The sequence below is a fragment of the Diplotaxodon limnothrissa genome, linkage group LG20 (assembly GCF_057381915.1).
Source record: "Diplotaxodon limnothrissa isolate DT_005_m linkage group LG20, D_limnothrissa_male_GT1.1, whole genome shotgun sequence".
In the NCBI taxonomy this organism is placed as follows: domain Eukaryota; kingdom Metazoa; phylum Chordata; class Actinopteri; order Cichliformes; family Cichlidae; genus Diplotaxodon; species Diplotaxodon limnothrissa.
In genome coordinates this window covers 28,869,285-28,941,373 of record NC_140615.1, presented here as the reverse complement: position 1 = coordinate 28,941,373, position 72,089 = coordinate 28,869,285, and the positions used below count along the sequence as shown (strand labels likewise).

At 39.9% G+C, this 72,089-nt stretch overlaps 1 protein-coding gene and 1 pseudogene across 1 annotated transcript; both read left to right on the top strand.

Annotated features, from left to right (window-relative positions):
- The first annotated feature begins 13,870 nt into the window (after nucleotides 1-13,870).
- LOC146611132 (deoxynucleoside triphosphate triphosphohydrolase SAMHD1-like) lies at nucleotides 13,871-25,246 on the top strand (annotated as a pseudogene).
- Nucleotides 25,247-48,671: 23,425 nt separating this feature from the next.
- LOC146611131 (deoxynucleoside triphosphate triphosphohydrolase SAMHD1-like) lies at nucleotides 48,672-54,687 on the top strand. The gene is made up of 11 exons (XM_085343891.1): nucleotides 48,672-48,797; nucleotides 48,883-48,983; nucleotides 49,104-49,212; nucleotides 49,300-49,391; nucleotides 49,485-49,600; nucleotides 51,086-51,219; nucleotides 53,846-53,875; nucleotides 53,961-54,026; nucleotides 54,156-54,260; nucleotides 54,353-54,481; nucleotides 54,664-54,687. Exons 1-11 carry the CDS (start codon nucleotides 48,672-48,674, stop codon nucleotides 54,685-54,687), a joined length of 1,032 nt encoding a protein of 343 aa, XP_085200017.1.
- Nucleotides 54,688-72,089: the final 17,402 nt, after the last annotated feature.

Here is a 72,089-nt window from a genome sequence, read left to right as displayed (position 1 = left end):
AGTGGATCTGCGCTCGACAGTGCAGCCTAGGCGGAGTAGTCGAACGCAGATTCACTGAGCACACAGACAGCATCGTCAGAAGGAAAGTTGATAAAATAAATTACAAATGTTGTATTGTTCGATACATATGCGTACCGAACCGAAAGCACTGTATCGAACGGTTCAATATCGATACGAATATCGTTGCACCCCTAGTGATAACCACATCAAACATGATAATTTTGTTGAATCAGTCAAAGATAGTCATTGTCAAGTGTTCCTCTGACTGTGAGGTGTCCACACTTGAAAAAGACCAGACTTTGAATTTCACTCAACTTTATTTAGACCAACTAGTTTGATAGCTGGTAGGTAGCAGCAGCACCGAACAGGTAGAGGGCAGGAGGAGGAAAAGAGGAATAACAGCCACACCTACTAGGTCAGCGCGACACCTCCCACTCGATCTTTGCTCAGCACTGTCTGGAAAGATCGCACTCAGGTGGGCTGGTCCCTTACTTGATCTTCCACCGGTAAAAGGACCACAAGACGCCGGATGTCCCGATGTAAGGTGGTGCCCAGCTCAGGACTTGTGGTAGCGGGTTTTGGACTCTTGATCGCAATGCTGGAACTTGGAGAGACCCTCACATGCACATCTCGAACGATCCCTTTGGAATCAGGATTCACGCTAATGACTTTTGCGAGTCTGAACTGCCCTCTAAGGGCATTTTGGTCGCAGAGCCAAACTATGTCTCCAACAGCAATGTTTCTCTCTGCAGTATGCCATTTACTGCGGATGAACAGGTTTGGTCCAGCAAGTTGGCTCCAGGACCTCCAGAAGTTGTTGACTATGGTTTGTATTTCCTTCAGCCTTTTGAAAGGATAATTTGTGAAGTCGACAGTTTTGAAGTCCCCACTTTGTGTGGCTCGACCAAGCAACAGATTATTCGGCGTGATGTAGTCAATGCGATCTTCTCGGCTCTGAATTCTGGCATCAATGGATCTCTCATTTGCAAGGTTGGCGGCTAGCTGGAGTGATGTCAGAAACTCACTAAAGGTAAGAGCCTCTGTATTGCCGAGAGTATGGAGGGCTCTCTTGATAACTCTGACAGCAGCTTCGGCGGCCCCATTTCGGTGAGGTGAGTCAGCGGGAAGAATCTTCCATGCCCAGATGGTCTCATTTTTGGCAGAGTATTCTTCAAGCGACTCCTTGTTTTGTCGTCTCAGGTAAGCATACATTTCTTCCAAGACAGGTTTGGCGCCGACAAAGTTTGTACCAGGATCTGACCAGATTTTTCGGGGATGGCCTCGGACAGAAGTGAACCTCTGGTAGGCAAGCAGGAAGCTCTCTGTTGATAGTGTGCTCGCTAGTTCGACATGAATGGCTCGGCTTGCCATACAGCAAAACACAACTCCCCAAACTTTCATAGTCACTCTTCTCTTGACATCATCCCTCACATGATAGGGTCCAAACAGGTCGACAGATGTGAATTCGAATGGTGCAGCAGGATTTGACCTCTCTTCAGGTAAGTCTCCCATTACTTGCTTACAGGTTCTTGCCTTTGCCTTCTTGCAGATGATGCACTGGTCAACGACCTTTTGGGCAATAATTCTTCCTCTGACAACCCAAGCCTTCATTCTCATCCGCAGTAAAGTTCCTGCCACTCCGTTATGTCCCTTGCTGTGTGCTTCTCTGGCAAGGAGGGTGGATAGCCAGGCTTGGAATGGTAGAAGGGGAACGGCTTTGCGGTCTTTTTTGAAGGTTTGGATTCTGCCACCACAAACTAGAAGTCCACTTGTTTGGTCTCTGTAAACGACTAGTCTGTCTGTTGTGGTGCTTGGGAAGTTGACGCCCTCTTGTGCTGCTAGGCAAAGGTCTCGGAAAGCATCTCGTCTTTCGCTGACTGTGAGGACACCCGAAGATGGTACTACCTCCCACTTTTCTTGGTCTCTGGTCTTTGATCTCATGAACTTTTTGGCAACCCTCCAGACCCACGCCACGGTCCCAATCAGCCTTCTCAGGTTGCTGAATCGCCTTTCGTCGATTAGCTGTTGGGTTGCTACTCCTCGTGGTCTTCTCGACTCTACGTGTACTGAGTCCTGAGCCGCCTTGATGTGCATTCTGGTAAGGACCGCAACAAAAGTCTTTTTCTGTAGCTTTGTGACCGTTTCTCGAGCTTGGGCAGCGACTTCTCCGGCGGATTTCTTCAGCCACTCATCTTCAGGAAGTTGGAGAAACTTTGGACCCGACTGCCACTCGGAGTCCTCGGTTAGGGCATTCGGACTGGCCCCTCTGGTGAGGATGTCTGCAATGTTTGCTGACCCAGGAATCCACCACCAATCCTGGGCATCAGTGCTACTCTGGATTTCACCAACGCGGTTTGCGAAGAAGGTCTGGAAACCGTAGCTCTCACGCTGGATTGCACCCAAGACGGTCTGGCTGTCAACGAGGTGGTACCATTTTTTGACCTGGATTCTGCAGTGTCTCTGGAAGTAGGTCTTCAGACGGGCAGCAAAGACTGCGCCACACATCTCTGCTTTAACAGGATCGCCTTTGTGATTGAGAGGCGTCAGTTTGGCTTTGGACTCTACTAGTCTCACAATGACACTATGGCTGCAGCTCCAGCGAAGGTACATCACTGCACCATATGCATGTTCACTGCCATCAGAGAACGTGATGGCACTGGGCTCTGCACAAGGATCTGGTGGAGTCAGGGCTCTAGTGAAATGCAGTTTCTTCAGGTCAGCATACTCTTCCAGAAGCTTTATAGCGTCTTCTCGGAGACCTTCAGACAAGGCTGCGTCCCATGTGTCTTCGAGGCAGTGCTTTACTTTTGCTTCTTGGAAAGCTCTCCTTACCAGGATGGCACCCTTTTGTTTGACGGGAGTCACTAGACCGAGTGGGTCGTATAGGCCGGAGACTTGGCTTAGCAGTTCTCGCCTGGTGAGTGGATCAGGTGTTTGCTCTCTGACTTCTTCTCTGAGCAGGTCTTGACCAAGGCGCATTTTCCTCCTTTTCTTTGAGAAGTTCACTGCGACCATGACATGAAGCTTGTCATCATTGATGGTGTAGCCAAGGCCAAGGGCTTTGTTGTCATCTTCCGTCAGCTGGTTTGGCAGGATCATAGTCTTTGGCTCTGATCGAGGCAACTCTGTCTTTGACTCCTCCCTCCCACTTTGACTGGAGTAGACCCAAGGCTTCATGTAGAATCCTCCAGCTCTCAGGATGTGCTCGATGTTGGCTGTTAGGCGTCTCAAATGGTCGAGGTCATTGTGTGATGTCAGGATGTCATCGACATAAGCATCTTCTTCCAGCACACGTTTCTCCTCTGTGAAGTGACTGAATGAAGGTAGGTTTGCAGTTTCTCTCATGGCGACTTGGGCTATGCAACCAGCAGGTTTGTCTCCAATGTTGACTCTTGTTATGGCATAGTCTTCTATGTCTGCATCTTCTGTGTCACGCCACAAGAATCTGTGCAAGTGGACTTCTCGATCTTCCAGCCAGACGGAGTTGTACATCTTGCGGACGTCACCAAGGGCGGCGTAGACACCAGCTCGGAACCTCAGCAGGACAGCTCTTATCGGGTTCAGGACATCAGGACCTTTGATGAGGATGTCATTCAGGCTGAGGCCTCTGTACTTCTGGCTGCTGTTCCACACCAACCTCACTGGGGTAGAGACAGAGTGTGGATTTGGCGCGATGAGGTGGCTTATATACCATACTGGCCCAGTCCAACTCTGCAGGACTTCTTTGGACAGCTTCACTGCAGCTCTGCGGTTTACCATCTCATGAACTTGTGCAGCATAGGCCTTCTTCCATTCAGGTTCTTTAGATAGCTTCATCTCGGTTCTGATGAATGTTGCTTCTACTGCTTTCCTGTTATTTGGCAAGGTTGCTGGATCTTCTACCCATGGGTATTTAGCATGCCAATGCGGTTCACTGTTGTGGGCATCTCCAGTTGAGTAAGTCAGGCCATTCCTCACGATCTCCATCTCCCTCTCTTCTGCAAGCGTCATTTCTTTACCCCCTGGCTGGCAGCTCCCACAACGACACCCTCCACATCTCGGCTGGCAAGCGGCTCCGATGCTTTCCCACCTCCACCACTTCAGAAAGTCTCTGCTGCTGGTAGCTGTGGTGGATAGAGTCTCAGGGTGATCAGGGTGCTGACAGGAAGCTAGGTCTTTAGTGAACTCTTGGTACTTGAGTGCACCAGGCCGTGCTTAGTTGCTGCTTACCCATGGCCGCTGATTAGACCTTGGGTGCAATCAACAACTAAGCACGGCCTGGTGTGCGCCGCCCTGCCAGGTGAGCCACATTAGAGCAATCAAGGGTGGGCGTGCCGAGTAAACCTTTAAATGCATGCAGCAGTCATTTGACCCGGGTGCAACATACTGAGAGGACGGCAAACAAAGCACTTTTCCACTGTGAGGAAGACTTTGAACAAGACAGGCTATCGGTTTTTTGCTGTCAAGTGTTCCTCTGACTGTGAGGTGTCCACACTTGAAAAAGACCAGACTTTGAATTTCACTCAACTTTATTTAGACCAACTAGTTTGATAGCTGGTAGGTAGCAGCAGCACCGAACAGGTAGAGGGCAGGAGGAGGAAAAGAGGAATAACAGCCACACCTACTAGGTCAGCGCGACAGTCATAGTCAAAGATCTTTAAGTTCGATTTTAGAACTTTATGTCATGGTCCTGGGTCGGTGACCCAGCGCTTTTAGTTTATTATCATTTTCTAGTTTATTATGATGATGATTATTATTGTTTGAGTTCTATGTGTTATATTCAGTCTGCCTCTGAGTCTGCGTCTGTCTATGGTGTCACCCGTCTGTTTGTGAATCTGTCTGTTTAGTTCTGTGTCTTGTTTGGTTCCACGTGTCTGAGTTTCCTGTTTTATTGTGAAGGTCTCTGTCTGATGTGAGTGTGTTCAGTTTACGTTTCCCCTGTCCCGTCAGCTCTGATTCCTCCCAGCTGTGTTGCCCTCGTGTCGCTCATCCGCTGATTACTGGTGTCTGTATTTAAGCCCTGTGTGTTCTCCTGCCTGTTGCCGGTTTGTCTGCGTCAGTCTGCATTACTCTGTGGTCCTCGGCATTACTCTGTGGTCCTCGGTGTCCTGCTCTTTTTCTATCTCGCATCCCTTTGTCGTATGCTCCTAGGTCTGTTATTTTAGTTCTCCCAGTTTAGGTGTCTTCAGTTATTTTGTCATGCCCCACTGCTCGTTTGCCACTACACCAACTTGTAAATAAACTTCACTAGCATTTTCATCCACTGCTTGCATCTTGGGTCCTCCTTCCTCCACACCACACGGCTCGCCTCCTCAGCCGTGACACTTTAGGACTCAGTTTTGCCATCCGTGCTATATGGACCAGAGCCATAGACCGCTCTGATCTGGGCTTCACTGTCAAGAATGCCACAGTTAGCCTAGCAATGTTATAGGGACACTCTTGAAACACCTGTCCTTCCTTACGAGTCAGCAACCACATAAATATGCCCATTAAAGTCGATAACAAATCACACCATACCAGCCCTTAAATTGCTCACTGAAATGGTTTCGATATATTTCTGCTCAATGAATACGCCAAAATACCTAAAGTTAGTGAAAACTGTTTAAGTAGCTGATAGCCACTGCTAGCGGTAGCTACCTGTACTTAGCATGGAACGTTAGTTACAATCTTCACAAGAAAAGTTAAGTCTGCAGAGACAGTTGCAAACAATCTGTCCCTAAATAATTTATACCGCGCGAAGAACACATTATAAATAACAATATTACATAAACATGACCTGGTCATCTGAGGTTGGAAAGAGTTTGAAGATGGAAAGATGGCTACTGGCTAGCTTACCTTTGAGGGTGTTTGCACTCCAGGTGCCTGGTGAAGGTTGAGGTAGTCCCGGCTGTCTCGGTCAAGGAGACTTTGCAAAATCTGCATTTTGCCGAATGCTTCTTTTTTGCACTTACCGAAAACTGTGTTCTATGAACGCAAACTTTATGAAAAAGTTGCTGACATTTCTGGAACTTACTGACTTGGTTTACTGCTCAATCTAACGGGTTGCATTTAGTTGTGTTCGAAGGGCACAAAAGGCGAAATAATAATATGCCACAATATGGAGGGATTTGAGCATAGCTGAGGCACTGTGTGCCACTGTGTGAAAGCTGATCAGCGAAAGTGAGGAGCCTGACTTAAAATTCCTGACTTAAAATTCTTGCTGATGCTACAGCAATAGGACAGTTTTTGTAAAAAAAATGCCTTTAAGTCAACAGACCCTGAATCGACAAAAAGCCCTGAGAGTGATCCCACAGCTGAGGATTCTTTTGGGATTGGTTTTACCTGTAGAGTGAAACCATTCCGAGAGTAAGTCTACCCTGTTGGACCAGGAGAGTATGTCTTGACAGGAGGTGCTAGTTGGTCCATGTAATGATGCTAAAAGCCAGCCTAACATTTTATATACACCTCCATTGTTATATAGGCTGTCCTCACCAAGCTAAAATTGCCAACAGTGTTTGCAGTGCAACATTATTGGTATTAAATAATATTCAAGTCATTTTTTGCTTTTTATATTTGAGCTAACTATTGCAATTCAAATAACCATGTTTACTATTCTGACCTAGGCTTTTCAAAGCTGGACAGATCACTGGATACTTTTGCCATATTGCCTACTGTCTATTGTTTTTTGTTTTTTTCAAAGGCTAAGAAAAGGTTACAGAATACTGAAAGAGGGAGGCTAGTAGCTGAGCAAGCTGAGACTAGAGGAAAATAAACTTAAAAGTACAAAAAGCCTTTTCTTAAGATTGTTTATTATGTTCGTACTAGGCCTGTAGAAATATGATAAAGGCAACTGGATTTGTAAGCCAGCCAATGTGCACTGATGCATTTTTGATATATTTAAGCCAGAAAAATTAAGGCCTTTTATTATTTTTCCAAACCTATTTTGAGTCCCGAGACTCGGGTGTTTGATGTCATTTTTTTGGTCATAGGTTTTCCTTTCTAATACATTCACAATTATTTCTAATAACAGGATTATAAATATTTGATTGAAAATAAATAATAATCCTACACACAGGTGTCACAGCAGTAATGTAACAATGTGGAATTGGGCAATCGAGAGGAGTGAAAGTGCCACATCTAAAAACAGAGAGACAGAAAAACAGGATGAGAGCAAGGGGTGGAGGAGAATGGTAAAACACTAAACAAATATACCAGTATATAGAGAGAGGAACTTGATGACACATGAAGACTGTTCAATCGCCATAGCCAAGGTAATTAAAACAGACTATATTACATTGTAGGTTGTAAGATCGTAGTTCAGTGGACTTCTTCGCTGGATCGTTGAGTAACCTCAATTCTCTGGACCTGGCTCTGTTTCCCGATGTTTTTTCTCAGAAGTGTAGCGAAATGGAGCAGAGCATGAGTGTCTGAGTGGAGTGTGGTGAGCCAGAGCATGGAGTGTGTGTTTTGGACCCCATTTCCTTCCCTTCCCTGGAGCCCTGAAAATCCCTATCCCCGCACTGTTTATAGTTTCACCTGGTGTTATTGTAAATAAACTTGTGACTCTCATTCTGAATTCAGCTGGTCTACGCCTGACTCTGTTCCTTGTGACACTTTATTTGTTTGAGTCTCCTAAACAAGCAGAGAGACACGCCAGCTGTTTTTTTTTTTTTTTTTACTTAAATAATTGTCTTCTGTCTAAAAAAAACCTCAAGCAAACACTGCAGCATCACTGAGAGTTAAAAACTGTCTGAATTCTTTCATTTTTAATAAGATGATCATTGTGGCTGCTCTACCAGTTGTAACAAAAAAGTTTAACATCCACGCATGTATAAGAAACGGGATTATGTTATGTTGTGACTGAGGCATTTCTTAAAAATTAAAACATGCAGCTCTGCTATCACATTGGACATGAATGAAGACAGAACACTAAACAACAGTGAAAACTGAAGGGTTACTGAAGTTGGGCCAACTGGCATATTTAAGCACAGGTTAGGATTTTTATTTAGATGCGCATGGCTCTTGTGGTTCTCCATATATAATGGTATGCTACATGAACTATGGTTAGAATAATATAAACAAATTAGCACAGTGAAACTGGAGGATGAAAAGTACATTTTTTCCCCTCAAAAGTTAAGGTGAGTGTCCCCAATGTGAAGAGACGAATGTAATTGCATGGCAAGAAAAAGATGCTGAAAACGGACCAAACTTACTAAAGTCAGGAGAACAACGGAGATATTCTATCCACAATACAAGGTTAGTCATTGAAACACTGCTGCATGGTTTAAGTTATTCGTTATGAAAAATTCCTGATCCTTTGATCCGTTGAGAGAGTCAAATGAAGTTATTGGAAAACGATCTGGAACAATATGGCACCTTCCGAAATGGGACTAGATCATGAGTTATGTGTGAAGGAAAGCAGAGTGATGAGCGGACATCTTCAAGAAGGTGCGGGCCTTTGAGCGAAAAAAAAAGTGAGAAGCTTCATGGTGAATTTCAACCACAGATGTTCACAACTTCTCACAGACTGTCAAGGAGATAGTCCTGTTCACACACTTGAATAAACGTCTTGTACTTTTTGTCATATCTTCTCTCATAGTAGCTACCAATCACAGCTATATTCACTTCTGCTTACAATCATGAGCTCTTCACAATTAAACAGGATACTTTTAAAAGTGAACCATATGTAATGCAAATTCTTTTAAAATTATTAAACACATTGTAGTCCTAAGCGGAATTCCAAAACACACTAACCGTTTTAATAGGAACTGCTTTGAAGAAGCTGTTTTCCTTACTACTCAAAAATCCCATTTAAGCTTTAAGACAATGTAAGGGAGAAAAAATGGCAACAGGGAAATCATCAAGTTGCCTGACCACTACCACTACTACCTGTGACCAGTGAAGGGAATAACGGTGTTACAAGTAACGGCGTTACTAACGGCGTTACTTTTTTCAGTAATGAGTAATCTAACTAATTACTATTTCTATTGTTATAACGCCGTTACCGTTACTAACACGAAAATGCATGGCGGCCGTGTTACTATTTTTCAACAAACAGACAGTTGAAGCTGTCTTCAGCTTTACGCACCTTATATAAGTTGCACGGAAGTAGCTGTAAGCAATCTGGGCACTACAACTTTAAGCAGCTGCGTGCGCTGCTGCAGATGGCAATCACTTTCTGGCAGATCACTTTTTGGCACAACACCCGGAGCTCAGGGGGCAAAACAATCGCACGAGTGCTGCTGTTTGACTGAGGAAGAATAAAGCAGTCGTGGTAAGCCAATCACATGACCACTTCAAGATGACAAAGTAACAAGGTGATATATATCAGTTTTAAATTGTGTTGATAGGCCATGTAAAACCAGATTCATGATAAACAATATATACCCCATGTTTTTCCTGAATAGTTTCATCGTGTTTACTGTCTAAGGGGAGCGCTAGCAAGCACTCTCTGTTTATGACCAAAAAACCAAAAAACAGCACTTTCGTGTTGGTGGAAAAATGTACTATGTCGACCAATCAAAAAAATTATAAGGCAACATGACATTTGGTTGTTTAGGAAGAGGGGGAAGTTTTAGGAGTGATGGCGAGAGAGAGAGAGAAAGAGAGAGAAAGACAGCAGAAAAAGAGAGAGAGCGAGTTTGGAGATGTGAGAGATTTGTGACGTTTAGCGTGTTTGGAGTGTGTAGTTAATGTGTTGTCTTGTGTAGTTAGTGTGTAGTGTTGTGGATAGTTTTGTGTTGTGTGTCAGAACAATGAGGTGACTGCTGTCTGCAGGTATCAGGCTTGTGATGTTCTCCTTTATAGTGGACAAAAATATTTTTTTGGAGTGGCACAAATAGTTTGCGTGGCATCTTACTGAATGCAGAACAGCTGATTGTTCTGTAAATAATTTCAAATGGTTATAAAAAAAAGGGTAAAAGGTAAATGGCTGCAAATAACTTTGCTGTTTGCAGAACTTTTGCATAGGATTTTAAAATTGACAATTTATATTTACATTTAAATATAAATGTAAATATATATTTAAATATATATTTAAATCGGCCCGGGGGCCGATGGCGCGATATGGCAGCCTCGCTTCTGTCAGTCTGCTCCAGGGCAGCTGTGGCTACAACCGTAGCTTGCCTCCACCAGTGTGTGAATGTGAGAGTGAATGAATAATGGCATTGTAAAGCGCTTTGGGTGCCTTGAAAAGCGCTATATAAATCCAATCCATTATTATTATTATTATTAAAGTTATGAAATGTGATTCAGTAAACATGTTTGTGGTTGTTACAGTAAAAAAATATAACTTTCTACTCAGATTTGTGTTAATACAGTATGTCAAAATGAAAACATGACTGTAAATTCGGACACATGAGGTTGTGCTGAAAAGTATGATACCAAACAAGAAAAAATAAATAGTTTTTAAGGTGAAATGTAGAGGTAAAATCAAAAGTAGTTAAAAAATGGACAATTATACCCTGGACCCCAGAGGGTTAAACACTTCTTTTTAAGTAACGCAATAGTTACTTTTCAAGTAATTAATTACTTTTCTTGTAACTCAGTTACTAACTCAGTTACTTTTTTGAAGAAGTAACTAGTAACAACAATTAATTACTTTTTCAAAGTAACTTGCCCAACACTGCCTGTGACACAGGGCTTGGTCTTGTTTAAAGGCCAAAAACAAAAAGGGTTTCTAAAGTTTTTTATCTTAAGTGTCTCCCTGGACAAGTTCAATTTAAAAGAGGATTTTAGCAGTTTACAGGAAACTGACTTGTTTTTTAATAACTTTGTCAGCTCCTGTTTCTCATCTCCTCATTATACACTGTGTATTTAGTCGCCCTGTCTATCTCTGCCAGTTGTCAGATCGTCTGTTCATCTTCCCTCATGGTTTTAGGTCTCAGGTTTTCATGATCCAGCTTTTTTCTTGCTCCACATACCTTGTGTTTAGTTTGTTCCCAGATTAGTTTTTGTTAGTTTGATCTTTGTCTCCCTCTGTCTTCGCGTCACCTGGCCCTGCTCCGCCTCTGCCAGTGGTTTGTCCTCCCCCTGTTCTATCAGACGCAGATGATTTAAGAATCTATAATTTAGTATCAACACTCTTGATAAGACCTTGAGAGAGATTTAATTTGCATAAAAGGCAAAGAAAAGAAAAACAATCATATATTGGCCTCAAATGTGTTTCTCAAATGAGATGTAAAACTCTCATCTGAGAATGCTAATGTTAAAAAAATGTATATACACACTAAGCATAGATACAGGGGACTTGCTTAAAAACACATGTATGGGATTGAACATTTGGAAAAACATAATTGAACAATGTTGGACATACTAAAAACAAAGCAGCAGAAAAACTGGACACACAGGATGAACACAACACAAGAACCTTGAGTGATTGTTCCACAAGTATTTCTTGTTTTATACTCAGTCTTCCTCATCATCATGTTTTCACTTTCCTTTCTTGTTGTGCCATCAGCTACAACATAATGATACTCTGTACAATATTTTTAAAGCCATGTAATCATGTAAGCAAAGAAGGAATAAAAAGAACTTCAGGAAACTAAAGTAAATAATTGACTGAAAGAAAATTTGGGAGGCATTCTTTCAACACCGGGGTGGGCAGTAGAATGATTACAATGACCAATAATTTCTTATTTTTAAAGTGATTATTTTGTATTGTTGAATACAGATTAAGTTGAAATGCTGTAAGATTTTACACTGGAGACTATATTTTGTTGTCAGTATTACTCAGTAGCGGTTTTAGATACGGGCGACACGGGCGGTTGCCCGGGGCGGCATCGTGGTGGGGGGCGACATCACGGGCATCGGCGTCAGTCAGCGCATATTGGGAATGACATACGCACCGATCGGTTTTCTATCGCCCATTTGCTGGGAGTAAGGGCGCCCTTTGTTTGCGAGGTGCGCCTGCTGCTTGCGGCGCAGGGAGGAGGGGGCGGCTGGGAATTCTCTGACCGGCTGGAGCAGCATCTAATAACCAACTCGCAAAATAAAAACAAACCAACAAACACGAAAAAAGCGGACATTATGATACAGACTTATAATTTGCACTGATGTTTTTTTTCGAAATTCCTTACGCAAAAAGTGAGCGGAAGAGCCCTTGATGCGCCTGCTTGCTGCCGAAGTCAAAGTAATCTTTATTGTCATCTCCGCCATATACAGTCCAGTATATAGAGAGACAAGACGACGAGGCTCCAGTTACAGCAGTGCAAGTAAACAAACAGTAAATATAAGAAGAGTAAGAAAATAAATATACACTTTAGGACTGGGGTAAAGGGATCAATAACAATTTAAATTTTATAATTTACAGTTTGATGATTTAAAGTCTCACACAACCCGTCGAAAGGGGAGGGGGTGGCTGCTTCCAAATAGAGCACATTTCATCATAATGTTGTAAATCCAAGCCCATTATGTATTCATGATTTGAATCCTGGGTTGTGTGAAATCTCAGAAATGCACCCTAGACAAAGTAATTCTGTGAGCTAAGGTGTAGGTCTATTAGGTTATGTTGTGGTGATCCTCGGGTTGAGGGATGGGTGTTCATACTGTAGTGCAAAATTAAAACCAATGAAAGATGGACAAGAAAAGTTCAGAGCCATCAGGTCCTCAGTTTAGAAAAAAGAGAAAAGAAGAGGAGTTACAAAATATCATTCCATTCATTTGTTTGAAAAGGAGGCGGGTTTTCTAAACAAAAGCTTCAATAAGCATCTCGATCTTATCCTGAAGATTGTGGGATACTGTTTGTCCGTGATTTGAAGAGCCCAGTGCGTGCTCCTGATGAAGGGAAAACCAATTCTGCAGGGGAGACCTACCTTGGCACTTGTGCAGGTGAAACCAAAGGGCAGATATGCTTCACCATATTTTCTAGTGTTTGGCTTAGAATGAAGTTGGTTTGGAAACATATTCAGCGATGCTTCATCTTCTGATTTGCATTTGTGGAGGCGCCCCGTGCTAGCAGTGTCCAAGCATTGTTTTTTGGGTTTTTTTTTTTCCTGCAATGGCTCTGCGGGCCCCACACTTTGGGAAGGTCTGTCCAGTGTTGCCAACTCCTCAGTAAGGAAAACTGCTATTGGCTGTCCTAAAAGTCGCTAAATGATGTCATCGCCTAATTTGAATAATTGGTCACGCTGATATAATTGTAACCTATGTAGTTGGAGAGAGAAATAACATTGTGGAAGAGACATAAAGTGAGTAAAAAATGTCCTAAATGCATTTAGAGTTTATTTAGAACTACAGATTAATTGAGTTACTTTGTGTGTGTGTGTGTGTGTGTGTGTGTGTGTGTGTGTGTGTGTGTGTGTGTGTGTGTGTGTTTATGTTTATAAGTAGTTTTAAACCTCGTGATCCACAAAACAGCATAACAGTAAACTGACTGCGTTACAGTCAGTGCGGGAGCAGCGGCTTCGCTCATGCGCGATTCATTTGCAGTTCGGATGCATAGGCGTGAACATCTTCTGCCCTGATAGCAGCTGGGGGAGGACTATCCTCCGCCCGTGAGCGCTTTGGAACGGGCGGCACCCGCTGCTTGTTGAGAGTAAAAGCGATACCCGCTTTCACATCAAAAAGTCGTCATAAATAAGTCTCCAATAACACCAGAAAAAGTCGCCAGATTTGTTGCTAGTCGCTTTTTAGAAAAAAAAAGTCGCTAAGGGAGTCTGAAAACTCGCTAAATATAGCAACAAAGTCACTAAGTTGGCAACACTGGGTCTGTCCTATGCACAGGTAAGTAGTCAGTGATGTGAGCACCACACCCATAGATACACATACACAAATAGAAAGACAGAAGACAGAGGGGAGGAGCATAAACACCAAATACATGTTAATATAAGGAGGAGAGCTTGATGTACATAGCAGTCAGAACTTGACATCAGCAACAGAGACATCCTTTTTGTGCAGACTGAAGTTCATCACCATGGCCAAGGTAATTAACACACACTTAAACAGTAACATAAGTCATGATATTATGAAGCAGGTGCTGGGTTGGGGGGACTCATATAAGAATTATTTTTTAAATTTTATATTTTATTTGTTTTCATATTTCTATATTGTATATAGTTTTTTGTTCAAGATGAGTATGCTAAAGCCTTTTAACTACACTTCAGTCGGATTAGTGACGGTTAATTTTCCCCAAAAAACTCGATATATTGAAATATGTTTTTGTATTTGAGTTTTCTGTCCAAGTACCCCATTTTGTACTTGCTTCATTTTCCAAGAAAAGGAGTCTGTGAATGGATATTTTTTGGACACCAAATGCGCTTAGGTGAATGAATTTGGTTATTTTCAGATCTGACCAATCAGACCACTGCATTTGGCAACAAGTTTGTTCGTAGCTCAAAACATGCAGTGGTACTGAATATACAATGATATGTAAATAGTAAAATAACTATTTTACCTTGGAGACACAGCTAGATGCTGCTTCAGGTCATTTAGCTCATTAAATGTGGTCCCAATTTTGGCAACAAGAGCTCAAAGTGCCCTACTAACATCCTGAAATCCTGAATCATCAGCATTTGCATTTTCTGTTGTACAGTTCATTTGCTGTTATAGTGTTCTTGTTATGGATAAAAAGTGTCTTTTTTGTTTCAAAATAGCTGATAACTATTCGCTTATACCTGCCAACATCTGCGAACAACTATAGTTCTATAAAGTTGTTCTATATAGTGTGTAACTGTTAATATAGAGCGTTATTAAATTTATTGCTAATGCAATCATATGTCACATTGACATCCCTGGAAATTTTAGATGGTACTTATCATCAGAAAGGTTGTCGACCCCTGATATAAACCGTTTTTAACTCTCAGTGATGCTGCAGTGTTCGTTTGACTTTGGGATATGAAGCCGGCGGTGTTTTGGACCCAGATTACTAGGGATGGGATTTCTGGCTCTTTTTAGAGAACCGGCTCTTTCAGCTCGGCTCCCAACCGGTTCTTCAGGTTTTTGTTGCTTTAATTTAATTATTAACAACAATATAAAATTATCTACAAAAGGAATTACTAATGTAAAAAAAAAAAACATGGTTTTATTTATATATGTTTGTCAGGGGTTTTGACATTTTTCACAAGTAAGAGAAATAAGACACTGCAGACCAATTCAGAGAGTTTTAAAACATGCGCATGGGTGTGTGCCTCTGAGCAAAAACACACACCGAATGCATGCCTTGTTCCTTTATTTATAGGGTAAGAAACTGATTACATAGTGCTTCCTCTTTTCAGTTACAGGAGGAGAGGTTAGACATTATCTCAACTTAATTGACCTTTCAGACTGGGGTAAAGAATACAGAAGTTTATCATGCTTATCTGACATCACAGACACTAAAAAAGAATGCATTGCGTTTGTGTTAACAAATAGACTCGGTTATGTGAAAATATATGAACACTAGAAAATAAAGCACACTTGATTATACTTGATTATATTATATTTCATAAAAATCCTCTGACAATGTTTATTTGTAAATATATACGGTGGCCCCTTGAGACACAGCACGTACAAACTCCAAAACACATTTCTAGCATTAACTGAACTTCCAAAACAGAGCTACCTAGATCACTTAAATTACACAATTGAAAGCATATGTGTATTGTTTGTGTCTTTATACACAAGCACTCATATATATTCAAATAATTTAAAAAAAAAATGTTCATTTACCTGTTACTACCACACACCAAATCCGGTCGTTGGTACTTCCTGGCTTGTGTAGCCACTAGGTAACAAAAGCTCAACATTGCGCCTAGCGTCCTGGAGCACTTCTGTTGTGTTTTGTAGTGATGTGCGATACCACTGATTTCCTTTCCGATCCGATACCAAGTAATATTCAGGGTGGTATCGACGATACTGATCCGATACCGATACTTTATACAAAAAAACGTATTTTATTTATTGTATCTCAAATTATAGCGTCATAATGATTACAGGACAACAGATTACTTGTTCTTATCACTTAATAAGGCAGAGTTCATCATATAGAAATAAAAAAAACTGAAGTTGTGCTATTTGAACACCTTGCCTGCCTGCAGCACTAAAGGACTCCATGAGAGCATCAGCCTCAATGCTTACAGTATCAAAAATATTCAAAAGGACAAGGATAAAATATCAGTTAGATTTCCTCGTGGGAAAATACCTTATTTTTATTCAAACAAGTTGCCATTGCCACAGTAGAAGGCATGATCCTACAAGAACATTAGCCTAGCATCAGCCTCAATGCTTACTTGCCACTGTTTAAAAAACACTGAATTAAATATAAAAAGACTGAGACCTGCTACCTGTTCTTGGGTAAGAGTTGGAAATAGTCTAATTCTTTTTTGTCTTGTTGTAATGTTATGCCTTGTTCTTTTTATTCACTAAGGTGTTTAATGATCCCATCCATGGCCACATCGAGTTACATCCACTTCTTGTCAAAATCATAGACACCCCTCAATTCCAGAGACTACGAAACATCAAGCAACTTGGGGGGGTTTATTTTGTTTATCCAGGAGCATCTCACAATCGCTTTGAACACTCGATTGGGTATGTCCACTGGTTTGCACACATTTACACCTAATTATAATAAAAATCCAATTCAAGGGACAGACTGCTTTATCAACTTTATATACTTGACATCAGATTTTTTTTACTATTTTTAGCAGTGTAGTACTGTACCAACTGAAAACAATTAAGCCAACGTTCTAAAAAGTGTGTGTCCTACATTTTACTGTACAGGGAGTGCAGAATTATTAGGCAAGTTGTATTTTTGAGGAATAATTTTATTATTGAACAACAACCATGTTCTCAATGAACCCAAAAAACTCACTAATATCAAAGCTGAATGTTTTTGGAAGTAGTTTTTAGTTTGTTTTTAGTTTTAGCTATTTTAGGGGGATATCTGTGTGTGCAGGTGACTATTACTGTGCATAATTATTAGGCAACTTAACAAAAAACAAATATATACCCATTTCAATTATTTATTTTTACCAGTGACACCAATATAACATCTCCACATTCACAAATATACATGTCTGACATTCAAAAACAAAACAAAAACAAATCAGCCACCAATATAGCCACCTTTCTTTGCAAGGACACTCAAAAGCCTGCCATCCATGGATTCTGTCAGTGTTGTGATCGGTTCACCATCAACATTGCGTGCAGCAGCAACCACAGCCTCCCAGACACTGTTCAGAGAGGTGTACTGTTTTCCCTCCTTGTAAATCTCACATTTGATGATGGACCACAGGTTCTCAATGGGGTTCAGATCAGGTGAACAAGGTGGCCATGTCATTAGTTTTTCTTCTTTTATACCCTTTCTTGCCAGTCACGCTGTGGAGTACTTGGACGCGTGTGATGGAGCATTGTCCTCCATGAAAATCATGTTTTTCTTGAAGGATGCAGACTTCTTCCTGTACCACTGCTTGAAGAAGGTGTCTTCCAGAAACTGGCAGTAGGACTGGGAGTTGAGCTTGACTCCATCCTGAACCTGAAAAGGCCCCACAAGCTCATCTTTGATGATACCAGCCCAAACCAGTACTCCACCTCCACCTTGCTGGCGTCTGAGTCGGACTGGAGCTCTCTGCCCTTTACCAATCCAGCCACGGGCCCATCCATCTGGCCCATCAAGACTCACTCCCATTTCATCAGTCCATAAAACCTTAGAAAAACCAGTCTTGAGATATTTCTTGGCCCAGTCTTGACGTTTCAGCTTGTGTGTCTTGTTCAGTGGTGGTCGTCTTTCAGCCTTTCTTACCTTGGCCATGTCTCTGAGTATTGCACACCTTGTGCTTTTGGGCACTCCAGTGATGTTGCAGCTCTGAAATATGGCCAAACTGGTGGCAAGTGGCATCTTGGCAGCTGCACGCTTGACTTTTCTCAGTTCATGGGCAGTTATTTTGCGCCTTGGTTTTTCCACACGCTTCTTGCGACCCTGTTGACTATTTTGAATGAAACGCTTGATTGTTCGATGATCACGCTTCAGAAGCTTTGCAATTTTGAGACTGCTGCATCCCTCTGCAAGATATCTCACTATTTTTGACGTTTCTGAGCCTGTCAAGTCCTTCTTTTGACCCATTTTGCCAAAGGAAAGGAAGTTGCCTAATAATTATGCACACCTGATATAGGGTGTTGATGTCATTAGACCACACCCCTTCTCATTACAGAGATGCACATCACCTAATATGCTTAATTGGTAGTAGGCTTTCGAGCCTATACAGCTTGGAGTAAGACAACATGTATGAAGAGGATGGTGTGGACAAAATACTCATTTGCCTAATAATTCTGCACTCCCTGTAAAGGGTGGCACATTTAGCAGGTGAGCTTGCAAAAGCTCTGAAGGTGAAGCAGTTGGAGCAGATCAAGCCACTGGAGGAGTTGAAGGAGTTGCAGGAGTTGGAGGATTTAAAGAAATTGGTAGAGTTGGAGAACACTAGTGTTACGAAGTTGGAGAAGTTGAAGAAATTGCAGAACTCCAAGTCTGAGGGTTTGGAGAAGTTGAAGGCTGAGGATTTGGTAGAGTTGGAGAACATTAGTGTTACGAAGTTGGAGAAGTTGAAGAAATTGCAGAACTCCAAGTCTGAGGGTTTGGAGAAGTTGAAGCCTGAGGGTTTGGAGAAGTTGAAGCCTGAGGATTTGGAGAAGTTGAAGCCTGAGGATTTGGAGAAGTTGGATGAGTTGAATAAATCACTCATCAGTGACCAAGATGTTCTCTGTGTGCAGATTGCCGGTCTTTGTCATGACCTAGGTAAGTAATACACATACTTTTTATAGCATAAGTATTATGTTGCAGATAGTCATCATAGGGTGTTATTAAACATGAAAGTCAAATGAAACCATCCCCATGTCAAGTACTATGTTGACTTTGACCACTGATGTGGCTAGGACTAGCAAAGTCTTAAATGAAAGCAGAAAATAAAATCCATGTGTTTAACAGGATCAACATTTAAGAAGTTATCACAAATCACTCTGTTGTTCATATCATATGTTTATTTTGTCATATAAAGGACATGGGCCCTTTTCTCATTTTTTTGATGGGATGTTTATGGATGCAATCAAAAGAGGCAAAGCAGACAAAGAAAACTGGACGGTAAGAGTTTGAAATAATAGTTGGAACATATATACAAATTTAAATAATTAAATTAAAAAGCGATCTGAGCTTTAGAGGCAACTGGTTTTAAACTTTGAAGAACTATGTTTCCCGGTGCTATGGTTCTTAGTTTCTGTAATATTTTGGAGTTTTGATCCCTTCGTTAATATAATCATGTCTGAGTTTCTATTTACCTTTTTCATGCTTTTCAGTGTTTACGGCTAAGATTTTTTTTGTTTCATTATAATTAGATTTGTGTTTGTTACCTTTATTGTTCTAGTATGTTGATAATCTTTTGGTATTTTTCCATTATTATGGCGAGTGTCCGTTTTATCTCAACTTTGTTATTCGTGCCTCTCTGGTGTTCTTGTTGTGTCTTGTTTTGGTGTGTGTCTTTTCTCTGTGTTATTTCTTGTTTTTTTATAATAGTTAAATTGATAGGTAATAGTATCTCTTCTGCCTTGCTTTGAGTTTTACTTCCCCTGTGATTGTCTTGATTGTCTGCACCTTTATTTTGTTTCTCCTAGCTGTCTATCTTCCTTAATCACCCTCTGTCTATAAATTAAGAGAGGATGCAGGGTCATCTGATCAAACGCTAACTATATGCTCTATAGTTAGGGCTGGTTTAGGTGACCCTGCATCTGCTGCAATAAAGCTAGGCTGCTGGGGCTTCCCATGAATGAAGAATATATCTTCTTCACTGAACTTTTTTCACTCACTATGTGTTAATACACCAATCTGCATTTAATCATTACTATTAATGGTTCTTGCTCTCTTTTGCCCTGTCTTCCTCCCCTCACGCCAAAACTGGTTGCAGCAGATGGCTGCCCTTCCCTGAGCCTCGTTCTGCCAGCGATTTCTTCCTGTCAACCCCTTAAAACCTTAAATATGATATTATTTCCAGAAAATTCAATTTATTTTTTTTAAATGGAGAGTTTATTGATACATTTGACAATTTTTAAAAAAAGATATTAAGTACATTTCAATTTTCAGATGTGACTTCCATTGTATTTCCTACATCTGTCTTTTTTTAATTACTTAAAATGTGTTCTCAGAGAGAGAAAAAATCACACCGACGATGGTAGAAGGCTCAAAAACTCAAAAAACTGTTTCTATCAAATATGACACACTAGGCATAAAAAGATGTGGTTGATGGGGTTTTCTCTATATTATTGTAGTATTTTTACCTTACAATATAAAGCACTTTGAGGTGACTCTTGTGATTTGATGCCAAACAAAACTGAATTGATCATAATTTATGGAAGACATGGTTTTATTTGGTGTCTAGTCTGTATTTGAGTCAAATCCTGAACTGAAAAATAAAATCAGAGTACCTACTCTCACTCTCAGGGTATCTCAGCCACCTTTGTCTGGGCTCTGTGGTGTAAGGATGCTCTTAAGGGTGTAGGGTGGTTGTTGTTGGGTTTAACTCAAATAAAATCTTTTCTTATCACTTACCAGTTAATGGAAATGACTAGAATTTATATTGTGGCATTTCTGGTCCAACTGACTACTCAAAAAATTCACATTATAAGCTGTTATTCTATTCACTGCAAAAACTCTAGCAGGCCCAACGAGAAATCCATACAGAGTAAATATATGTCAAATGTAAAATTATAGCTACACTGTAAACCCAAAGAAGTTTGCAGAATGTAAAAAAATTGAGGCTACTGTTTGCCTCAATCACATGTAGTACTGCTAAATTTAAAAACTTAAGTACATTTCTTCAGTTCAACAGTATTTTCTTAGCCATGACCAATAACACACTGCAATGCCAAAATTTTAAAAATACTAAAATAAATCATTTTAAAAAGAACATAAGATGCTAAAGACATGATGTGCAGTTTTGAAAATCTCAATTGCAGATTTGATGACCCCAACACTGATCCCAACAAAGAGGGGAAATACCTCCAACATTCACAAACATTTGACCATGTAATTAATTTGCACGAAGTTAATGTCTTTGGTATGCTGCTTAGAGATGCTGGTGACAATGAGCAAATGAGAATTGAGAATCAAGAAGGAATCGAATCAATAAGTGATATTGATAATGGAAATGGAATCGCTAAATTCTTATCAATTCTGAACCCTATGTACCACTGTCCTTCTTGTAGTCCAGTGATTGCAACAAAAATTAAACAAAACAACAAAAAATAAAACAAGATACTGTGGTCTGATACAATCACCCAGACTCTTGAGTCTCTTAAGTTGGGGAAAAATTTACCAGCATTCAGACTACCGTACTCTGAATTAATACAGTGTCATTCAGTCCCTTGGTAATAATTGTAGTAGTAGGTTTAGTGCATAGGTCACTTAAAACATTACCAACAAGGTCATCAGCAACAGTTCTTGGGAGATCTTGTTTGATTTTTAGTTACAACTCTGTATTTTTGTAGTTGTTCTGAGTGCAAACTACTTATGGGTAGATAAAAACAGATGATCTGTGTTCTAGGCAGTAATCGCTTCAGAGGCCACTGAACCCGAGTGACAAATGGAAGCAAGGTTGAGATGGTTTGGAAATGTGGAGAGAAGGAATAGTAGATATAGTGGACAAAGGATGATGAAGATTAAGCAGTAAGACATGAGAAAAGCAAGAGGAAAGCAAAAAATTAAAAAAAAAAAAATGTTCTAATGCTAGAATTCAAAATTTCAGTTTGAGTGTGGGTGTCCCCAACTTTATAAACAGTACACTTGCATAATGACTGAAACTAGCCCACTGATGAACAATGGCCATTAATATGCAAATTGTCATTAATGCTGATCAACCAACAACCACTCATGTCTTAACAAAGGAATAGAGTAACATATATGTTAAATGTACTTTAGATACTAAATCTATGCACTAACTTCAAAATTTAGTATGATTGTCTTGTCCACAATAATAGAGGGATATGAGGGGATATGATGTCTGAAAGGGATCACTTGGTAAAGTTATTTTATTTTATGAAGGGCTCTTTCGTTTGCTTGTTTTTGGCTTTTTCATTTTGTATTGCTTTTAATTCAGATATTGTACATTGGCTTTGTAAAGCAAATTGATGCTGTTTTTTTAACGTGCAATAAAAATAAGGTTTGCATGCTTGCTTTTTTTTCCATTTTAACCTGTCGCCACTAAAGCATCCACCTGTGTATTCTTTCAGCATGAGAAGGCCTCTATTGAAATGTTTAAACACCTACTGGGTCAAAATGGCTTAATAGAAGTGATGAAGAAATATGGACTGAAAGTAGATGAAGATGGAACTGACCTGGTGTTTATTGAAGAAATGATTGAGAAACCTCAGGATAATGAACATCAGAACAATGATGCTTCCAAGAAGGTACTGGTCAGTTGGGTGAATTAAGTATTGTCTTTCCTACAGAAGTCAGTGTCTAATGTCTTGATGCATGCTCAATCATTCAGCCAAGAAAATCCCAAAAAGTTGATTCTGCTCATCTGGGCATAGCGTTTTCAGTGGGAGGAACGTTTCATCACTCATTCAAGTGACTTCTTCAGTCTTAGTGTCTAATGTTTGTCTTTTGGCTTTGTCTCCACAGTGGCCATATAAAGGTCGAGAAGAGAAAAAATCCTTTCTCTATGAAATTGTGTCAAACAAGAAAACCGGGATTGATGTTGACAAGTTTGACTACTTAGCCAGGTAAATCTTGCTTTACAAAAGAAATATTCATATTTTGATGCAATGCGCAAAACTACTTTGTCCTGTTTTCTGCTTTCAACTCGTTAGTTTTATGATTTACTATTTGTAGCACACTTCGTGGTTCTTTGAAGAGTTTACCATAAGTTGATGAGGGTTTTTTTTTTTTAAGGTTTTGTTAAAATTTATTTTCTTTTTTATTTGCATATTTCCTCTCTCCCATCTCAGGGATTGCCACCACCTGGGCATTCCGAACAGCTTTGACCATCAGCGCTTCATCATGTTTGCCAGGGTGTGTGATGTGAATGGGAGGAAGCACATTTGCTCTAGAGACAAGGTATTGACTTTTGCTTTTTTAACATTTATTTTTAAGGAACAATTAATCTGAGTAGCTATAACTAAACTATGGCTGTCAACAGGAATCTGCAAACCTGTATGACATATTCCAGCAAAGGCTCTCGATCCACAGAAGAGCCTGCCAGCACAAGATAAAAATGGCAGTAGAAATTATGTGAGTACCTAGAGTTCCATTTTCAATACTACACAACATTTAGCTTGTCTGAAGTTGTGCCCCTGAAGTCATATGTTGCGTCATTTTATCTAGGCTCAAAGATGCCCTCATACTAGTAGATGACCATCCAGACTTCAAAATTAAAAGTTCAAAAGGGGAGATGCTAAATATCTCCCAGGCAAATGGTGACATGGAGGCATACACAAAGCTGACAGGTAGTGGCTTCAATCTGTGTTGTGTATAAGTTATAAATTGTTTATCCATACACTTTTTTTTATTGTAACTGTATTTATTTTTCTCATTCAGTTTATTTCAGATAAACCATCTCCAAATACAAATTGTAAAAGATTACGGACAACACTCAAATAGGACTGTTTCTTTTGACTGACACTTTTAAATTAATTTAACTGTATATTGATTTAAACTACTGTTGTCTGCAGATGGGCTTTACTCTGTTACATTATATTTAGTAATGTTTGCTATAATAATTCAGCTGGGTTTTTTGTGATATAAATTTGTATAAATAACTTTATAAGGCATTACTGATACATTTGTGAAACTGAACTAAATTGATCTTGTTTGAACTGACTTAACTTCCAATTTATTTCTGTGTTTACTCTGAAGATCATGTGTTTGAAAGAATACTCCATTACCAGGAAGGAAGGAAGGAACCTCCCTCCGAGGAAGAAAGGAAGAAAGAACAAGATTTGGAGCAGGCAAGAGAGATTCTAAAGAGGGTCATGAAACGGGACCTGTACCGCTGTGTGGGTCAAGCAAAGGTATGCAGTTATGTTTTTATGTGCCTGTATTAAAAGCCCAGTATTCACACTGAATGGGATGCATGGATGGAGGAAGGGAGGGAGGGAAACTCAGAACCTGAACTTACAAAGCATACAATACTACTTTCCAAGAGTCGTTTTCATGTAAGTACTAAAACACCAAGCTGTACATTTATAGATATATATTTTTTGAAGAATGTGAAAACTCCTGTGTGAAATAGAGAAATTGAGAAAAACATTATCTTTAAATATGTGGTTTCATGTGATTCCAAGACTCATTTTCTATGTATCCTCTAAAACACCAAGCTGTAAATCAATATTTATTGTAAAAAAAATCCTTTTTAAAACAGAGAAATTAAGAAAAACATTATCTTTAAATATTTGGTTCAATGTGATTGTGTTTTCTGTGCTAAATAAATCTTTTCTTCTCCCTCCCACTTGCCCCCTTTCTCAGGACAAGAAAAAAGAAAAAAAAAAGGAAACACTTGAGGTAAGAATGAGAACAGCTCAAGAAGACTAAACAAGATTAAGAAAACAATAATAATAACACACACTGTTGTCTCTTCCATCCTTCAGAAAATTAAGAAGGATTTGAAAGATGAACTGAGTGAATGCTCTCCTGATGACAAGTTTGAAGTTATTGTGAGTTTTATTAATTCATCAAACTTTTCTTAAAATCTTGTTGTTGCTTTTGTTCATTTTATTTAAAATATGTTTTAAACCTCCACTGGGTTATTATTTACATATTATGAATACAGGCTTCTCTGCAACATTTCATTTTAGGATGTCACTTTGGACTATGGGATGGAAAATGTTGACCCCATCAGTAAAGCATATTTCTATCGCAAGGATAACCCTGATAAAGGAGAACCAATCCCCAAATCAGATGTGAGAACTACAGCCTTGATTTCCATATGCTGTTTTCTTTTTAATGCAGCTCAATAAAACAACGTTGGCTGTGTAATATGTAATTTTTATGCTGCTGTCCCTGATGTCAGGTGTTCAGTGTCCTCCCAGACTGGTTTTCTGACGAGATGCTTAGGGTTTACTGGAAGAATCCTAAGGAACTAACAGATGAACAAATAAAAACAAAAGAGGAAAAATTCAAGAAAGTCTTCAATGACTGCTGCAAGAAGAATAATTATAAGGTATTACTTTATCTATAGGTATTACTACATAATAAGCAAACTGATGCAAGTGTAAGCACGAGTTGAGATTGCATTTCATGACTCTTGGTGTGACTAATAAGCTTTATTTATAAACACAGGATCTAAACAAGGAAGTCCCCAGCGCTGGTCAAGCAACTCCAGGAAATGAATGAATGAATGAATGAATATGTCAAAGATTCAGTTATCAATTTTTTTTGTGCAACAGTAGAGATTTTAATATAGGTGTTTTGAATGAGAAAAAAATAATGTTGTTTGATTTTTTTTTCATTGTTTGATTTAAATCTTAACTATATGATTTAGACTAGATGTGAAATTTTATCAAAATATTACATATTGAATGATTTTTTTTGTGATTTGGACTAACTGATACTACTTCCTTTAACATGTATCAATATGAAATAAGCTCTTGATAATCTCAAATAAAAAATTTATTGTAATGTTTTGACTACATATTGCATGTTTTCACTAGAATCAAACTAAATAGATCACCTCGTTTCAATACATGCAGTTTTGGGTACTGTTGTGATTTGGTCATTATCTGAAAATTCATTATTTATCATATCGTCTATCAATGAAAATCTATAAAAGTTAGAATCTTTCAGCTGTTTTCCTGTTCTGATTCGTTTGCTGCTGATTTCTGGTAAATTCCAAATAAAGCTAATTTTCTCTTATGTTTTGTGTCACTGTGAAGTTACAGCTCTTACAACATAACATTTAACACACTGTCTGTCCTTTGGGTGCTGCCTGAAAAAGGTAACCAGAATGCCAAGGTGGCTGGAGCTGAGGTGGTAGAGCAGATCACCTACTAATCGGAATGCTTTTTTATCTTGCTGCTACCCCCCAAAAAAACCCCATCTCCATAGAGACTCTGTCAGCTCCCAAAAAGACAAAAAACTAACTAAAAACCAGCAACAAACAACTTAAACATAAACAGTCACAAAGAAAGAACAATACAGTATCCACATCTGAACCAAAGAGTAAAACAGTGAAATGTGGATTATTAAATATTAGGTCTCTCTCCTCCAAGTCTCTGTTAGTACATGACTTAATAATTGATCAACAAATCGATTTACTCTGCCTTACAGAAACCTGGTTGCAGCAGGATGATTATGTCAGTTGAAATGAATCAACACCCCCCGAGTCATTCTAACTACCAGAAACCTCGAAGCACAGGCCGAGGGGGCAGTGTGGCAGCAATTTTTCACACCAGCCTATTTATTAATGAAAGACCAAGACAGACTTTTAATTCATTTGAAAGCCTGATGCTTAACATTGTCCACCCCAGCTGTGAAACTCAGAAACCAGTCTTACTTGTTATCATCTATCGTCCACCTGGGCCTTACACAGAGTTTCTGTCTGATTTCTCAGACTTTATATCTGATTTAGTGCTGAGCTCAGATAAAATAATTATTGTGGGTGATTTTAACATCCATGTAGATGCTAAAAATGACAGCCTCAACATGGCATTTAATCTTTTATTAGACTCAATTGGTTTCTCTCAAAATGTAAAAGAACCCACCCACCACTTTAATCACACTCTAGATCTTGTTTTAACATATGGCATAGAAACTGAACATTTAACAGTGTTTCCTGAAAACCCTCTCCTGTCTGATCATTTCCTGATAACATTTACATTTACAATAATTGATTACACAGCGGTGGAGAGTAGACTTTATCAAAGTAGATGTCTTTCTGAAAGTGCTGTAACTAAGTTTAAGAATATAATCCACCCACTGTTATCATCTTCAATGCACTGTACCAACATAGAGCAGAGCAGCTACCTGAACGCTACCCCAACAGAGGTCGATTATCTTGTTAATAATTTCACCTCCTCACTACGTACGACTCTGGATACTGTAGCTCCTGTGAAAACTAAGGTCTCTAATCAGAAGTACCTGACTCCGTGGTATAATTCTCAAACACGTACCCTAAAGCAGATGACTCGTAATCTGGAGAGGAAATGGCGTGTCACAAATTTAGAGGATCATCATTTAGCCTGGAGAAATAGTTTGCTGCTTTATAAGAAAGCCCTCCGCAAGGCCAGAAAATCTTACTATTCATCACTGATTGAAGAAAATAAGAACAACCCCAGGTTTCTCTAAAGCACTGTAGCCAGGCTGACAAAAAGTCAGAGCTCTTTTGAGCCAACCATCCCTTTAACGTTAACTAGTAATGACTTCATGAACTTCTTCACAAATAAAATTTTTATCATTAGAGAAAAAATTACCAATAATCATCCCACAGATGTAACATTATCTACAGCTACTCTTAGTACCATTGATGTTAAGTTAGACTCTTTTTCTCTAATTGATCTTTCTGAGTTAACTTCAATAATTACTTCCTCCAAACCATCAACGTATCTATTAGACCCCATTCCTACAAAAAGAAGTCCTGCCATTAATTAATTCTTCGATCTTAAATATGATCAACCTATCTCTAATAATCGGCTATGTACCACAGGCCTTCAAGCTGGCTGTAGTTAAACCTTTACTCAAAAAGCATCTCTAGACCCAGCAGTCTTAGTTAATTATAGGCCAATCTCCAACTTCCTTTCATATCAAAAATCCTTGAAAGAGTAGTTGTCAAACAGCTAACAGATCATCTGCAGAGGAATGGTTTATTTGAAGAGTTTCAGTCAGGTTTCAGAGCTCAGCACAGCACAGAAACAGCTTTAGTGAAGGTTACAAATGATCTTCTTATGGCCTCTGACAGTGGACTCATCTCTGTGCTTGTCCTGCTAGACCTCAGTGCAGCATTCGATACTGTCGACCATAATATCCTATTAGAGTGATTAGAACATGCTGTAGGTATTACAGGTTCTACGCTGCAGTGGTTTGTATCATATCTATCTATGAGGCAACTTTTGTTGTGATATGGCGCTATATAAATAAAATTGAATTGAATAACTACTAGACTACAGAGTACTGTAAACATTTATTTGTGTAATTTAAAGTACCTCATGGGCTAACACACTGAATCAAAACATAGATTTGAGGGAAAATGTACAGCTTTCATACGCATACAATGCCACCTGAAATAACTTTTCAATAAAAGATTTTTTAACTAGCTTTAGTTTTCAGTTTTCAGTTTTATTTGTCATATGCAAGTTAGCACAGGGTCAACATTGCAATGAAATGTGTTTGACGAGCAGCAGTCACTCAGCAGCATGGTACAGTAGAAGAAAATATAATAAAATAAAAATGATAAGAAAATAGAAAAATAGTAAGGAGCAAAATATTAGAAAGACATGGTAAAAGAGAAAAGATGACTAAATATATATGTACACTAGTGATTAAATAAGAAAATCTTGAAAAGAAATATGATGGGAGGGCAGATGGGATATTGCACAGGAATGAGCAGCAGAAAATTACAGTATTGACTTTTAAATATAAATATCAATGACAATAAAGTGGAGTGACCAGTGCAGATTAAACAGAGTACTTGTGAAGCTGCAGGGTAGCTTCTGAGTGCTGTGTTGTGTGTGTTTAAGTGTTGTGGTTGAGGTGTCGTATGGCTTGATGGTAAAAACTGTTTTTGAGTCTTGTAGTCCGAGCAGACAGACTCCTGTAACGTCTGCCAGATGGTAACAAGGAGAACAGCTGATGTGCTGGGTGGCTGTGGTCCTTGATGATGCTGTGTGCTTTACGGAGGCATCGCTGGAGATAAATGTCCTGAATGGCAGGAAGCCTCGTGCCAGTGATGTGCTCTGCTGCCTTCACCACCCTCTGTAGTGATTTACGGCTGCTGGCAGAGCAGCTTCCCTACCAAACTGTGATGCAGCTCGTCAGCAAGCTCTCGATTGCACACCTGTAAAAATTTGAGGTGATGTTGGCATTCATGCTAAACTTCCTCAGCCTCCTCAGGAAGTAAAGCCGCTGGCGAGCTTTCCTGATAGCAGTGTCTGAGTGAAGGGTCCAGGAGAAGTCATCAGTGATGTTGACTCCAAGGAACTTGAAGCTGCTGACCCTTTTGACCTTGACACCGTTGATGTGGATGGGCTGGTGTTCTCTGACTGGTCGTTTCCGGTAGTCCACTATCATCTCTCTAGTTTTGCTGATGTTGAGAGTCAGGTTATTTTCCAGACACCACTCGTACAGTGCCATCACCTCCTCTCTATAGGCCCTCTCATCATTGCCTGTGATGAGGCCTATGATTGTGTCATCCGCAAACTTGATGATGATGTTGGACACGTGTTTAGCAACACAGTCGTGTGTGAACAGGGAATATAGGAGGGGGCTAAGCACACAAGCCTGTGGCGTACCTGTGTTTAGGATGAGTGATGAGGAGGTGTGCTTACCAACTCTCACCACCTGGGGCCTGTTTGTGAGGAAGTTTAGAATCCATCTGCAGATCGGTGTTCCCAGCCCAAGGTCGACGAGCTCCGTGGCAATTTTTGAGGGGATGATGGTGTGAAATGCCGAGCTGTAGTCGATGAAGAGCATCCTTGCATATGTATTCCCTTTCTCCAGGTGAGTGAGGGTGGTGTGCGTTGCCAGGGCGATGGCATCCTCTGTGGCTCTGTTTGTCCGATAGGCAAACTAAAGAGGGTCCAGTGTGTCAGGGAGGGAGGAGCAGATGTGACCTTTGACCAGCCGCTCCAGGCACTTCATGATGACGGATGTCAGTGCAACAGGATGGTAGTCATTCAGACAGGAGACCACTGATTTTTTGGGAACGGGAATGATGGTGGATGCTTTGAGGGACGTGGGGACCACAGACTGCCTCAGGGAGAGGTTGAAGATGTTGGTGAACACCTCTGCCAGCTCGTCTGCACACACTCTGAGTAGCCGGCCTGGGATGCCGTCTGGTCCTGGAGCTTTGTGAGGATTTACCTTTTTAAAAGTCCATCTCACAGCTTCTGTTTTCAGAGTTAGAGTTGCAGCCTCACTGTCCTCCTGAGGGTAGAGGATCTGCTCTCTGTTGTCTGCGTCAAAACGAGCATAGAAGTTGTTGAGCTCGTCTGTAAGAGATGCAGTGGGCTGAACACTGCCTGTGTTCAGCCCACTGCACACTGCCTGTGTGACATCTTGTAGTCAGTGATGCAGCGCAGTCCATTCCACAGTGGCCTGGTGTCAAAGCTGTGGTAGCTGGACTCCATTTTGTCCCTGTAGTCCTTTCTGGCCTTTTTTATGGACTTTCGGAGGTCGTACCTGGCTGCTTTATATGCATCAGCATCCCCGGAGTTAAAGGCAGAGGTCCGCACTGATCTAAAACAATAAAAGGAACAGGAGGCAAATGTATACACAATTAAGTGTCAATTCCATGTGTATGTAGCAGAAATACAGCTGATCTGTAAGCCTGGACCTGCTTTTTAGCTGAGCCATATGTTTCAGTAACAGTTGAGGTCTTCCTTGAATGAAAGATAAATGTAGGGTGGTATGCACACACAAATTAACTGATCTGCTGTACAAAAACCGCTAAATATCCTGCTACATATCATTTTGGAGTGCAATAAGACACCACATGCACGTCTTTGTACCAGATCTCTTGATTCTACAAATGCTGTGTGATCTGCTCTGTGATCTTTGAGCGTGACATCATAATGAAATAGCCACAACCCTGCTTCTTAAAACAATCTGACATAATGTGCTTTAAGTTATGCAAATTCTAGGAAAGCTACAGCATTTTTAAAACTAATACTCCATTACAATAGTAATACTGGAAAAACTGCTGGAAGCTGTGATCATATTCCTGTCCATACCTGACATGAAAACATCAATTCTACCCTGAAAGAAAGTTGTCTTCCCTCACAAATGTGTTGCTGAAGATCCTATGTTAAAAACATAATTTGATGATCAAAAAAGGAAACACTGAAATATTAATTATGTTTCTCTAGGGTTTCACATCTCCTTTCATTTGCACCCCATTCTTGATGACCGTTGTGTACAGTTTCTTTCGTCCTAAACTGTGTAGGTAGTTCTTCAAAATGTCATTTGACCAAAGACAAACGAGGCCCGCTTTCTCTGAAACAACTTCCTCGTTATGTGATTCAAGCTGTTGAAAACACATTACAGAATTACAAGAAGTGTTTCACACGATCTGGGTCTGAGGTGATTCCGAGGAGATTGCAAGAACATTATGGAGCCACTAAAAACGCTAAAATAATTTTGTGAGCGTTTTGTGAGCACCTGACATAATTTCACATAATATCATCCAATGATAACATCTATCATCAATCTCAGAGATGATGGCTAGTTTCATAAACACACACACACGGGACCTCATACGGGTATCCTTCAATTCATACATGGTTATGTTCACATACTCACTGATATATCACAGCAGGGTTGCTGTACAGTGAATTACCAGCAGATGTCAGTATTTCCAAACGAGCTGTTGAACGGGGCTTCGTGTGATCTGCGTTTTGGCGAAGCAATTCGACATATTCACGGGGCTTTATCACAGCATCAGTAGTACTGTAGTTAGTGTAATGACACCCGATTACAGACTACAGCAAAACAAAGCCAAAAAAAAAAAAAAAGATCACGTGAACGTTTCCACATTGAAAGGAAAAAAATCTCCGTCGTCACTCGGGAGATCTCGGAGTGCTTTACTACTATTGTTTAGTTCATAAGCCGATTTGGTAAGTCGAACTTTTTTTCATATTTTCTCTCAACGTGTTTATTCATCTCGTATACCTGGTTGTTGTTTTTTTTTTTTTAAACTCTCATTAAGCTTTGGGTTTATGTCCAGGCTCAGTGGGCTTTATAAAATAACATTTTCTTGTATTTTAAGTGATTTCATGTTTGTATGAAAGCTTTACTCACAGGAGTGTTCCCAGATTAATTTATCAAACCTCCGAATCGTGCAAAGTTGTTTTTATTAATAGTTTTGTATATTCGACTGAATCCATGTCATACTGTTGCAGTGCTTAACACATTTATTAGACCAGCTGTCAACAATAAAGCAAAAATATTGTTTTTAAATCTGTGAAAAACTTGTTTAAGACTCTAAGTCAAAGTGAATTCATGTTTTTATACCCATATTTTGGCCTGCACACTGGACCAGTCTGAGAATTCAGAAATTAATCAGACATAAAATTCAATCACGAAAACGATTTTTTTAAATAAAGCAAATAAATTAACTTCTTTAATATTTGTTTCTACTTTTTTTGTCAAATTTGAATGTGAAAATCTTTGGATAACAAAAATAATTGTATTGTATGATTGAAAGTATCATTTTAATTAAGGGGCTTATGCTTGCCAGTAGATGAAATACGTACAGGACACTTTGCAGTGAATGAGTTTCTACCAAATCTAAAAATGTCCACACAGCGTCAGTGAATAGAACTGAACTGAGATGTCCGTTTAAAGTAAAAGAAGGCAAAGCATCATCCTGTTTCCTTGTAAACGTGCAGCTCAAGACCAAATTAGGCTGCAGCATTGTTAGCACGGTGGCACGGTGGTTACACAGCAAATTCAAAAGTGTTAAATTTTTTGGTGTTAATAGTCTCCTTGCAAAAGTAGAGTTAATTTTACTCTAAGCAGAGTCACATTCTTTTAATGTAACTCTGAGGTGTAAAATGATAGTAGTTAAAATCGAGTGTTAAAAATGAGTGTTTCTATTTCAAATCTGGAGGTGTTACAATGGAAACATTAACTCTTGACCTCTTAACTCTGAACTCCTAGAGGGGCTATGACACCAACAGAGTAAATTCGCAGACTCCGCCCTCAGCACGGCTCCAATCGAAGCTGAAGTGAAGCCGTTTCAGAACATTTTGCTCTACATATTTGAGTTGTTTGCCATGCTTGGTAAGTCATTTTTTCAAAGATTGTTTCAATTGTTATTAGCCTTTACTTCTGTGGCTCTTTGGAGTTGAGACAAAGCTGTGTGAAAGGCATTAGCCATGTTGCTCGCTGATAGCATAATATTCTGTTTTAGCTAGCTGAAAGGTATTGTTTGCGGGCAAATACCACAGCCTTGAAAAAAGCTTCCATGTGAATTTTCAGTCAAACGTTTGGTCAAATACACCTAAAACAATGTCTAGAATGTGAAATGTTGGTATAATGGTGCTACTTGAAGCCTGAAAACGATCGCCCATAAAAATAAAAATAAAAAAACGAGCAAACAGCAGTAGCTGACGTCCTGACTGGGTTCTACGTTAGAATTTAGATCCCTCCAGAGTTTTGTGCACACGGTTTAGGTAAAAATGAAAAAGGTTGAGGTTTTACATTTAGTTCAGTATTACCTGTTGCCTGTGTCCTTGTCTTTTGGGAAAATACTTTACACAAGTAATGGCTCAAAGAGGATTCCTTTTTTTTACTGTGCTGCAATTGTTTACTGGATTATTTGTGCCGTTAATTAGTGTCAACTAATTTTTATTCAATCTCCACACAGGATATGCTTGTGCAGATGGAATATGGGGGAGAGCAGATGTGCGTTGAAGTTCCACAAAGGGATGAATGAAGGACATGCATATTGTATTGAAGAAATAAGTGATGAGAATGCTGTTATTTGCATTTACCATTTCAGACCTTTTGATAAACAAAATTCTAATGAAAGTGAGAACATGTATACTGTTACATCTTTCAGAAAATGTTTTGAAATTGTGGTGCACAGTTCAGAATAAATGTTTTTCAAAAACCATTGCATCTTTTTAGTAAATGTTTATTTCCAAAAGAAATTTCTAGAAGTTCAGAACAGTAAAATTCCCGCTTTTTAGAATGAATTAGAAGATAACTCTTACGTAGTTAAACTAAAATACTCTTTGAGAGTTAATATATAAACTCTTAACACCAAGTGTTAAATTATCAACTCCAGACAGATTTGGTGTTTAACACTAAATCAGAGTTAACGTACCAACTCTCCAAAAAGAGTTAAATTAACACTCTCTGGTGTGGACCCATATAGACACTTTAATAGTGTTGAAATCAAATCCGACAGTGTTAATTTGGACATGCTGGATTTGCTGTGTAGCACTGTTGCCGCACAGCAAGAAGGTCCTGAGTTCAATTCCAACATCAGGCCGGGGTCTTGTTTGCGTGGGTTCCCTCCGGGTACTCCGACTTCCTCCCACCGTCCAAAGACATGCAGCTTGTGGGGATAGGTTAATTGGATAATCCAAATTGTCACTAGGCGTGAATGTGAGTGCGAATGGTTGTTTGTCCCTGTGTGTTGGCCCTGCGACAGACTGGCGACCTGTCCAGGGTGTACCCTGCCTCTCGCCCTATGACAGCTGAGATAGGCTCCCGCGACCCTGTAAAGGATAAGCGGAAGTGAATGGATGGATGGATGGCATTGTCCCCTGTAGTGATAGCACTAATCTAATGTATTTGGAAAAAAAATCATAATATCAGAATATATATAATACATATATAATAATATATCAATACAAAAACACATCAATGCAAAAAAGTCTACTTAGACATCAAAACATGAAAAAAATGTTTGCCTGGGCCATGAAATGCCACCAATGGACTGCTGAATAATGGAAGGTGTTATGGACTGATGAATCAAAATGTGAAATCTTTGGTTCATCATGCAGGATTTTTGCACACTGTTGATTAGGTAAAACGTTGGTTCCTTACTTTGTGGCATCAAATGTCAAACATTAAGGAGGAAGCATGGTTTGGGTGTTTTTGTTGGATACAGGTGACTTTTACAGAGTGAGAGACATCCTGAACCAAAATGGCTACCATAGCATTCTGCAGTGGCCTCTGGTATGCACCTAGTTGGTCAGGGGTTCATCCTACAGCAAGATAATGACCCAAAACACGAGTCCAGGCTATTACAGATCTATCTTAGGAAAAAAGAACAAGAAGGCAAGCTTGACAACATGGAGTGGCCAGCACAGTCTCCAGACTTAAACCACATCAAGCTGGTTTGGAATGAGCTGGACGGAAGAGTGGAAGCAAAGCAACCCAGAAGAGCCACACATTTATGCAACAGTTAGGAAGACATTTCTGAAGAATATTTGGCTTCTGATGTAGAAAGAAGGGCACGAACACATTTAACTGTTATATCTGTTAAAGGCAGCTGCTTTGATGAGTCAGAAGATTAGAAAATGTTTGTTTATAAATAGATTCTATGATTTATTTTTTAACTTAAAAAGTTGTTTATTTGTTCTGTGCTTTAATTCAGAGAACAATGAGAAACTGAAGTGTCAGAGTTTCAATAAAAAACTGGAAGAACTGGTAAGTTCTCATACTTGACCAGTATTGAAAAATTACAATTACATTCATTGACTGTTTCCTTTTATATCCAGAATGCATGTTGTGCAAAACTGTAATCTTTGGTCATTTAAACATTTACAGCACTACGGAGAAGCACTTGAACATCAAAGATTTAAACAAGGTGATGTAACATGAAAGTATCTTATATAATATGGTCTTTGGTGTGTGGTCTAACTTACTGTTGTGATTAGCACTTCATAAAAATGTGAATTCATAATATATGTGTATCATGTGTATATTTGTCTATGTAAGATATCATTTGATGATCTTTTTAGGGAAATACAATCTTTATATTTAACTCACCTTAGACATAATGTCAGTAGGCTGGCCAGCTGCCAGTGCTTTGGTCAAAGGCAAGGTGACAGAAAATTTGACCTAGCATGAGACAGTGTTTACTCACCAAGAGGTGAGTGCTGAACGAAAATCTGAGACCAAGTCCTCCAAAACCCTCTAAGTTTGTCTATTTTTTGTTCATTTCTCTTCACACAGGTGTTTAATGATCCCATCCATGGCCACATCGAGTTACATCCACTACTTGTCAAGATCATAGACACACCTCAGTTTCAGAGACTACGAAACATAAAGCAGCTTGGGGGCGGTTATTTCGTTTTTCCAGGAGCATCGCACAACCGCTTTGAACACTCAATAGGGTATGTCCACTTGTTTACAGTCAGATACACTAGTAATGCTTTTCTTTCAGTGCTGCATGATGAAGTGTGTGTGTGTGTGTGTGTGTGTGTGTGTGTGTGTGTGTGTGTGTGTGTGTGTGTGTGTGTGTGTGTGTGTGTGTGTGTGTGTGTGTGTGTGTGGGGTTGGTTTTTGGTGATACAGGGTGGGGCACTTAGCAGGAGAACTTGCAAAAACTCTGAAGCTGAAACAGCCAGAACTCGACATCAGTGAACGAGACGTCCTTTGTGTGCAAATTGCAGGTCTCTGTCATGACCTGGGTAAGTGCTGCACGTCTTTCACTCTAAAAGCATCAAGTTTATAATACTAGCCAGTGTAAAATAAAACATGCCTCTTAAAATGAAAAAGGCAAATGGTCAGTGTGTGTGTGAAGTATAACAGGAGGCATTAATTATTATTATTATTTTTTACATTTGTTTCTCCATGAAGGACATGGACCTTTTTCCCATCTTTTTGATGGAATGTTCAACCCCGAAGCAGACCCAGAACATAAAGACTGGAAGGTAAGAAAAAAAATTTTTCTACTTTGAGACGCGACATAATGGCCACCCACAAAAATCAAATATATTGGAAAACACTGTCAGATGCCATCTTGAGGAAATAAAGTACACATGGCACTAAATGATAGAAACAACACAGTGTTAACAATTATCAGCACAAACAAACATGATTTTCTGCTAGAAGAAGCCATACCACTGTTATGTCCACGCTCATCATGTCAAACTCATAAAAGTTGAGAACCTCTGGTTAAAACTGGAATACAGACACTAATTACCTCTATTAACCCTTTAAGACCTACCATAGAACCAAGTCCGCCAGAGCTTATATTATATTTTTACATGTTGTAGAGCCATTTTTGGGAGCATTTCAAGTTGCTATACATCAATACAACCATTACAGCCTAAATTTTAATAATATGCATGCATTAAGTGCATAGTAATTGTATAAATTGCAAAAAAAAGTGCAATAAACTACAAAAAAAAATTAAATCGTTTTTGTTTTTTAACATATATTTCTAGTTAGAGAAACTTAAGAGGCTTATCCCTCAAAACTGTAAATACAAAAAAAGTTGCACAAACTAGTTTCCCACCACAGGAAATTTATTTTGAGTGTCTTCACACCAATTTCTATACACTGCAGGAAAAACGAAAATAAATATTATACTGCAAATTTGCAAAAATGCAGCATATGCATCAAAATAAACTATTTCCAGCAGTGCAATATGAGTCCTAAGCATCCCAGAAACGACACAGAAAGTCATAAAGTCAAACATAACTTTTAAAAACACCAGTATAAGCTCATGAGGCCTTGATGGTAAAAAACCACTACATTTCCGCAAAAATGACGTCACTTCCAGTTTCGGGCAGGACATGGCGGACATGCGATTCACGATGATGGACGTAGGAAGTGTTATGAACAGCTGATCGGATCGGCAAAGCGAGTTTCTGGAATATTATGTTTTTGTTGCTGCAAGCGCTTTTTATGCCTTTTTTGCAAAGCTATATGTGGAAGGAAACTGACCTACACTCAGAAAAATTAGGGTTCTTAAATGGTTCTTCTGATGTCTCTATGGTTCTTTAAAGAACCATCATACGTCAAAGAACCTTTTTATTTTGAAGATGGTTCTTCAGCTATTACAAATGGTTCTTTAAAGAACAAAAGGTTCTTCATCCTTAGCTATCTGAGTTTGTTGGTGTAAAATGGCATAAATAATATTCACTTTAATGAGGGTGTGAATTATACTGTGTGTTTTGTTTGTGTGCGGAGGGGGGGGGGGGGGGGGGGGGGGGCAGATGGTGGGATACTGAATATTCAAATTAAAGTTAGAAACACTTGCTCAAAAATATTCTGGTGGCAGGGGTGGGGGCCAAAGCCTGAAGACCCCCAGCACCCACCCTGCAAACCCACTGATCACAAATAATGTGGTAACAGAATATAGAATTTATTATTAAGCCGTTTATGAATATGGTGAATTTATAAATTAACAATCTAAACAATCCATTCGGGGGATATTAGACAGATTCAGATACTGATCTATATCAGATCTCTCTCTCGCGCGCGCTCTCTCTCTCGCGCGCGCTCTCTCTCTCTCGCTCTCTCTCTCTCTCTCTCTACATATATATAAAAACACCCAGCACGCCCCTGCGGGCGGTTTATCCTTCAAGCTCGGGTCCTCTACCAGAGGCCTGGGAGCTTGAGGGTCCTGCGCAGTATCTTAGCTGTTCCCAGGACTGCGCTCTTCTGGACAGAGATCTCCGATGTTGTTCCCGGGATCTGCTGGAGCCACTCGCCTAGCTTGGGAGTCACCGCACCTAGTGCTCCGATTACCACGGGGACCACTTTTACCTTCACCCTCCACATCCTCTCGAGCTCTTCTCTGAGCCCTTGGTATTTCTCCAGCTTCTCGTGTTCCTTCTTCCTGATATTGCTGTCATTCGGAACCGCTACAGCGATCACTACGGCCGTCTTCTTCTGTTTGTCTACCACCACTATGTCCGGTTGGTTAGCCACCACCATTTTGTCCGTCTGTATCTGGAAGTCCCACAGGATCTTAGCTCGGTCATTCTCCACCACCCTTGGGGGCATCTCCCATTTTGACCTCGGGACTTCCAGGTTATACTCGGCACAGATGTTCCTGTACACTATGCCGGCCACTTGGTTATGGCGTTCCATGTATGCCTTGCCTGCTAGCATCTTGCACCCTGCTGTTATGTGCTGGATTGTCTCTGGGGCATCTTTACACAGCCTGCACCTGGGGTCTTGCCTGGTGTGATAGACCCCAGCCTCTATGGATCTTGTGCTCAGAGCTTGTTCTTGTGCTGCCATGATTAGTGCCTCTGTGCTGTCTTTCAGTCCAGCTTTGTCCAGCCACTGGTAGGATTTCTGGATATCAGCCACCTCCTCTATCTGCCGGTAGTACATACCGTGCAGGGGCCTGTCCTTCCATGATGGTTCCTCGTCTCCCTCCTCTTTCTTGGGTTTCTGCTGCCTGAGGTATTCACTGAGCACTCGGTCAGTTGGGGCCATCTTCCTAATGTATTCTTGGATGTTCGTTGTCTCATCCTGGACTGTGGTGCTGACACTCACCAGTCCCCGGCCCCCTTCCTTCCGCTTAGCGTACAGCCTCAGGGTGCTGGATTTGGGGTGAAACCCTCCATGCATGGTAAGGAGCTTTCTTGTCTTTATGTCAGTGGCTTCTATCTCCTCCTTTGGCCAGCCTATTACCCCAGCAGGGTACCTGATCATTCATATATATATATATATATATATATATATATATATATATATATATATATATATATATATATATATATCATAATGATAATACTAGTTACTGTGAGCTTTACAAGCTACCCAGCAGTATGTAAAGTCAAATTATAAAATAATATAAGTAAATAATAATTGCACATGTGATCTGAGTACTTGTTTATCACTGCGCAATTTATTATTATATGTGCCAAGCCAAATAAATGACAGGGAGAGAGAGAGACATGGAGAGTGAGAGAGACGTTAGAACACGTAGTACAACCAAAGGGAGGGAGGGGGGCAACTGTAGGGATGCGCATGCGCACACAGATCGCGCGAGCCTTGAACTTTCTAACGGAAAGAAAACTTTCTCTCGGACGTTGCCAGTGGATAACAGTCTTCAGTACCTGCTGGTCTTTAAAGGATTCTGGATTCCTGGACTGTTGGAAAAGGTAAAACATTTTCATAAAACCTTTTTATTGTTTTGTTTTTGTTACTCGTCATTGTAGCTTGCTGTTAATGTTGTGCTAACAGTAATGGTTAGATACGTTAGCCTTTGACGTTAACGCAGTTTAGTATCTGGTATAAAGAACTGTTTTCCTAACAAAACCACTGTTACAATTAAGTGAAGGTGCTCCCAAATAATTTGGCCTGTAAAATATGTGGCTATATTGCGTGCTGCGTACATAAACTAATGTCAGCTAGACAGATATTAAAATTAATAATATGGTTAAAGTCACCAAAATGGCGCCTGAAGCCTGTTGTGTGAGCTCTGTGTCTGGTCTAGAAACTCAGAAATTCAGTAGCCTGTACTTTGAATTGTGGAGTAGCTGTATAAAATACAGCAATGCTTAAGTGTTTTGAATAAATAGAAATGTGACACATGAGAAGTTGTGTCTTTGACTGTTACTGTAGAACTTATTTTCAGAGTAGTTGACAAATTATGCTCCAGTCATTTGATGTTACCAAGATAATGTCCGTTTTTATTATAGTTAAAAAAAAATTATGTACATTTCATTTATCCAACATCATATATTAGGCAAAAAAGAGGTCATTATACTAACAAGACCAGATAATCCAAAGCATAAAATTATCAATATTTATCTGAAGAAGGCTTAAAAGTTAGACTAAACGGTGGTATAGTGGTTAGCGCTGCTGCCTCACAGCTAGAAAGACTCTGTTCAATTCCCAGGGTCAACCGGGTGCCTTTTTGTGTGGAGTTTGCATGTTCTCCCTGTTTCTGTGTGGGTTTCCACCCACAATCCAAACATACATATCTGAATGACGACCCTGCCATGGACTGGCAACCTGTCCAGGGTCTACCCCGCCTAAAAAAAAAAACAGCTGGGATAGGCTCCAGCACCCCTCCGATCCTTATGATGATAAAGCGGCTTGGAAAATGAATGAACAAAAAATAAATAAATAAGTTTTTGATGTCACAGAATAAAACAATGTAATGGAATTTTGTTTTGTTTTAACAGATCATGGCTCAGCAGTGGACTGCTGGAGAAGTATCTCTTTGGCTTGGGGAAAATGAATTGGCAGATTATCAACAGGTCTTTGTAGGTGAGCATTTCTATGGATGTGCCATATCAGTGTCCACAGTGCTCCACAAGAAAACCAACATATGAAAAACTGCTGAAACATCAACAGATATACCATGAAAGTGAATGTGGATTCTTCATTGTCTGCGGACTAGAAGACTGTCCCAGAAAGTTTTTGTCTGTGAAATCTTTGAAAAATCACATAAGGAAGAAACATAAATATCAGAAACAAGGATTAGAGTCTGCCCCAGACTGTGACCCTGTCATCCAGGAAACTGTTGAATTTCCCAGATCATCTGAACGAACTCTGAGTGAACTTGTAGAGAACTTTACAGAGACTGTGAGAAAACAACTGGCATTGTTTTCCTTGAATCTTCAAGAGAAAAGTATTGTAAATAGAAAAGTTCAAACATTTGTTCTTAGTGAAGTAGAGTCACTTTTCAAGTATTTTATTGAAAACTATAGGGAGATATTTTCTAAATGTTTGCAGACTCTTAATTTTGATATATCAAGTTTTCATTATATTGATGACAATAGTTTGGTAGAACATTGCTTCAGTGCAGTCAGCAACGCATATCAACTAGACAGATACTGTGTTGAGAAATTAAACTTGATTGAACCTGTTGAATGTATCCTGGGAATAGATCCTTTTACTGGGAAACAGGACACTTTTCAGTATATTCCACTTCTAAAAGTCTTAGAATTAATATGTAATGATCCTAACATTTTAAGACAAATTTTTAGGCCAGAATCCCGTGCTCCTGAAACCTTAACAGATTTTAGTGATGGGAAAATTTACAAAGAAAGTGATTTTTTTAACACAGACAACCCACATTTGAGAATTCAGTTGTACAGTGATGAATTTGAAGTTTCTAATCCATTAGGATCAAAGAAACGTCTACATAAAGTGTCTGCATTTTATTTTACTTTGGGAAATATTCCACCAAAAGACAGATCTGTTTTAAGACATATTCATCTGTTGATACTTGTCAAACATAGATTGGTGAAAACATATGGATTTGAGAAAATATTAGAACCATTAATTTGTGACCTACAGGTTTTGCAAGAACGTGGATTACGATTAAAATTTGAAGACAGACAGTACTGCATCAAAGGTGGTCTGGCCACAATATCTGCAGACAACTTAACCTCTCACACACTTGCAGGTTTTAGCTGCTCATTCAGTAATGGTAGAATATGCAGGTTTTGTATGTGTCATTACAAGGACCTGTCTAGGATCATTAGTGAGGGAGATTGTGTTCTTAGAACAAAGACTGTTCATGCATACCATCTGCAATGTGTTGAAGATGACCCCCACTGTAGGTCAGTGTATGGTGTAACTGGCCCATGTGCCTTCAACAAGCTGTCATATTTTGATACCACAAATGCATTCCCACCTGATTTAATGCATGATTTTCTTGAGGGGGTCATTCCTCTTGTTTTGAAGTCTGTTGTAAAAGCCTTGCACGAGGACAAAACCGTTACTATCCAAGAGGTGAATGACAGCATAAGGACTTTTAGTTTTGGACAGAATGACTGCACCTCCAAACCTGCTCTAATATCTGAGAAGGTAGCACTGGATGGAAATATCTCTGGAACTGCTGTTGAGAAATGGACATTATTTAGGACTCTGCCTTTCCTCATAGGCTCCAGGATTGAAAAGGGTAACAAGTTTTGGCAGCTTTATCTTTTGGTTCGAGAAATAGGAGAGATTATTCTTGCTCCAACCATCAGCACTGACTGGATTAGTAATCTACATGAACTGATCACTTACTTTTTGACAGATTTCATCAATCTGTTTCCTGGTGTGTTTACACCCAAGCTGCATTTTCTGCTACATTATCCTCAGCTCATCCTTGATTATGGGTCACTCCGCTCTCATTGGTGCATGAGGTTTGAAGCCAGACATCAATATTTCAAGACAGTAGCAAGAATCACCAATAACTATATTAACATTTGTCAGACTTTGGCAAAGAGGAATCAGCTTCGTCAATGCTGGGAGTGGCAGCCTGAACGGATCATCAGGAGCGATCATACACAAGCAGCAGTTAATAACTTATCACTTCAAGAACTTCCAGTGAACTTTCAGATTTGTTTGCAAAACTTGGAGACAGCCGTTACTGTGGATGAGAAACTCTGGACAAGTAAATGCATCATTTTAAACTCTGTAAAATATGCAGTTGGAGATTTCTTCATTTTGGAACTTGTGCATGCAGAGCAAATTCCACTGTTTGTGAAAATAGTCCTGATTGTGTATATCAGGGCCAACTGGTTTCTTGTTGGAAGACTTTTCACAACACTGGAGTTTATAAGACACCTTCAATCATACCACATCAGAGAGACTGATGATCTGTTGATATTCAAGCCTGGGGATGAGGTAGACTTTCATGCTTTGGACGCATACAGATGTGATGGTCAAGACTTCATTACACTGATCCACCGACCTTTTAAGGCAGTCCATACCAAAGTTAGGTAAGATACATCCTAAACCATGACTTTTTAGTTAGGAGTTGTCAACCACTGTTAAAATGATTTTAACCACTTTTTGGCTATTCCACAGGTCTGTCATCATCTATAGTCACTAATGAACTCATAGCTGTTTTTTTAGTAATGTTTTATAATATTTTTAATCTTTATCTTTGACATGCTCATTTCTGTTTTGATCGTGTCTTATTGTTTTTCTGTGCCACAGACAATGAAATCGATGGATCGACACTTCTGCAGATGACTGAAAGAATGAGTGAGCGTCTTTTTCCAAAAGTGAAAGACCAAGTGAAATTTTTGTCTGCTGTAGAGAAGCTGAAAGAGTGAGTCTTAAGTTGACTGGTTGATTCACTGAATTGTACATTCATACAATCCAGTGTTTCCCCTCCCCTAGGTTTATGGTGTTGGAGGGTGGGGGGCAAGGGGTTGACGCAAGCCCTGTTCTGTTTCTCCAGCGTTGATGTGCATCACACACCCATTTACTTTCAAATTGAAATGTCACAGCCACTCTTACTCTCTGTTATGATTCTGTTTCTGTAGTTCAGCAGCTGTTATTGTACGTTTTAAATATGCGGATATTCCTGATGCAGGACACAAGGACACGCATATTCATGTCTTGTAACAAACTCTAAAAATACTTCTTACTTCTTCTTGCAGTGGAAGGCAACACAAAGAAAAGCATACTGTGTCAGCACTCCAACCTATGTTTAACTGCAAAGTGCAGTTTCCTCCAGCTGTGCTCACTGCGTTGACCAATAAAGATGCAGCACTAAAGTCACCCACCAAGAACAGACTCAAAAACATGCTTATTCAAGCACTGTTTGACCACTTGAGTAATGAGACAATGTAAGTCTATATATAATTAAGATTTGATTCATTTAAAATACAGTATGTACATCAGAATTTAAGTTCATCATTCAAAATTTGCAGGTATCCCTCTCATGTGCAGTATGTAGAGCTTCTGAGGACTGTCCTTCTGAGTTTTCCTTTTTTGAAGGAGAGTTATGGCTCTGGATATGTAAGTATTCCTGAAAAGCAAACATTGATACAATTGTCCAACAAATTGTCTTTGAATTGCCCAATTATTGGCTAATGAGTGTAACATGCTAACATTTTCATTGCTACATATTCAGAGGTTATCTGTTCCCTTGTGGCCACTACAATACAAGTATTAGTATTGTGATTTTTGAGGCAGATGTCGTGCAGTATGGTCAAACAATAAATAAAATATCAATTGCTCTTTTAAATTAATTGTTTCATTTCTCTGTGAATTCTCAAGTGAATGGTGTGAAATTCAGCATTATATTAGCTCTGTTTGCCTTTGTATCAGGATAGTGTAGTTTTTGTATTTAAAAAATTAAATTTGAAAATAGGGCAGGGATAGCTCAGTAGGTAGTGTGGTTATCCGATGATCGGAAGGTCGGGGGTTTGAATCAGCTGAACGGCTACCCTGAGGTACCCTTGAGCAAGGTACCGTCCCTACACACTGAGTGAATGGGTTAAATGCAAAGAGAGAAATTTCCCTGTGGGGATCAATAAAGTATACATTATTATTAAAAGGTAGAGGTATTAACATATAGACTGAAAGATCATGACGAGTATGCTTGTAGGACATATTGCCATTAATACTTTATCTACCTTTTATAGTGTATTTAGCCAATCTAAAGTGCTCCAAACCTTTATATCATGTGTTCGATCAACTCCTAAGAGTTAAAGAAGAGATCTGTAAATAGGAACTAATTAGGTTATGACATGATTACAGCAAACCTACCAGCTTTATGTCACTCAAAGTTTTCTGGTAAATGTCTTGCATAAAGGGAGGACCTAGTTGCACCTATTTATGAATAATTAGTTACATTTTTATCGTTTGTAGGATGCTCTGCATGAGTCTCTCAGGAACAAGTTTAAAAAGGAAAGAAGACCACTAGTAGACGTAGAGGAAATTGAAAAAATGAGACAGAAATACTCAGTTCCAAATTCAGGAAGAAAAAGATCATCAGATATCCAGCCCTGTATCCTTTTGAAAAAAACCAAGGCAAGTTAAATATGCTCAATGTTTGTTTGCCATTTTAAATTGTACATAAAAGTTAAAAGTATTGTTTGTTTGTTTTTTCTCTCAATATTTGCTAAACTTTTTAATAACCAGGATATCAATCCTCTTGACGATGGGGAGGATGAAAGGAGCACCGACCAACATGTATCAGTGATTAAGCAAGAGTGCCAAAAAACTAGGCCAAATGTGGATGTCATTCAAACGCACCTCAGGAAAATACAGAAGTACAGAACACACTACATTCTTCAGCATACTACTGAAGAGGTTCTACGAGAATTCCCATGTCTCACTATCCCTGTTGTGGTGAGTGTTTTATCAAAAACTGCAGCAAAAAACAACAATAACAATAGTGCACAGCAAAAACACGAATATGTACTGATGTGCTGCACATTTATACAGACTTCTAATAATCATGTACCTACAGGACAGGCAAAGTGACTGACTCAGCAGATTTCATGAGTAATAAAAGTACACTAACAGAACACTAACAGAAATTGCCACATTGACTATGTCTTTCTCTTTGGTTTTATTTTCATGCTACAGGATAATTTTGGACTAATCTGATGCCAATGATAGTTTTTTGGGAAGAATAGTCTAAACATCCCTTTTGCACAGCAATGTGTACTTGAGAATTAAACTAAACAAATGCAAAATTATAATTTCTTCTCTAATGATAATTGATGTGTGAAATAATGATTGTTCTGGTTTGCTATATAATGGTATATATTATGGTACAAAGCTAATATGTATATGTTTATCCTTTATTTTAGCTTCTTGAAGAGGCTTCCATGTTACTTAAAACTGATGTGGACAAAAAAAGTAATCCGAGGATTCAGTAAGTTGGCAGCGAAGCTTGTGTCAATAGCCCCAAACAGCAACCTTAAAAGCCTCTGCTTAAAATCTGTTGATGAGAGCCAGACAGACACTGAAAGAAAAGGTGAGGGCACTTGGCAATAATGAGCAAAAACATTTTTAACTCCTATCTCAGATACCACTTTTTAAGGTTTCACATACAGCACATTAGTAAACACAGTGTCCCTTACAACAGCGGTCCCCAACCCCCGGGCCTCGGACTGGTACCGGTCCGTGAGTCGTTTGGTACCGGGCCGCGAGAGTTGAGGCTCAGGTGTGAAATGTATAGTTTTTCAGGGTTTTTATCGGTTTTCAGCGTTATTTTGTTATCGTTTTTATCGTTTACTCGGTTTTCCTGGGTCTTTTCACGTGTGTTATGAATAAATTTTCTTTTTTTCGGTACCGGTACTAGTTTTATTTTGTTGTATTTATCCGCGACACCTTAAAGGCCAGTCCATGAAAATATTGTCAGGCATAAACCGGTCCGTGGCGCAAAAAAGGTTGGGGACCGCTGCTTTACAATATCCACAGACTGACATTTCTCCTGTCTCGTCTCTGCAATGATGTACTTTAAGATTTAACTGATATACCCTCGATGCTATATGTATCTCTATGAAGATTTTCAGTCATTCACACAATGTTTATCCCAAAAAATGTTCAGTGGCAGCTAGACTTGCTCTGCAAGTTCTTTAGGACTCAAATTATTTAAAGCTAGCAACTTACAGAACTGAACAACATTTTGGGGGTTTTGTATAAATGCTTAACATTTACACTGAATTACACTGAAAAGTTAATTAGGTATACATTTACTGCACTAATGCTTATGTTCTGCAAGACATTCAACTCCTGATAAAGGGACTCATATGGCCTTTACACCTTTGTATTAACAAAATTGGCCAGAAAATACTTACATATTTCTCTTTATTTTTCAGGTCAGATGGTAAACACAGCTGTTCTTCTCCTGCCATCTATTTTCAAAGAAAATGCCTCTCATCTCTTCGTCATAAATAAGGTAAATTTATATATTTTTTGGTATGGTGAGAGGGGGGGGGTCTTGAACAAATCCAGTATTTTACAGGAGTTTTATACTTTCATTGGGACAGCTGTTGTTTATACTTATTTAAACTATACTCCTCATTTCAAGAATTTAATTTCTGTTTCAGGATCCACACAGCCCGATACCTACAATCGTACTCAGCAGCAGTGACGGCAAGCCCTTGAGTGATTCAACTGAGGTCAATGTCCAGATGGATGGACAAAAAATGATTCTGGACAGTGGGGAAATGGACATTTCATTGGCGATGGGTATTGTCTTCTCCCTGTACCATGTCTACAATGTTGCCTATCCAAGTGAACTAAAAAAGACATTTTGCTTTTTGGAGGCATTTGTTCTCAACTTGGGAACTCTGACTACACCTGTACCAGTAGCTGTGCAAAGAATGGCAAATGCATTAAAGATCTCCTAGATTGCCAGCATAGTGCAGGTGAGAGACTGAAATTGTCCCAGTGTGGACTAACAAAGGACCATGAGTCTCACATTAAACTTAACTTACATAACTTAAGGCTGCAGTTCATTGATAATTTAAATAAAAAGATTGTTCTTGAAATAGTTTTACTGAAAATGCAAACATGCTGATGAAAATGTGTTGTTTAATTGTCTGTTATGAAAGTATTGCTATTTCTAATGTAAAAATTGTTGTTTTATCTATAGTATAATATTTATATGTATTTATAGTAAAGATATTTAATTATTACTGTTTAAATGACTTATATGCTATTATTAGTAGTGGTGTTGTGCTTAGCATTAAAATGTCTTTTTCTGTAATACAAAGTGCCAATAAACCATTAATATATGTCTATGTGCTTGTATTTATTTTACCCTACTCAAATTCAATTTATGATACATTTTATTTTGAAAGATTTAAAATGGTTCTTTAAAGAACCACTCAAAAAAGGTTATTTAAAATGGTTCTTTTAAAGAACCATTTGAAGGACCTTTTTAAAAATGGTTCTTTAAAGAACCATTTCTTTCAGTGGTTCATTGAAGAACCTTTAAAGGTGCCCCAAAGAACCATTTCTTGATGGTTCTTTGGGGCACCTTTGAAGGTTCTTCAATGAACCACTGAAAGAAATGGTTCTTCAAAGAACTTTTGTTTGAAAGGTTCTTTGTGGCACCAAAAAAGGTTCTTCTATGGCATCAGTCTAAAGAACCACTTTTTGTTCCAGTTGGCACCTTTATTTTTCTGAGTGTAGGACAAGCTGATGGCATAAGATGTAAGTACAACTCCTCCGGTTTCATATGCAAAAAAAATTATTGCGCTAGCTCATATGGTTGCAGTGCTACCGTGATTTAAAAATAGTTACGCAAAACGGAGCGTGCCCGCTCTGACCGGTTTTAAAGGGTTAAGAGATGGTCATGTGCTCAAATTTGATTCTGTATGTTGTATCTGATCATTTTAAACTTTCAACCATTTGAATTCTGTTCTTAATATAAACAGTAATAATGTATCTCTTGCAGCATGAGGATGCCTCTTTAGAGATGTTTGATCATCTGGTGGTGGCGAATAGTCTGGCACAAGAGATGGAGCGTTATGGACTGATACTCCCACCTGACCTGACATTTATCAAGGAGATGATTAAACCTCTAAAGATTGATGACGCTGAGGTACTGGCCAGTTACTGTCTGAATATTATGAAACCATTCGTTATCATCGCTGTCACGAACGTCAATTCTGGTGTCGTCTCCACAGTGGCCGTATGAAGGTCGAGATGAGAATAAATCCTTCCTCTATGAAATTGTGTCAAACAAGCAAAATGGGATTGATGTGGACAAATTCGACTACTTTGCCAGGTGGGACTTGTGTTGATGACAAACTCAGTATTTCTATCTACAGCAAGTCTTAAAGGTGTTTTGGAGGGTTTACCATAATAAATGTAATTAAATTGATGTAATTCCTCACTCGTATCTCAGGGACTGCCACCACCTGGGCATCCGGAACAACTTTGACCATCAACGCTTCATCATGTTTGCCAGGGTGTGTGATGTGAATGGGAGGAAGCACATTTGCTCTAGAGACAAGGTGTGGATCCCTGCTTTTTATCAGTTTTTAATGAGTAATTCATTATCTGATTGGCTGTGACTAAACTATAGGCGATGGTCTCAACAGGAAGTGGCAAACCTGTATGACATGTTCCACACAAGGAACTCTCTCCACAGAAGAGCCTACCAGCACAGAGTAACCAAGAGTGTAGAAATTATGTAAGTACCAACTGTGTAATTCTATTGTAAGACAACATTTATTTCATCTACAGAGTTCCCATAAAGTCATATACTGGGTCTTTTTTTATCCAGGATCAAAGACGCCCTCTTGAAAGCAGATCAGTACATCCTGACTAAAGGTTCAGGAGGGACAACGTTCTGTCTCTCCAAAGCTAAAACTGACATGGAAGCCTACACAAAGCTGACAGGTAGTGGAAAACATGCTCTACATATTTCCTTTTAAAAAAATACTAAAATGTCTATACATACATGTTCTGTCAAGTGATTTGTCTTACTTTGAAATAATTCTACTATCTCATTGATTTTAAGTGTTTTCAGTGCTAGATAGATAGATAGATAGATAGATAGATAGATAGATAGCTGTATATCCCAGATTCTGTAAAGTTATTTATTTCATATTCTGTATAGTTTTTCATATTTATATCCTGTTCATATCCTGTACATAGCTTGTACTCACTACAGCCTGTACATACTTATAGTTATAGAATATTCACAACATACTTCATACCGTGTACATTATAACATACCATAATAGACCCATTTCTGTAATATACTCACATATCTATATTATTGCTAATATATATTGTAATATATCTATATCACTAAAGCACTTCTGGATGGATGCAAACTGCATTTCGTTGCCCTGTACCTGTGCATGTGCAATGACAATAAAGTTGAATTCTATTCTATTCTATTCTATGTTGTTCTGTCAAGTAAGTAATTTAATTATTTTTTTTGTTGTTGTCCCGTTTGGATCTTTAGCCATCAGAATTGTTGTCTTAAGGCCAAGAAAGATGCCAAGCGGATTTATTTTACCAAGTGGATCATCATGGCCTTGCCATATTGGTCCATTTGATTGGCCTTTATTATAATTATGAATTTATTTTATTTTATTTTCGGTTGCTACAAACGGGACAGACATGACTGGGGGATAGGACAGGGAGAAAGAATGAAAGAAAGAGGGAGAGAAAGAAAAACAGAGGGGAGAAGAGACGGTGAGAAAGGGGGGAAGAAAGAAAGAAAAACAAACAAAACACCTGGATCACCTGTATGGAGAAAAAAAACAGAAGAGAAAACAAACAAAAAAAGAGCAACTTGCCTGTCCAAAACATGAAATGGACACACATGCAGACGTTGCATTGCCAATAATCTTATATAATTCAAGAATTCGGTAGTGAACAAAAACATATAATATGTATGTAAAAATGTATGTAAATGAATTAACGTCTGTTTAAATGCTTACCAATGATTATTTTCATGTTGGTTTGAAGTTGAAAAAAAAATCTCACTCTGCTGTTACTGCAGTTTATTGCAACTTACTGCAACTTCTGCATTTGTGTTGTTGTTTTTTTTTCACGCTTTGGAGATGCACAGCGTGAAAAAAAAACTGTTGACTGGCGTGTCTATTACAGGATTTGCCATGATGTCAGGTTGATTCTTCAGTATGACGGATACGTCTCTACTAGTTTATAGTAAACTGTAAATTTATTTATTTAATACTGCAGTGTTACTAATGCTTTGCTTGCTTTATTGCTTGCTTATTTTGCTTTGTTTATTAATGTTAATCAATTTTTTGTGTGTCTTTCTTTATATGACATTACTGATGAAGTTGTGAATGTTTCTTTTGTTTACTTGAATTGACCTGATCTTAACTTTGTCTGTTTACTCTGCAGATCAAATGATTGAAAGAATACTCCACCCTTGTTCTTGTTCAAATGAATTCACTCCCTCTCCTCTGGAGGAAGCAAGGATGATTCTGCAGAGGATCATGTCTCGAGACCTGTACCAGTTTATGGGTGAAACCAAGGTGTGCAATCAGGGATGGACTGGGAAAAAAAAAATTGGCCCAGGCTTTTTTGGCCCACTTACTTCTGCATATCACCTTTAAAAACTATTTATCTTGCTTTGTTATCGTTTAGTATCATTTTTTTCAGCAAAACCTCATATTTCTGAATTTACAGTTAGTTTTTCATTTTGACACAATTACTCAATTAATAATTGATCTAAAATCAGACAAAAAACATAAGATCTGAGTAGAAAAGGTTATATTTTTTACTCTAACAACCACAAACATGTTTAACAGATCATAACTGGAAATGTAAATATAAATTGTAAATTTATAAACAAACGACAGTTATTGCAAATAGCTATTTGCAACTATTTGCAGCCATGGCGTTCTTTTATAGCCATTTCAAACTATTTACAGAACAATCTGGTGTTCTGCATCAAATAAGATGTACATTTTTCCACCAATAGGAAAGGGGTGTTTTTTATTTTATTTTATATTTGTTTGGTCATAAGCAGAGAGTGCTTGCTAGCGCTGTCCTTAGATGTAAATTTGACAATAGCATTCAGGAAAAATGCGAACATTTTTTTTATCATGGCTCTGGTTTTACGTGTTCTTGTCAATACAATTTAAAAATTAGTATATAGTCTGAATACCTCACTTTACACACAAAAATGGACACTGAGGCTTGTCTTGGGTTCACATGACATCTTGTTGCTATGTCATCTTAAATTGGTCATGTTACCATGGTTTACTAGTTTTCTTTCTCAGCCAATCAGCAGCACTTGTGCAATTGTTTCGCCCCCATAGCTCCCGGTAAGCTGTAGACAGCTTCAACTGTCTGTGTGTTTACAAATAGTAATGCGTCCGTGCAGCATTTTCTTTTTAGTAACGGTAACAGCATTCTAACAGTAGAAATAGTAATGAGTTAGATTACTAGTTACTGAAAAATGCTGTTATTCTCATCACTGCTCTTCTCTTCCCCACCTCTCCACAGCTGGGGCGATAACAGTGCAGCAGCTAACATGGTGGTTGATTTGACTCATTTTGCTGCATCTGCTAGTTTATTTTTATTGTTTTCTCTCAGGTGTGGACCAAAACAACTGCACCAAGACCCTGTGGCTCCATCAGATGATCTCATGACTCATTGAGTGACACCACTGACCAGTCAGTTGGTGGCATGAGGTCTGACCACATCACATTTTAGTACCTGCTCAGATCGCTTTGAACCCTGACTGAGCAGGCGCTATTTTAGTACCTGGTACAAGGTACTATGACCTAATAGAAAACCCTGAAAACTGTGGCGAGTAGATCCAATTAGGTACTAATAAAAAGGGGCTTTTGGAGAAGGTTCGTACATAATTCAAACTCGATCCCAACAGACTACCAGGTGTACATTGAGAGTTTGAACTAAAAAGCTTCTGTAAGATTTACATTAGAAAAAAGGCAGGAAATTACTGTAGATGTGCAAAGGCCTGTACAGGCTAGTATCTAGCCGTAAAATAAATGGAAATTGTCCTCTGGGAAATTCCTCCGGGAACTGCATGCATACTCCCGCCACATCAGGACTGATATTGTCATGCACCAGGAGGAATCCAGGACCCAATGCACCAGCATAGGGTCTGTAAGCGTGGGACTTCAACCCAAGATCTGTTGCATAACCTGTAGAGGTTTGTGTGTCTCTCCATGGATATGCCTCCCTAGACCATCACTTATAAACCCTCAAACTGGTCATGCTAAACAATGTTACAGGCAGCATCACATTTTCCATGGTTTCTCCAGACCCTTTCACAGCTGTCCAATGTGACCCGTTCTTATGCGTTCACCTCTCATCTGTGAAAAGTGCAGAGTTCCAGTGGTAGACTTGCCATTTCTGGTATTTAATGGCAAATGCGTGGCGCAAAAGAGCAGATACTGCTCTGGACGGGACCTTCTATGGCGCTTTCCTGCTCTCCTAGAGTTACTGCTGTTAATGCCCTGGATTCTCCTCCATTCTCTTGAGACTGTACTGGGAGACACAGAAGAACATCTGGCAGTGGCTTGTATTAATGTGCCATTCTGGAAGATTTGGACAGCCTCTGTAGGGAACATGTATTGCATCAGTCTTCCAGTAGTGACACTGACCCTTGCCAAAAGCAAAACTAGCCAAAAGCAGTGAGCCAGCCTGACGCAGGGCTTATGCAGAGAGACAGACAACCATACCCACCTGCGGGCAATTTAGATTCCCCACTTAACCTAACCCCACTACTTACATGTCATTAGACTCTGGGAGGAAGCTGGAGTACCTGGAGAAAACCTCCAAAAGAACATTAAACTCCACACAGAAAGGTCCCGGCCAGATGCAAAGTTGAACTCAGGACCTTCTTGGTGTGAGGGAACAGTGCTAATCACCACGCCACTGTACTGCCCGATGTTCTCAATATTTGAGACAGAGTTAAGCTGAATTCATCGTAGCTGATCTTGATACCATTTTGAAACCATTTAAATCCATAATGAGTCATTCATAGTCACCTACATAATAGCTTATTAGCTCAGTTTAACCTCCATTTTATTTTATTGCTGGAAAACATCTAGTTGATTACAATATTTGTTGTGTGTGAGTGCGCTAAAAAAGAGAGATGATGTGACTCTTCTCTCCCTTTCTCAGCTCAAGAAAGAAGACCAAGAAGAAATACAAGTAAGAGTGAAAAGTGATCATAAAAAGAGATCAGCAAAACAATGATAACACATTGACAGCACATGTTCTCTCCTCCATCTGTCAGAAGATGAAGGACAGCTTGGAAAATGAACTGGTTAAAGTCATTCCAAAAGACAACTTTGAAATTATGGTGAGTTTTTATTCTAATTATACTCAGTAATTAATTCTTAAAATCTTGGCTTTTGTTTTGTTTTTTTAGCTAAATTGTGTTGCCAACCTCGACTGAGTCATAATGTACATGTGAACACTGCTCGTTTAGGTTGTCACTTTGGACTATGGGATGAAAAACAAGGACCCCATCAATACCACATATTTCTACACTAAGGCTAACCCTACTGAAGCATTCAAGATTTCCAGAGAACAGGTCAGAACTACTGCATGTCTTTGCATGAGCTGTGTGTTCTTTCTGTAGATGTCTCTGTAAAACAGCTTTTATGTTACTGTCCTTGTTGTCAGGTGTCCAAGCTTCTCCCAGTGTGCTTTGCTGAGAAGATCCTCAGAGTTTACTGTAAGAACTCAGCGAGTCTGAGAGATGCTAAGTTCTGCTTTCAAAGCTGGTGTCACAAAAATGACTTCCTAACTGAGGTAACACTTTATTCTGTTCAATGGCAGTGACAGGCATTACCATGTTACAAGCAATGTGATGAGAACATAAAGAAGAAAGCTGCAGTTAAACCTGCGTATCCTGTCAGAGCCTCGAGTTAGCATTACACTTTTGACCTTTTGGTTGTACTAATGAACTTGTCTGTGTCCTTATATATCTACAGGATCGAGACAGAGCAACTCCATGAAATGAAGATGGGAAACACTGAGAAATTAGGGGTTTTTTTGTGTTACTGCAGAGATTTAAAAACAGGTAAATCGACAAACTAAAGTAGTTTGATGATTAAACTATTTATCACACATTTTCACTATAATCAGACTATATAGCTCAACTTGGCTCAATGGTTTGGATAAAGGCTACTGCTATGATTTGAAAAATCATTATTAATTATATAACATGACATGGTCTCTACATGACAATTTACCAAAGGATAACAGAATCTTTCTGCTGTTTCCTCTTTAGATTTGTTTACTGCTGGTTTCTGGTCCATTCAAAATAAAGTTACTTTTCTCTTTGTTGTGTGTTATTTTAAAGTAACGGTTTTTGGAACATAAGAGGGAACTATGATACAGATACTATATTCTTAAAAATTGCATAGATTTCACTATGCTACTCATCCCTGCTGGCTAGTGTTGGAAAAAAGCATCTAGAATGCAAAACCTAATGGAGCCGGGTAGCACGAGCTCTCATTATGAAACTGACTTAACAGACATTTATAGCAATTTACATTGTATGTGATTTTTCAGTGGTCCATAGTGGTGCTCTTGGAGGAGTGGAGTTTAGGTAATAATTATTATTGTTCAGAGAGATCAAGTCCATTTGCCGTTAGCCCTTTTGCCACAGCTGAGGTTTAGAGACACCAGAAACCTTTGTAGGAAATGAAAGATTACAAGAACTGTGTTGAAGAGAGGCTGCACAGTGTCACAGGACAGCCACAAAAGCTTTTGGCACACTTGAGATGGTTGTGCTCCAACTTACGAGCAAACCAGGTGCACTGCAGTCACAAAGTTGAGAAGAATCTTTATAACATATATCAGACCACATGTGTTTTGTAACATGTTTTTGTTGTAAAATTTCAATATTCCTGTGTTTTGTGGCTGGTGTGCACTTACAAGATCTTGGCCAGAGCTAGTGAATGCCAGGTGCTGTATCAGTAAAGTGTGTGGTGCTGATATTATATGGAAAATCAAAAACTGCTACAACCATCAGTGTCTCGGTGTCATCCAGGTGAGTAAATCCCAAAAAGTTCATTCTGTTCATCTAGCATATACAGGGAGTGCAGAATTATTAGGCAAATGAGTATTTTGTCCACATCATCCTCTTCATGCATGTTGTCTTACTCCAAGCTGTATACGCTCGAAAGCCTACTACCAATTAAGCATATTAGGTGATGTGAATCTCTGTAATGAGAAGGGGTGTGGTCTAATGACATCAACACCCTATATCAGGTGTGCATAATTATTTGGCAACGTCCTTTCCTTTGGCAAAATGGGTCAAAAGAAGGACTTGACAGGCTCAGAAAAGTCAAAAATAGTGAGATATCTTGCAGAGGGATGCAGCAGTCTCAAAACTGCAAAGCTTCTGAAGCGTGATCATCGAACAATCAAGCGTTTCATTTAAAATAGTCAACAGGGTCGCAAGAAGCGTGTGGAAAAACCAAGGCGCAAAATAACTGCCCATGAACTGAGAAAAGTCAAGCGTGCAGCTGCCAAGATGCAACTTGCCACCAGTTTGGCCATATTTCAGAGCTGCAACATCACTGGAGTGCCCAAAAGCACAAGGTGTGTAATACTCAGAGACATGGCCAAGGTAAGAAAGGCTGAAAGACGACCACCACTGAACAAGACACACAAGCTGAAACGTCAAGACTGGGCCAAGAAATATCTCGAGACTGATATTTCTAAGGTTTTATGGACTGATGAAATGAGAGTGAGTCTTGATGGGCCAGATGGATGGGCCCGTGGCTGGATTGGTAAAGGGCACAGAGCTCCAGTCCGACTCAGACGCCAGCAAGGTGGAGGTGGAGTACTGGTTTGGGCTGGTATCATCAAAGATGAGCTTGTGGGGCCTTTTCGGGTTGAGGATGAAGTCAAGCTCAACTCCCAGTCCTACTGCCAGGTTCTGGAAGACACCTTCTTCAAGCAGTGCTACAGGAAGAAGTCTGCATCCTTCAAGAAAAACATGATTTTCATGCAGGACAATGCTCCATCACACGCGTCCAAGTACTCCACAGCATGGCTGGCAAGAAAGGGTATAAAAGAAGAAAAACTAATGACATGGCCTCCTTGTTCACCTGATCTGAACCCCATTGAGAACCTGTGGTCCATCATCAAATGTGAGATTTACAAGGAGGGAAAACAGTACACCTCTCTGAACAGTGTCTGGGAGGCTGTGGTTGCTGCTGCACGCAATGTTGATGGTGAACAGATCAAAACACTGACAGAATCCATGGATGGCAGGCTTTTGAGTGTCCTTGGAAAGAAAGGTGGCTATATTGGTCACTGATTTGTTTTTGAATGTCAGAAATGTATATTTGTGAATATGTAGATGTTATATTGGTTTCACTGGTAAAAATAAATAACTGAAATGGGTATATATTTGTTTTTTGTTAAGTTGCCTAATAATTATGCACAGTAATAGTCACCTGCACACACAGATATCCCCCTAAAATAGCTGAAACTAAAAACAAACTAAAAACTACTTCCAAAAACATTCAGCTTTGATATTAATGAGTTTTTTGGGTTCATTGAGAACATGGTTGTTGTTCAATAATAAAATTATTCCTCAAAAATACAACTTGCCTAATAATTCTGCACTCCCTGTATTGCAAGTGATTTCTTTGCACAGTGACTGAAACAAACCTACTGATTAAACAATGGGCTGTGAGGTCAGTTTCTTGATCAATAATATGCAAATTGTCATGACTATTGATCAACAGCCACTGATTAACCACTGATTTTGTTCAAATAAAATATGAAACTCTCATATGAGAAGGATGACGTAAATATACAAATGTTGATACATAAATACCCAGTAAGTCCAAGCATCAAGTTAAGTGTACACATGACTTGTTTAAAAACACGTGTATGAGCTTAAACAATTGGTAAAACAAGTCTGAACAATGTTGGACACGCCCAGTGCATGAACATAAATAAAGTATTTCTTGTTTTATAGTCAAGTCTTCCTCATCATCATGTTTTTTTCTTTCCTTTTTTGTTGTGCAATCAGACACAACTTAAAGATGCTCGGGAGACTATTTTCATAGCCATTTAATCATATCAAGAAAATGGGATGAAAGTAACTGTCACGGTTTGTGGAGACAGACCGTGCGGAGATGTGTGTGGTGGACCCAGGTGCAAACACAAGTGAGGATACGGGAGTGAACCTAAACAAAAGCGAGCCTTTTATTGTGGCTGATGATCACGAAAGAAACAAACAAGAATGAGGGCAGCACAAGAGCAGTAACTAAACAGAAACCTAAACTGGGAACAAACTATGGTAAGGCTATGGCTGGGGATACAAAAGACTGGGCATGGCAACACGGAGCGTGGGAACACAGACGATGCGACACAGATTACATGAAACACAGAGACTAAATACACATGAGGGATGATCAGGGGAAGTGGCCACACATGGGAGCACAGCTGACACACATGAACCTAACGACAGGACAGGAGAGGTGAATGTTGGGTCTAAACTCAGACCCCGCTGTATCTAAGACTTATTCCCATGAAAGAAAAGCAAGGCAACAACGTTCGATCGATTTCTTGCGCAAGGGAGGCCTCTCATCTGTGACCAGCACGTTGAAATGACCACACTGGTGGCCTCCTCTCGCCGCCTTTTATTGACAAACTTCAAACAATAGTTTACAAAACACCTCCCCCTGCAACCCCTTTTGGTTACATAGACAAGGACTGTATGTAAGTGTGTGTGTGTGTGTGTGTGTGTGTGTGTGTGTGTGTGTGTGTGTGTGTGTGTGTGTGTGTGTGTGTGTGTGTGTTTTGATCAAAGGGTCATAAAACCTAAAAGCAGGAACAACATCCTTGGTCATAAAGAGAGTAGTCTTCCCCCACACCCAATGTATGGTTTACCAAAGATAACACAGTGAAACCATACAAAGGGTAGGAAGCTCTACCAAACATCAAACAGATCTTCAAAAGGACGTTCCTGTGATAAAACACTTCAACCTTGCACCCAGAACCTCGAGAATCTGGGTATGGGAGGAAAGAAAGAATTCCTTTCACAGGGTTAAAAACAATGGACAAATGGTACATATAAAAATGACAAATGTTTAACTATTTAATCTAACAGTGAAACTAAATACACTGACATTGAATACAGACTTTCAGAATAAAACAGGAAAGAACCAGACAGGACACTGAACTTGACAGGCAGACTCATAAGTAGACACAATAACACCATGGACAGACAGGGAACACAGAGAAGTGGGAGCAGGCAGGCAAAGAACAGAAACCTAACAAATGGCAAATCACAACAGAATACATACTCGGAATGAACAAAAGCATAAGGAAACAAAACACTGAGTCGGCAGGCTCAGGACCATGACAGTAACTTCAGAAAGCTGAAGTAAAAAATGTTGTGAAAGAGAAAATGGAAAGGCAGTAGACTGATTACAGCTACCAACAAATTATTTTTTCAGTAATTATTTTGTACTGTTCCTGCCCAGCGATCTTAGCTAATTATAGGCCAATCTCCAACCTTCCTTTCATATCAAAAATCCTTGAAAGAGTAGTTGTCAAACAGCTAACAGATCATCTGCAGAGGAATGGTTTATTTGAAGAGTTTCAGTCAGGTTTCAGAGCTCAGCACAGCACAGAAACAGCTTTAGTGAAGGTTACAAATGATCTTCTTATGGCCTCTGACAGTGGACTCATCTCTGTGCTTGTCCTGCTAGACCTTAGTGCAGCGTTCGATACTGTCGACCATAATATTCTATTAGAGCGATTAGAACATGCTGTAGGTATTACAGGTTCTACGCTGCAGTGGTTTATATCATATCTATCTAATAGACTCCAATTTCCTCATGTAAATGGAGAGTCCTCTTCACACACTAAGGTTAATTATGGATTCAGTATTCATTGGATACAGGGTTCAATGCTAGGACCAATTCTGTTTACATTATACATGCTTCCCTTAGGCAGTATCGTCAGAAGACATAGCATACATTTTCACTGCTATGCAGGTGATATCCAACTTTATCTATCCATGAAGCCAGATTGTCAGGGGATTTTTAAGTTTTATTGTCATGAAATGCAACTGAGTGATATACTGATAAGTGTTTAATATTTCTGCTTATGCAAACGTCTTTCTATCATGAACTCTCTGAACAGTCACATCACAACACCACAATGAGTTGTGAAAACAAGCTGTTATTGTTAGATTGTGTTTAATATTTCTGCTTATGCAAATGTCTTTCTATCAAGGAACTCTCTGAACAATCACATCACAACACCACAATGAGTTGTGAAAACAAGCTGTTATTGTTAGATTGTGTTTAATATTTCTGCTTATGCAAATGTCTTTCTATCAAGGAACTCTCTGAACAATCACATCACAACACCACAATGAGTTGTGAAAACAAGCTGTTATTGTTAGATTAAGTTCCAGCAACTGCATGTTCTCTCCCCACGAGTGAAGAGCGTGCAGCCAAGCTCCTGTTTTATCTTTCCTTTGCCATGTGACATCACTTTACTGAAGTGTATAAATAAAGATGCAAGACAAGTGTAGGTGTGTGAGTCTTGTTGGGCTCTCACCCAACTTCACTACCTATTGTTTTTCATATTTTGGGTGTTAAAAAAATCTTCTGAATCTGTTGGAATGAACAAAATCAGAATACATTTTTCATCCATGCTTGAATTACATGAGCTAACAGCTCCAACTTGAGTTGCTGAACAGTTCTCAGCTCCTGCTTCCTTCATAGCAGGAAATACAATATTTGTCTATGATGTGAGTCTTCAGGTGAACCATTCGTTTTCAGCCATGAGTTGTATCAAAGTACTGTTAAACACAAGATTGCTACCAAAATAATCTATATAGCAACATTAAAACATTACCTACTAAAATAAGTATCCTAACTTGTCAGAGTTTTTTTTTGGACCAAACACATATATGTAAGATATGTAAGTATATCATTAGACGTGAAACGTAGCAGAGGTGTAAGTGCCTGGCTTAAAACAGGACATATTAGCTGCATTTAACCTTCAGTTACTCTTTATATAGTTAGTTTGGAGTCAGACCATGTTTCTTTCTAGCTGAAAGAAACACTGAAATTTATATAACCTATTTAAAATCTAAAACTTAAAATTGTTTTAGCCTACTGTTGTTGCCACTGTCCTGTTTGAAATGGAATGAGAGAAGCTGCTTATTTTGTCATATGTGCATGTGCCGATATTAAACCCAGGAACAACATTCAGGTAAAAATGAAAGAACAAATGATCCGTCAATAAATTTAATGTTGGATCAGTGTTTCAATATTTATATCTTTTATTAGATGTACATGTGGTTTGGTTATTTGCCTCTTGGTTGAAAGTACACAGAGAGAGGACTTTTTATTAGTGATCTTAATAATAATTTTTTTCATATTAATGTAATATTTTCATCTAATTGAATACAATCTATTTGTGTATGATTGTCAGTCCAAAGAGGGAGAGAGGAAAGAGGGGAACGTGAGGAGAAAGGTCAGGAAGAAACAGGGAACAGTGACCGGCACAACAGAAACTGTTAAACTGCTTGAGAGAGTTGACCACCAAAAAGTGATAGACAGATTTGCCAACCTGAAGGTGAGGCGACATAGGTTAAAATAAAATAAAAAATCTGCAGAGCCATATTAGTATCTGCAGTAAAGCTCTTTTCATACATTGTACCATAGGCAAAGTTGCCTCCATTTTCATCATTTTTTTTTTATCAATATTTTGTACATTTGTACATTTCAAGGACTCTATTTTTGGAGTGTATTTTGTGTATTTTCTGTGTATTGAGTGTATTGTATTATACATACACATTGAAAGTGAATCTCTGACAAAAAATGCACTGAGTTTACTTCTTACTCACTATGAGCATCATTCATTATTCTCCCCCAGTAATTAGGGTTAGAATATGTATTTTTTTTATTCCAATCCATTCTTCGTTTGCAGCATTTAAATAACCTTTATCCGATTTGATGGTTTTGTTACAGACTTTTAAAATAGTGTTTTGCTTTTCTTTCACAAATGTGGGATTAAATTGTGTTAAAATGTACAAAATAGTGATGTCATGTTTTGTGACGAGGACCCAGGCACAGAGAGACTTGATGAATTTAAGAATCTTATGATTTAATAAAGAAATTTGCAGACTTGCACAGAGATGGTAAAATTTTGATGACTGACAAAGACAACAGACGACAGGACGGAGAGGAACAGGGGTTTAAATGCACCAAGGAGACAGTCAGAGGGAACTTGGGACAACTGGAGACGTTTAAGGATGCAGGGACTGACAGAGACGGGGAAGAAGTCTGATCGTGACGAGTAAAGTTTATCTTGCCTGGCTGGGCAGCTCTTTGGGTGCTCAGCACCCCCAAAGCTCTGATCCTAGAATCGCCCCTGCTTTGAAGTTGTTAATGCTGTAGGTAATGGAAACGCGAGACCCAGGTTGATAAAAACGTCCACTACCCACCACTGCTGCGGTAGTGGACGCCAGGGGGACCGCCTCCGGCCACCGGGTGGTGTGTTCAACAATAGTCAAAAGGTGCGTAAAACCTTGCGACTGCGGCACAGTATAGTATAGTAACGATTGTCCTTAATGTAAATATGTAAGAAAAATTGTGTATGTTTCTGTTCTGTGTCCTGTTTACTGTTTGTTGTATATGTGTCTTTCTGGCTGCTGTCACAACCAAATTAAAGGATTATTCTATTCTATTCTATTCTATTCTATTCCGAAAAACCCAGTCGTTACCACACAGATGAGGGCCCTCAGTCATGAGGGATGCTCTGACATAGCCAGCAGCCGTTTGACACCCCTGCACCTCCTGAAGCTTTATTGTTCCACCGAAGGAAAAAGCATCTCCCCAATCATTGTGGCACCCCCTCGTCTGTAGGGCGAAGAAAACATCTCAGGTGGGACCTGCTTGTCATGCCAGTAAGGTTGGAAACCAGCAGGACCATCAAGGTTGCATTTTTTTACAGGAGAAAAAAAAAGGTTATATTTTTTTCTCATCAGAGAATTGGTTTTTGAAGCCCTTCAGTCTCAGATGCCGTTTGATGGTTATGGGGGTGCAGTCGGCACCACTAATGGCCTTAATTCAGGTTGAAGATTTTTTAGGTCTTCCACTTCACGTTTTTGTTCCATAACCCCCAGGATTATTTAAGAAATGACCGTCTTAACTGCATCCCACCTCAGCAGCGATGGCGCGCTGTGAGCGACCCTGCTTATGCAGTTCAACGAGCCGACCATGTTCAAAAAGAAATGTTTTTTTGCTTTTGCCATCAGAACATCCTGACAGTCTGACTACCTGACAGAAAATGACAATGAATCCACAGTTTTGCACAGATTTGGCCTTTTAAAGGCATGTGGTCCTAAATATTTGATCAGCTGTAAAACAGCCTGTCCCAGTTTAAGTTTGTGAAATGTAAGTTAAATGTTTTGTCTCATTCCCATTTCTGCTTGTTGCATGTTGTTGGAACCTTGTTAAGATCCAACCATGCAAAAGATGATTTTTTGCCATTTTTCAAGTGGTCTTAAACTTTTGATTAGGACTGTATTTAATAACCGATTAGTTTCTTCTGAATGGATTAAGAATGCTTTTTTTTCCCGCATTGCAATGCATCACAATTGTAAATCATTATACGATTAATTGTGTCAGCTCTATTACATGTAAGATTGTATATTTGCTTTTGAAATGGGCAGTTTGCTTTGTGCTTTGTATTTGCTTTCAGACTGCAAGGAAAGAATGCTAATCTACACCAAGCATCTGAAGAACAACATGCAAGTCCTCCAGCACATTGAATCCAAAACCAGTTCCTCAGACACCATCAGAGACTGTTTTGAAAGCCCTCTAAAAAGAAACTTTGTCAACCACTGCAAGTATTAAGTGTTTTAAATTCTGTTTGACTGTTTATTATGTACTTATTTGTTTTTGATTGTACTAAGTTTGATATTAATTAGATCAGTGCCTTTTTAGTCATTAATTTTATAATTAAATATTAACTGTTTAGTGCAGCACGGTGGCATGGTGGTTAGCGCTGTTGCAGCACAGCAAGAAGGTCCTGAGTTCAATTCCACCATCAGGCCGGGGTCTTTCTGTGTGGAGTTTGCATGTTCTCCTCGTGTTTGCATGGGTTCCCTCCGGGTACTCCGGCTTCCTCCCACCGTCCAAAGACATGCAGTTTGTGGGGATAGGTTAATTGGATAATCCAAATTGCCCATAGGTGTAAATGTGAGTGCGAATGGTTGTGTGTTAGCCCTGTGACAGACTGGCGACTTGTCCAGGGTGCACCCCGCCTCTCACCTTATGAAAGCTGGGATAGACCCCAGTGCCGCAACCCTGAAAAGGATAAGCGGTAGTGGATGGATGGATCCCTATTCTGTTTATTACCTCATTTGTTGGACCTTAATTTTTTTAGACGACATTCTGGCTGCAACAGCTGCCAATAATTTTGTGTAAATATTAACTTTTGAATAAAAAGGTACGTTTTGTATTATACAGCCCTTCTGTGCTTTGTCAATAGGAGACGGTAAACAAGCTTATTAAAATGTATTTTAACTGGTTTACTTTATATTAGTTTTTTATTTCTGTGTAATAATTGTACAAAAACCAAAGTTCACTGTGAATTTTACATTTATCAACAAGTATACCTTATGTATTCTGCATTATCACAATATTTTCTACGGTGAAATTCTGGCAACCACAGTTGCCAGTAATTTACAGTAATATTCAACTTTTTAGGTATGATACTGTATTATTTTATACAGTTTCACTATATTTAACAAAGTAAGACTGTAATCAGGTTAACGGAATGTCTGTTGTTTTCACATGAATTTATGTTTAAATTCAGTCATTTAATGTAAAAAAAATAATTATTATTTAATGTGAAATTTGAGGTTACCAAAATAGGATACCGTTTTGTGTTCTACATTTACAATTTATTTTCCACGGTGAAATTCTGGCAACCACAGCAGCCAGTAATTCACTGTAAATTCTACAATATTTTTTTACAGTGTACTATAAAGAGAAACTTCACAATTATAATTTACAACTGAGGAGTGCAAGGAGGTCCTACTTCTCTGACATCATCACTAAAAACAGCCATAATGCTTGGGTCTTATTTTCTACAGTTGACAGGCTAACAAACCCTCCTGTGTCAGTGGCAGCTGAACTTCATTCGACCATGGCCTGCAATGACTTTGCCAAATTCTTCACAGAAAAAATCCAAAAGATTAGACAAGCAATTGGTACATCAACAGCAGATCCAGGATATGTACTGTGTCCACCAAAAAACCGTTTAAACACCATGAAACAGTTTCACCCTATTAACAGCAAATACCTGGAGGACATCTTAGGTCAACTGAACTCCTCCTCCTGCTGTTTAGATGTCCTGCCAACAAGTTTTTTCAAAAAGGTCTCAAAGACTTTAGAGTCAGACCTGTTACAGATCATCAACTTTTCTTTAATGTCAGGTGTGTTTCCAGAATCACTAAAAACTGCTGTAATAAAACCTATACTGAAAAAGGACAATCTTGACAAGACACAGATGAACAACTACAGGCCGATCTCAAATCTCCCATTTTTAAGTAAGATCATTGAAAAAGCAGTTTCTCAACAGCTCAATTACTTCTTAAAACAGAATAACTGCTACGATGCCTTCCAGTCAGGTTTTAGACAGAACCACAGCACTGAAACCGCTCTGACCAAAGTGTTTAATGACATATGTCTGAATACAGACAGTGGAAAAATGTCAGTCTTAGTTTTACTGGATCTCAGTGCAGCATTTGATACAGTTGACCACAACATATTACTCAAACGACTGGAGAACTGGACAGGTCTTTCAGGAACTGTACTAAACTGGTTCAAAACATACTTACAAAACAGGAAATACTTTGTATCAATAGGTAACTTCACATCTGAGCAGACAAGTATCACATGTGGAGTTCCCCAAGGTTCCATCTTGGGACCCCTTCTGTTTAACATTTACATGCTCCCACTGGCACAGATTATAAACAACAACAAAATAAACTATCACAGCTATGCAGATGACACACAAATATATATCACAATGTCACCAGGAGACCGAGGCCCTGTACAGACTCTTGGTAAATGCATTGAGGAAATCAATGACTGGTTGTGCCACAATTTTCTCCAGCTAAACAAAAACAAAACTGAGGTAATAGTCTTTGGCGCCAAAGAAAAACGATTACAGGTCACCAGAGAACTTCAATCTATACACCTAAAAACCACAAACCAGGCGAGAAATTTGGGTGTAGTGATGGATGCAGACCTAAACTTAGAAAAACACATTAAGACAATAACAAAGTCAGCTTACTATCACCTCAAGAACATTTCAAGGATAAAAGATCTGATGTCTCAACAGGACCTGGAAAAACTAGTCCATGCATTCATCTTTAGTAGGCTTGATTACTGTAACAGCATCTTTACAGGTCTACCTAAAAAATCAGTCAGATAACTACAGCTCATTCAGAACTCTGCTGCTCGAGTCCTCACTAAGACCAAAAAAGTGGACCACATCAGTCCAGCTCTGAGGTCTTTACACTGGCTGCCTGTCCGTCAGAGGATAGACTTTAAAGTTCTGATGCTGGCCTATAAAGCTCTGAATGGTTTAGGACCAAAATACATCAATGACCTCCTGACCCAGTATGAACCTTCCAGATCCCTCAGGTCATCTGGATCCGGTCTTTTATCAGTTCCCAGAGTCAGAACCAGAAACGGAGAAGTTGCATTCAGCTTTTATGCTCCTTATATCTGGAACAAGCTCCCAGAAAGCCTCAGATCAGCTGAAACACTCAGTTTATTTAAATCCAGGTTGAAGACTCACCTATTCTCAGCTGCATTTGAATAAAGCACCAAATCCACACTTTTAAGCTTAAATTTTAAAACTTACATTTTTATCTACTGTTCTGATTTTATCTGTTTTGATTTTATATACTGTTTTGTTTGTTTTTTTGTTAATTAGTTTGTTTGTTTGCTTGTTTTAATCAATTTTAAATCCATCCATTTTTCCATCCATTCGCTACCGCTTATCCTTTTCAGGGTCACGGGGGGTGCTGGAGCCTATCCCAGCTGTCATAGGGCGAGAGGCGGGGTACACCCTGGACAGGTCGCCAGTCTGTCGCAGGGCCAACACACAAGGACAGACAACCATTCATACTCACATTCACTCGCACATTCACACCTAGTGGCAATTTGGATTATCCAATTAACCTATCCCCACAAACTGCATGTCTTTGGACGGTGGGAGGAAGCCGGAGTACCCGGACGGAACCCACGCAGACACGGGGAGAACATGCAAACTCCACACAGAAAGACCCCGGCCTGATGGTGGAATTGAACTCAGGACCTTCTTGCTGTGCGGCAACAGTGCTAACCACCGTGCCACTGTGCTGCCATAAAGGAATGTCCTCAATGAAGCATCATCCAACCTTCCCACACTGCAGGCAAGGACTGTGCTCAGTACGCTTCTCACTGTCCGGATTTGACGCTCCCATGCGCCTCCAGCATGACTATAATGGGGCGTATTCATCTGGAAGTCGCACTGATTTTCTGCTAGGTATGCAGTCACTCTTTCCTTATCAAGTTCTTTCAGAGCCTTTGCCATCTCGTTTCTTGCCCCCATAAAGTTAGTTCCCTGATCGGACCTAATGTGCCTAACAGCTCCACGAAGGGCAATGAAGCAGCGCAAGGCATTGATGAATGCGTCAGTCGTCAAATCCTCCAACATCTCTATATGCACTGCCCTTGAGCAAAAACATGTGAAGAGGAGGCCGTACCGTTTTTGATCTTTGCGACCTTGTTTGGTGTGAAAAGGACCAAAGCAGTCCATACCACAATAAGTGAATGGTGGTGTGGGATCAACACGGTCACTAGGTAGATCTGCCATCCGTTGCTCCTCTGGTGGCGCGCGGGCTCTCCTGCACTGTACGCACTGCCTGATGTATTGGGCTACAGCCTTACTTCCACCAGTGATCCAGTAACCATTGGCTCTCAGGGCATTGAGGGTTTGTCCTCTGCCTTGGTGTTGTATCTTGGTATGATGGTGTGCAATGATGAGGTTTGTAACAGCACCATCTTTAGGAAGGATCACTGGGTGTCTTAACTCAAGAGGCACAGATGCCTTCCTCAGTCTTCCTCCTACTCTCATTATGCCATCTTGGAGAAATGGGTCAAGCTGAAAGAGTTGGTGGTTGCAAGGCAGCCTTCCTAGTTTCTGGCTGAGTGTGTTTAACTCCTCTTGAAAGGCATCTTGTTGTGCAAGCTTGACGAGAGTCTGTGCAGCTTGCTTTCTCTCTTCCACGCTTAAAGGCTCAGCGGTCCTGATCCTCTTTGCCAGCCGCTGGATACGAGCAATGACGTTGACAGCTGTAGTCCATCTTGAGAACCGCAGCAGATGCTTCTGGATGTCAAACTGCCTTGCTACATCAACCTTCAACACCTGAGTAGTCCTCACCTCTGGGTCTCCCACCAGCAAATCTGAAGTAGCCTGTTTTGTGGCTATCTCTCTTTCCCATAGAAAGCTGGGACCAGAGAACCAATTTGACTTGATGAGGTCAGCTACTTTGAGGCCTCTCGAGGCATGATCAGCAGGGTTTTCTCCTGTGTCAACATAGTACCATTTCCGTGCATCGGTGGTTTCTCGAATTCTCTGCACGCGGTTTGCCACGAACACATGGAACCTTCTTGCTTCATTATTGATGTAACCAAGCACGACCTTTGAGTCTGTCCAAAAATATTCGTCATCAACCTTGAGTTCTAGCTCCTCTCTTAACATGCTGCTCACAGATGCCGAGGTTACTGCTGCAGTTAACTCAAGTCTCGGTATGGTAACTATTTTGGTTGGTGCAACCCTCGCCTTGCCCATGACCAAGGAGCAGCATACCCTTTCTCTGCTTACCACTCTGATGTAAGAGCACTGGCCATACCCTTGACTGCTTGCATCAGAGAAATGATGAAGCTCGACTCTTTGAATCTCGCCAAGGCTGTCAGGTATGAAGCATCTTTGAATTTCAATTCTTTCCAGGTTCTCCAGATCCTTCATCCAAGTCTCCCACCTTAACTTCAAGCCTTTGGGTAGTGGCTCATCCCACCCTGTGCCTCTCTGACACATCTCCTGCAGCACTCTTTTCCCTTCAAGAATGACTGGGGCTAGAAACCCCAAAGGGTCATACAAGGAGGCCACAATTGAAAGAATCCCTCGGCGCGTTGCTGGTTTCTCCTCAAGTGACACCTTGAAGGAGAAGCTATCATTTTCAACATTCCACCTTATACCTAGCACTCTTTGAACTGGTAAATCCTCGTGATTAAGATCAACATTCTTTACCTCCGTAGCACGCTCTGCAACATCGACAGAGTCAAGGACCTCTCGGCTGTTGGAGAGAAATTTGTGAAGGTGCAGCTTTCCTTTGGCACACACGGCTTGGGCTTCTTTGACCAGTTCAATTGCCTTACCCACCGACTCTACACTTATGAGACCATCGTCGACATAGAAATGTTTCTGGATGAAGTTAGCTGCGGAGGGGTACTCTTTCTCACATTGGCTGGCAAGGTGCTTCATGCCATAATTGGCGCAGCCAGGGGATGATGATGCTCCAAACAGGTGAACCTTCATGCGGTACTCTCTGGGTTCAGAGTTTGTGTCTCCATTTTCCCACCAGAGAAACCGCAGGTAGTCTCTATCATCCTCGCTCACATGAAACCTGTGGAACATTTTCTCCACATCACACATGACTGCGATGGGATGTTTACGGAAGCGGCACAGCACGGCTGTTAGGCTATTTGTGAGGTCAGGTCCTGTTATCAGATGGTCGTTTAAGGAGGTGCCTTCATACCTTGCAGAGCAGTCGAAAACCACTCTGATTTTTCCTGGTTTTCTGGGGTGGTAAACTCCTTGGTGTGGGATATACCAGACTTTCCCCAGCTCTGCTTGGTTTTCCACTTTCTCTGCATCTCCATCCTTGAAGACACCTTCCATAAATCTCACGTAGTCTATTTTGAATTTGGGATCTCTGTCCAGCTTCCTCTTTAGATGCTTCAGCCGTACTAACGCCAGCCCTTTGTTGTCTGGGAGATGCGGACGTGCTTTGAAAGGGAGAGGCATCTCCAGGTGACCATCCTTATTTTGTTGGATTCTGTCTTTCAAGATCTGCAGGAAGCAAATATCTTCTTGAGATATGCTTCTGTCACCAGGTTTTGTGTCTGCAAAATCAGACTCCAGGGCCTTGATGACAGCAAATGGTGTTATGGGTGGCACCTCTCTGACAGACACTCGATGACAAAAACCAGTCACATCTTTAGCCTGCACACGCTGTGGTGCGCTTCCCACAATGCTCCAACCAAGATCCGTCTCAATAGCATAAGGCTCATAGTCACCCCCAGTGACGACCCTTCTTGGAATTAACGCTCTGGAGCAGTCGTATCCAATCAACAATCCAACACCACAGTCCATCAACGGGGGTATCTCCTGGGCCATGCTTACAAGGTGTTTCCATTTGTTGGCTGTCTGGCAAGTGGGAATATGTGTGCGGTCAAGGGGAATGAAGTCCCTTGTGTAGGCTGGAGGCAAACTGATGGAAACATTAGAGGAAAATCCTCTAACTTTGAGCTTGCATACTCTTTGACTCTTCACGACTGAGTCTCTCCCCATCATGGTGGAAAGTTTAAGTTTCACTGGTTCTATTGTTGCTTGTAGCTTTTCGCACACCTCCTGATCAACAAATGTGTGACTGCTTTGAGTGTCCAATAGTGCATACACTAGGGTTTCAGTGTCCGGAGCACTAAGTGTTGAGATCCACACTGGGACTATCATTGATGTACTCCCACCTTCACCTCCACTCACACAACATGATAATGACAACGTACTTTCTTCAACTGCGCCTTGTGTTGATGCTGCTGTAGAACGATCTTCATGCAATGGCGTTGGGTGACTCTTTCTGCATATGCCACACATGGCCCTGTTCCTACAGTCTTTAGAATTGTGACCCTTTCTTAGACATGCAAAACACAACTTATTTTCAAGTATGCATTTTTTCTTATCCTCTACAGACATGTCCATAAGCCTCTTGCATTTATGTATGGAATGGTTCTCACTACAGCAAATACACTGGCCATTATTGGAATTTTGTGTTGGTGTGGTCCATTTCTTTGGTTTCCCTGCATCTCCCAACTTGATTTCACCAGGGTCAGATTTGGCGGTGGAGCTTGATGGAATCGGGGGTTTCACATTTGTGGCAAACGTGTTTGCTTTTGAACGCTTCATCTCTCTTGCTGGTGCCTCTGCAGAGTGCCTTAAGGCATGTAAGGATGACACTGGATTGCATGCGATGCGTGACTCCTTAGAGATAAAGGAAGCAAACTCATGAAAGCTTGGATAGTCGTTGCCCCGATCTAGCTGCTCTGTGACATAACGGTTCCATCTAGATGTCACCCAATCAGGAAGCTTGACTAGTATTTTCTGATTCTCCTCACAGTCGTTAAGAACCTGTAAGCCCTTTACGTGAGGCATGGCATTACTACATGTTTGGAGGAAATCACTGAAGTCTCTTAACTTAAGATATTCCTTTCCACCAATCTTCGGCCACCCATTTAGCTTATCTCTGAAAGCCCGCTGCACTACAAAGGAATGGCCATATCTAGCATTTAACCTATCCCATGCTTGTTGATAGGCTTCTTCATCTTTTCTGTAGAAGCTGCCTTCAAGAGAGGATTTTGCCTCACCTGCTATGTACTTTTGCAGGTAGAATAGCCTGTCTGCAGGGTCAGAGCATCGTCTCTCTATGAGGGCTTTGAAGCTTATGCTCCATTCTGTAAACTTCAGAGGATCGCCCGAGAATACAGAAGGTTCTGGAGTTGGCAAGCGAGTAAGAGCTAATGACTCTTGTAGCGATTGGACCAATGATGTCTCGTTTTGCACAACCTGCCGTTCTTGATCTGGGATGTGGTGAGCGAAGGGGTGTGCATCACTCACTTTGCTGAATGGAGGACTGCGTGTCCCATCCCTTCCCTCTTCTTCAGTGTAGACATTTAGCTTTGCCTGAATTACATCAATGTCCCTCTGATTTTCAAGTTTTCTCAACTGCTGACGTTGAGCTTCGATGGCAGCTTCCATATCAATTTCGGCTTTCTTTGCAGCCAGCTGAGCAGCCACTTCCGCTCTCATAGCTGGAATGCTAGGTGACTCTGAGAGATGGTTAGAATTGTGACAGCTGGGTGCAGTAACTCTGGAGGCTGTGGATCCATATATGGACCTAGCATATTCATTATCAAGTAGCATGCGTAACCTTGATCTTTCCGCCACCGTGTCAAACTCACCTTCATCTTCAGTCAGACGTACTCTCATCAGCTGCAGCAAGTCGGCCGTCACGGCTGAG

Bases quoted from the DNA above. Each gene is read 5' to 3' on its own strand.
- LOC146611131 (XM_085343891.1), top strand. From the start codon at position 48,672: ATGTTTGATCATCTGGTGGTGGCGAATAGTCTGGCACAAGAGATGGAG. The intron at 53,876-53,960 runs GTAAGAGTGAAA...TCCATCTGTCAG, and splicing joins AAGACCAAGAAGAAATACAA to AAGATGAAGGACAGCTTGGA. The intron at 54,482-54,663 runs GTAACACTTTAT...ATATATCTACAG, and splicing joins AAAATGACTTCCTAACTGAG to GATCGAGACAGAGCAACTCC.